Here is a 72,089-nt window from a genome sequence, read left to right as displayed (position 1 = left end):
TTATTCAGAAAATGTACATTTCTAGTTATTATTCTCATACTTCAGATTTTTCTCCTTTGAAACTCCCGGACCAACGGGAACCGGAATGCGTTCACAGGGTGGCTCTGTGGCTTGAGCTAGTGCCCATCTGCCCACCAAATCTCTCCTATTGTTTTTTTTTTTAAACTTGTACTTTTTTTTAACTTCTTTAAAACTATATAAAGGAGAGCGGTGAAGAACACAATTTAATATACATTTACAAAAAATGTGTTGAACAATAATACAGTACAACTAATTTGTAACAACTTGGACGTAGGTGCGATTTCGGTATTATGTTTTTGACGCAGTCAATGTTGAAAACCAAGCTCACACAAATAAGTTGAGGAGAGTGGAAGCAGAGATTTAATGACAGTGTCAGACAAATGCAGATATTCAGTCTTCACATTCATCCAAAACGAAGGCAGAGAGAAAGAGCTATAAAGATGTCTCAATCTGGTGTTGTTCTTTAACTCATCTAACTGCTCCTCCATGTCAATCGTTAGATCTTTTCTGGGAAACTAAAGGGGTCTCTGATCCAGACAAACTGAAATCCTCACTGAAATAACAGACGAATTGTTGTTTTAGTCCATTAATATGCTGAGCAACTACATCAATTAAAGTGGAGATATTTATACCGTCTCTTGCACACAGTCGTCGAATTTGAGAAACATGTCAATACTTTTATTCATCAACCAATCAGGCAAAAGATCCAATTTGCCTACGAAGGCACTACATTTTTCTGAAAGAAGTAAAATGTTTTCATTTCTTCGTTGCATCGATCTGTTCAATGAATTCAATCTTTCGAAAAAGATCTACCCGGTATTCCAACAACGCCAACCACAGATAATCGTCCAAGTAAGGAAGTTTGTCTGATTCAGCCTGAGAGACATCCATGTGCTTACACAAGCTCACAGAGAGGGATGGAAACTCTGTTGTCATGGTGGATTAAGTTCCCAAAATGGCCCGATAAAAGCATAACAATAACACCACTTGATTAGATTCCCATTAGCATCATCATAACGGATGTATTTTAGAAGCATGCAGTCACGACACACACACACACACACACACACACAAAAAAGACTAAGTCAAGATTCAAGAGCCCAACTAAGGATAACAATGATAACCATAACGGGACTTTTTCACCAAATAAATATTCTGTTAATTAAAGTGAATTAACTAAATGTTGTTTACAGGTTATGATGGAGCTGTTTTTGTCTGGGGATGATCACAAACTCAAGTCATTGTTCACTTTTTAATGACTTTAATTTGTAATTTTATTATTTGTCTTTCTCAGAGACAAGCTCTCAAACAGTGACCATTGCTGTGATAGCTTCATTACTTCTTCTACTTACTGTTGCTGTTCTTTGTGTGATTAATATCAAAAGATCAGGTGAGTATGCTGATTTCAAGAGGCCATCGGAATACAGTTTCTGAGATTTTAATAATCTGAAAAAAGCTAATTCTTCTGCTCCTGCTTGTGACTGGTCTTCAGTCTCTCTCCTTAAAGGTAAAGTTCACCCAAAAATGAAAATTCTGTCATGAATTACTCACTCTCCAGTGGTTACAAATTTGTTTAAATGTCTTTGTTTGGTTGAACACAGAGAAAGATATTTGACAGAACGCTTGTAATCAAACAGTTCTTGGACCCCATTGACTACTATAGTAGGAATAATGACAATGGAAGTCAAAAGTGTCTGAGAACTGTTTGCTGTCCTAAATCTTCAAAATATCATTTATTTTGTTTTAACGGAACAAAACAACATTTTTTCTTACTATGGTAGTCAATATGGTCCAAGAACTGTTTGGTTATAATCATTCTTCCGTTCTTCATCAAAACAAAGAAATGTATTCAGATTAAGAACAAGTTGAATGTGAGTAAATGATGACAGAATTTTCATTTTTGGGTGAAATATCCCTTCAGAGACTGTTTATCTCTAATATCAGCAGTTCTACAGCTGTGAATGACCAAAGTCCATTTATGAAGTTATGATGCTTTGTGATAAAAATGATAACCAGACTAAATTTACACATGAGATCAGTGGATCTTCATCATTAGTTACTCACTATGTTCAGAGTGAGTACACAACAGTTGTTTTCTTTGCTATAACAATTGTGTTTCATAAATCAACAATAACAGAAAGTAAAGTTAAGGGTGATGAGCCGAGTAAAAGCAAACACTCATCACTATAATGATGAATACATGCAATAAATTCACATTGAGCTGATATATCACTCACACTGTCACAGTATAAGAATGGTGTGACATCACGTGTCGACTGACTGGCCATGTGTACTATATATGCCTTAAAAACATTATGTGTCCCGCTGAACTATTTAATGATTAAAATGCAATGAGACGTGTTTATTTTTCAGATCAAAGATTGTCTGGAGAGCCTGTGGTGAGTATAGTAACAGGCTGATATGTGAGATATCACCATTGAGACTGGCGTCTTATTCATGTTGGATAAAAATAATCTGATACATTGTGATGTTGTACATTTCCTTTCCTTTAGGTCGCATCTAAGAATGACAATAATGGAACATATGACACCATCAACATCGTTTCTTCTACTCCTATCACAAATGTTAGTAAACAGTTTCCTTCATCTGCAATAAACTCACAAAGATTCATGAGATTTGTGAATATTTACAGTCACTGTGTTAATTGTTCTTTGGTTTATATCGGCATTATTTTAATTTGTTTTATACGATCTTAACAGTCCTCTAAACATGACTTTAAAATCAATCTTTGAGAATTTTGTTCTCTGGAGTAATAAAACACAGTGATTTCAAACTTCACAACTACATCTGTTAACTCTCACTATAGTCTGTCTAACAAACAGCGAGTGGAGAGTTTTTCAGTCCTTTATATCTGTGTTGATGTTTAGGAGCAGAAAGATGATGTGGTTTATTCTGAGGTGACCGTTGTCAGTAAAAAACAACTGAAGAACAACATTGTGAGTAGAAACTACAAACATTTACATCCGCCCTCCATTCTAAACTCTCAAACTACATACATGATTTAATGCGCTGCAATATCTTCATATACAGTCTCATAAATATGTATTTGTATAATCTTGCTTTAATAAATCTATGTATTTAAACATGTGTGATGGTTTCTGTAATGTTCATTCAGGTTCAGTCTGCTGGTGATGTGACTTATGCCGTCATCAGAGGAGGAAAAACTGAACCTGAAGACGCTTGAAGAGATGTTTAATCCTCCCTGAACAAAACCACTCGCAAATAAAACACAAACACACATAATTATACAAAACTTAAATTTCCTTTGACAAACAAACTCAAGTGCAGATTTGATTTATTTGATGTATTTTTGGTTGGCTTTGGAATGTTTGTTTGTTGTCTGTTTGTTTATTATTTGATGTTATTGTCCACATGTTATTGAATCCTAACATGTCTGATGAATTTTCATAGGTCTTATTAATACTGTACGTGATCAAATTGGTGTAGTGTCATGGAAACAGATTTCTTAGTTTGACTTTTTATCTTAAATGAAGAACCCCATAAGAAATGTTAAGACATTATAATGTATTTATGTATGGGCCTAACATTTTAGACCTCTGTCCCAGCAGAACTTCATCCTCTGCTGCAAATGAATTATCATACATTGTGTAGTGTACTGTAAAGCATAACACAATTACTTTCCAAAGTATGACCAATGTAGTAGTTTCCATTAATATGACTACACCAGCAACTGTTGCTAATAAAGCTGATACAAGGCAAAGTCAGTTGAAAAAATAAAAAGTATATTATTTAAGGAACATACAGAGAAGGAACAAAATAAAGGTTTAATACTGCCTTCAAAATGACCAATGTGATCAAATACAAACAGACACATTAAAATAACAGACAAACATCTCAACACATCTACAGTTAATGTAACAAAGATAGACATAATGAGTATATATTTTAAATATTATAGTATAAAAATTGTCCATATATTTAAAATATTTATATATTTAATTAAATAATTAATTTAAAGACTTTATAGTAAACAAATAACCTAAATAATTTAACTATATGATTAAAATGTTTAATTTAAAGTCACAATTATAGTGAGCAATGTTTCCTTTAGTTGAGTATTGCCAATGTCATTAATTCAATAAATGTTTACGCCAATATTAACATTGAGAGGAAAACATTTTAACCACTAGATGGTGACAGCATCTTATTTTACACCTCAATAAAACGATTGTTCATTAACAACAAATGATCAGAGAAAGAATACAAATGATTTCAAAAGCTTTAGTTCACAGGTCTATGAAAATTGACTCAACAGAATGAAATCATGGCACTAAAATAAAAAAAATCAAGCAGAATAAATGAAACTATAATACACACCTCAGTAAATGTTCATTATAAGATTTCTAAAAGAAAGTCAAAGTTTTAATTAATTATTAAACCAGTTTATGATTCATTCATGTAGCAGTAGATGCTGAATTCACACTTCACACTTCACAACCCACAACAGCACATAATCACAACATCATCATTTAACTGTTATATAACTGTTATTTTTCCAGATTTCAGAATAAAAGTTTAAAGTATCAGTGAAATTTACAGTATGAATTATAAGTCATGATTTCTCGCAGATCACAGATGTGCTACGTGAAGTTAAATATTCAAAATGAAACTTCAGTTCTTTTCTTCACAATCAAGTTTTGGTGTGAAAACATTTTCATCAGGCTGCAGTTTCCATGTCACTGTTGTGATCTTCTCTATCCCATGATCCTTCAGTTTCAGCTTTATCTGAACAACACAAACCTGTATTACTGAATACTGATGATGTTGAGTTATTATATGAACATGAGTCAGAACCAGAGGATGAATTCACTATTAAAATGTATTTACTGTCCTCCAGACAGTGGCGTAGACAGGGGAGGGGCCATGGGGGCACTGGCCCCTCCTGAAAACTGATTGGCCCCCCAGTGTGCCCCCACCCTTCTACTTGTCTGTCACTCAAAAATTCAAATCAAATCTTTCAGCTTGTAGTAGAATAATTTATGATTCCGCGTCGCGATGCTTCTCAACGAGGACCAAGAATAGCAAACTGTTTTCCAACGGAAAAAAAACACACGGTAAGTTGATCTATTTTATACAGCTTATTTTCTTTCGATTAGCGAGTTGTTGCAGTGCTAGAGTTTGGTAACGTTACCGTCTTTCAGTGTTAGGACAGACCAGGCTCGATGTATTCTCTGAGAGTATTGTGTATAATTCTGATCATATTCTGTGTACTATGGGGCTTTTTATTTACCCCGATTATAAAGAAGTATTCATAGGAATGTTTGTAACAAAGACGTGTTAGTAGATCAGAAATCACATTAACTTAGAGATGAGTATTGGAACGATAAGATTGTTTGAATGATATAATCAATACATTTATGCATGATTCTTGATTTTATGAACTATTTTAATCATTTTCAGTAATACAAAATCCAGGGATGGTGTGAAGGCCAGACCCAAATAAATTATAGCACAGCTCATTTTTGAAAAGCCAGATGGCACAACTTATTTTTAAAAAATTAAGTCAAGGTTGAGATTCCACTATTAGACATGAAACCTTGTTGCCTAAAGATAATGGTGGCAGACAAGGACAGTTAGGATGATAAAAAATAAGAGATAACGGGTAATTACCTGATTGGTTCACCTTTGAAAAGTTTCACTATAAGTAGAGGCTGGAAAACACCAAGTTTTGAGATGTTTTGGGGACTCTCACTTTGTTTGACTTGTACAAATAAAGTTGAAACTTTGACACCTGGACCTTCCTTGTCTGAGCAATTTTTTGAGCTTGAAGATCAACATTTTCCACAACAAGAGCAGACCAACATAATGCTAATAATTACATCTAACGTTACTATGCTCCTGAGGCTGAATGTAACAGGGTTTTCCTGCGTTATGATTTTTTTCCCAGCCGATAAGCAAGTGATATTGCAAGCGAGGTGCCGAAACAAATCGTATGATGTTTATCTAGGCTAACGCTCAACACTTTAAAAGCTAACGTTACGTTAACTTTCAGAGGTGGAGGTCTTGAGTTACGTTACTACACTCTAAATAAAGAAAATTAAGTTACATGACATTGACTTCGAGTCTTGAGAACGAATATTCTAAAGTCTCGAACCGCATGCCTTGATAATGACTTGTTTTTTGGGGGTTTAAACATTTTACCTGTTTTTAGTTTATAATTTTCCAGCTGGGCTGGTTGTGATAAAAGGTAAAGTTTTTGTCATCCGCCAATAAAACCATAGCATTTAAACAAATAGTAATTTCCTCCTTTTTACCTCTGTTATCTCAGGCAGTGTAACAGGACGTAAAGGCAGGGAGATATTCAGTATTTTTCTGCAAAGAAAAAGCCATGCCAGCCAGTGAGGGAGAGTCCGCGTGATGGTTTAACGTTACACACAGTGAGTTCAGAGCCTGCCTGCTCAACAGGAGACCTCTTGGTTCAGGAAGATTTGAGCATAAATCAGAACAGCCCTGTACACCCAGGTTAGTAGACAAGCTAGAAAGTGGACAGTGACTAGTGATGGGTCGTTCGTGAACGATTCGAACGAATCTTAAATGTGACTCGGGAAGAACGGGTCGTCTTGGAAAGTGATTCGTTCAGTCGCGCATGCGCATTGCGCAACACGCTCCGACGTTTAACAAATGCAATCAGAGCCGGAAAGAGAATTGATTTGTTCACCTCCCGAGTCTTCGGGTTCGAGTCGTTCGGTCTTTTGTAATGTGACGTGACAGCTTTGGACAGAGAAATTAGCTAATTTACAACCTTCCTAACAAACGGGTGAATAGCCTAGTCCTAGTGTTTGTCTATTGATAGAAAGGACAGTGAAATGACAAATTAATCAAGATAAGAGGTGAGGTGAGCTACTCATAGACTAAATACCCATGTATACAAGTAATTCATCTTTTCTGTTTATTGTAGCATTATAGTTTTGTATTTGTTGTTATGTGATATTAAATAACGTTTGAATAAGTAGTAGATTTGTTAAGAAAAGTGACATGTAACATTTTAATTATACTTTGCTTAAATGAACGAAAGGAACGATATGACTCGAAAAAAGATTCGTTCCTCTTGATGAACGAGACTCAAAGGTCCGAGTCAATAAAATGATCCGAACTTCCCATCACTAACAGTGACATGACTTTGGTAGGCTGTATTCAGGGCTACGCATTTATTTATATAACAGAAGTCCCTATATTGATATATTGGTACTTTAGTATATTGGTAATTTCAGTATCATACAGAAAAAAATGCACTCCTGATTGTTATTGTATGAATGCATACAGTTATGTAGTTAAAATCCTTGTATTTTACTAATATGCCTTTGTGTTATAGCTGTCTCTAGGGATGAAACAGATGAGAGTGAAAGTGATGTGAAAGAGATGGATACTTGTCACCCACCTTCAGAAGTGTAATCTGAGCTTCCACTTACTTCTGATACTGCTCTTACTGGACCTGATGGTATGTCTTTTTTATTTTACATGTAAAATAGCCAATACATAATTGCATTAAGGAACTGTTGCTAACTGTGTGTCTCATGTGCCTTTGAAACAGAAAGTTTGGGGGTAGAATTGTTGCATATTACCAAATAAATAGATTAAGATTCAAAAACAAATGTAAAGAGATTCACAAAAGTATATCAAATTCACAAATAAATAGATTAAGATCCACAAATAAATGTAAAGAGTTTCCCAAAAAAATATAAACTCACAAATAAATAAAATGAGATTTGCAAATAACATTTTTTTTTACAAATGTTTTATTATTTTACAAACACAACTCTGCCTGGCATTTATTTGTGAATTGCTTTCTGTGCATTTGTAAATCGCTTAATCTATTTATTTGTGAATTTGATATACTTTTGTGAATCTCTTTACATTTGTTTGTGAATCTTAATTTATTTATTTGGTAATATGCAACAATTTTACCCCCATAGAAAGTGCCTCTGATAATTGATTCCCATTTCCTAATGCTTCTTCCCAGACATTGGATTATTTTATTTATTACAGTTTTTCTTTCACTTTTGTAAAGTGATAAGTTAATATAAATTGTATTTTATTGTTTTGATTTAGAGCAGTGAATAACTGCTATCAAAAGATAATAGGGTATCACTGTTTATTGCTGATTTTAAAGCTTACTGAACTTGAAATGATTTGGATATCTACAGTTCTACATAAATACACAACATAAGAATGGCCCCTCTATATTAATTGTGGCCCCTCATGTGCCCCCCAGTTGAAAAAATCCTAGAATCGCCCCTGGCTCAAGAATGACCCATGTCACAGGGTTTTCATAATTATGTTTCCCCATGTGGTCTGTGATTAAGTGTAAACCGTTCTTCATTCATTCAACATCCAAGGATTTTTTCTGATGATATTATCAGTGGACATATTGATATAATCTGTGACAGAGTTAGTGTGTTCATTAATGTCTGTGTCTGCTGCATCATGGGTAATCTGTGGATCTGTGGTTTTGAAGAAGTGTGGAGATGACCTCACTCATGTTCTGCATTTGTTTGCATGCAGACAGAAGAAGAATGGAGAAGTGATCATCTCTGCTTGGTTGAATGAAGTTGGAGAAAACCTTTTTCAAGTTAACCCTGTTAAAGTCTCTGACAACAAAAGTCATAACTGATCCCTGTGTCCAATTATTTTAAGACAACAGAAGTATTTTACAAATATTACTAAAGTACAGAATTGTAGGCCGTTATTGTGTCATGACTCAGTCGATGAGAAAAGAGGAAATGAGAAACACAGGAAGAGTTACAAATGTTCTCATGAAGAACTATAAGTAGATGATGAGAAGAGACTCAGTAAGAGAAACACAACATGACTGAGAAGAGTGATATATGTCTGCTGGGACTGATCCTTCTCTCTTCACTATTCACAGGTAAACTATACAACACATTTATTTCATCAGATTTCATTTCATTACTCTCACTGACATTCTGACAAACATGTTCAGTTTCATCTCATGTCACATATATCATAGAGTTCATGTGTCTTATTCTCACATTCAAAAGTCTGATGTCAAGAGCGATGATAGAGGAACTAGATCACATGATTTACTGTCAAATCTTCTGATTTATATGATGTAAAAATAATCAAAATCTATCTGTCATTAAAGCAATAAGCCACAAGAAGCAGTGGGTTACAGTGTATTTTATAACAGCTAAGGGCGTTGTGGCACGACACAAAGTTGAGTAAAATACACTGTAAGCCACTGCTTCACGGGGTTCTTCCATATGCTTAGCAAGGATTCATAAAATAAAGTAAATAAAATGATATAAAGGTTATGTTGTGCAGTCAGCTGTTATAAATTGAGGTATTTTATAACGGCTTAGATCTCCGCTCAGCCAATCAGAATCAAGGACCAGAACTGACTGTTTTATAATAAGAGATAAATATTAAACTGTTTGAATATATTGTGATGTATTAATATGAATGATGTCATCTGCTGTTTCAGGTGTGAGTGAAGCAGAAGTGACTCATGTGTTCATCAGTTCTGGTGAAAGTGTGTCTCTGTCCTGTAATGATGCTCTTCATCAATGCTCCTCAACTACATGGATCTACAGTAATTATACAAGATCATCTGAAGTAGAAGTGTTTACTGGAGGAATAAATAAGAATAACACAGAGAGATCTGAGAGACTGAGTCTGACATCTGACTGCTCTCTCAACATCTATAAAACAACACAACATGATGGTGGAGTTTACACATGCAGACAATATGTGAATGGACATCATCATGAACCTGATTCACGTGTTAATCTACATGTTCTTCATGGTCAGTGTTTCTCTTCATTTATATGAACACATGTTTAACTTCAGATCACAGTTCTCTTTATCTCTTGTGTTTTCACTGAAACTCATGAGTACTGAGAGTGTGTTGTGTGATTTGTGTTTCAGTGTCTTCATCATCATCATCACAGACTGAGATAAGAGCAAACACATCTCTCACTTTCTCCTGTCAGCTGTTTACATATGACTGTGATTATGAGTTCAGTTATTATGGATACCAGCTGTTGTGGATGAATCAGACTGATGTTGATCTACAGACAGACTCCAGATATCAGATTAGATCAGATAAACTCTGTCTCATCTCTCTGACTACAACACTCGTGAATGAAGACGACAACACAGAGTTGAGATGTGTGCTCAAACACAAGAATGACATCAAGACCTCAGTCACATATACTGTCAGATTTACAGGTAAGACATCACTCTGACAGGAGTGTCCTGAACTCAAAGTGACTTCAGTCATTAAACTCTGTACTGATGATGAAGAAATGACATAAACATGAAATATGATTGTGATGTTCTACAGTATGATGTCTCTGAACATTCATCATCTTCTACAGATTCAAACAAGATTCTAGTGACCACCACAAACCCTGAGAGATTCTCAACTCTTAAAACACCAGAAACTACACAACAACAAGGTACATTATCGGCGTTTGTGTGTGTGTGTGTGTGTGTGTTTTGTGTGTGTGTGTGCACATTATGACTCATCTAAACTAAACTATGTTTTTTACAGCATCAACTACAACATCAATAATAATAAGAGGTATGAAGTGTTGATTGTGATCCATGTGTCCTGTTACATAAGTACATGAGTGAAACTCTCACTGAACTCATCTTGTGTTTGTTTCTCATGTGTTTGAGAGTTTGATGGATTTAATGGTGTTCTTGTGTCTTCTAGTGATTCTAGTGATTGTTGAGGTGTCAGTGTTTGCTGCTCCTACTGTCATTCTTCTTCAGATCATCTGTGCAGGAAGAGCGCGTGAGTTTTCATCATCATCATCATTCACAGTCACCTGAAACAATCCAGAAAACAAACAGCAGAACTTCATCACTTTTATTGACTTTTATCTTCTCAGAAAACAGAAGAAGGACTCAGAACACTCATCCAGAAGACACAGTGATGTCAGCAGTTTTGGAATAAAATCTCAAGGGCACCTCAGTCGTAAGCCACCGGCCCTAAGAATTGAACCTGCAACCTTCTGGTCAGAAGTTCGACTCTCTAACCATTAAACCACGACTGTCTGTAATATCTTCTTTTCTATATTAATGTGATAGTTCATCCACAGATGAAACATCTTTCATCATTTACTCACCTTCAGTAACCTGTATTTTTTCCTTTGTACACAAAAGAAGATATTTTGAAGAATGTGGGGAAGTAAACAGTTCTGGGTCACCATTGACTATAGTAATCTTTTGTTTGGTTACACACATTCTTCAAAATTCTGTCTTTGTGTTCAGCAGAACAAAGTATTTTACACAGATTTGAAACATCTTGAGGGCGAGTAAATGATGACAGAATGTTCATTTTTTTCGTGAACTATTACTTTAAATATGTCAACAGAGTCTGACGGTTTGTGTAACTGCATGTGTGTTATTGCATTTGTGTAGCGTAGTTAAATTGTGTGTTGATTTATATCTGTTAATTCTGGCTTAAACATGTTTTGATTTTGCATAATAGCTGAATAAAATGTCTGATAATGATCTCTGTCACAGACTCAGATGCTCTGTTAGCCACGCCCCCAGCACCAGACCTCACCGCACACTTCAACATACTATTATGACACACAAACTGTTCCTCATTCACTCATTGTCAGGACTCAATAGCTGTGTCCCAATTCATAGTAAACAGTGCACAGTAAACACGGCTCTGTAAACTCTTTTGGGGGATTTATTAACTTTGTGGGGACTTCCAGAAAGCCTAAAAACTTATATTAAAGACAAATAATGTGGAAAGAATATTTAACACAGAAGATAAATAAATACACAAATACTTTAAGAGAACAGATGTATATAAACAACAGAATTACACTTTACTGCAGCGGCTTTTGTCAATGTTGTGTTTCCAAAGTACATCTCAACGCACGCTTCATTGATTTAACCTCGAGTAGATGCAGACACATGTTGAATGAGCACCTTACAGCAATAACAACAGCTTTAAACAACGCTTCAAGTGCAGAAATACATAAGAAACTTCATTTACACGCAGCTCATCGGAAGAGAAAAAGTCAGAGACTCAGAAGTGTCTGTCTGCTCCCGCTCAGTGTTTGAGCTGCCCATCAGATCCACCAATGATAAATAAACAACAATAATACATACAACTATTTATAATTGCACATAGGATGAGATGTATACAATATTTATAAATCATGGAGGCATATTAAACATCTGAAATTGTATTGTAGTTTTGCATTTTCTGTTGTTTCACATCACGTATCACTAGTTGTATGAGAACCACAGTTTGAGGAGACGTGTGAAACCTTGAAGCAAATAAAACTGTAATCTACAGTGATCAGACACACACAGACATCAAGAATATGTGTCTGAATCTCAACAGTGGTGAAAATCAACAGACTAATTCAGATTAACAGATCAACTACAACACAGGCTGGTATTCATGGATGAGTTTTCTACCATGATGTTACCCAGCATGCATTGCATTATGAAGTTTTCTTTTGTTGATTGTCACCATTGTTGAGATTCATACACTGATTCTACATGTCTGTGTGATTATAAACAGTGGTTTGAGATGCTGTACAAATAAAGTAAATGCAGGACCAGAATTGCTGATATTGATATCAATACTTTTAGAAGAATTCACTTGAATTTACATTTACTTTACTTTCCATTTACTTTCCGTAGATGTTAAAACACGGGACATAATTTAAACCAAATAAATATATTTATTTATTCATTTATTCTTGTAATAGAATTTGCAATCATGAACTTTGCACCAAATTATTACTGGAAAATAGTAACAATAACAGATTAACAGAACAGAAAACCGACATTTCATAATGGGCAATTGTTGGTCTGATGAATGTTTGGAGACTTATCATTTTGACTGAGGTCAGTCAGAGTTTCATAACTATACACAGTCTGGCTGTATGTGTTTATTAGTCTTTGAGCACTGACTGTGTACTTCTGACTGTGTACATCAGGGGTCTTCAACTTCTTTTCTTTGAGGACCAGATTCCAAAAGAATAAATAGGATGCGGGCCAGTTCCCATATCATAATTTCTTTTATTTTGTATTTCTGTTATTTATTGCATTTGTTCCTTTTATACTGTTTTTGTTGCTTTTACTTACAGATCATATATTAAAGTATGCACACAAATATTGCATCCAGTATATAACTATTCATGATATTTAATCAAAGAGATAGTGTCTTTATAATTGTATTTTATATTGACTAATACACTGAATGAAATTGCTGTTTATTTACTCACCCCAGTCCCCCGATACTTCCAAGATATGTGTGGTATTGTTTTTCTCTAGAAGATATTTATGAAGATATTGAATTAATGAAAGTTAATGAAAGTAAAAAATGCTCATAAATTCAGCAGAAAAGTTATCTCCGCCCCTTGATGTTAAACTGGCGTCTAATAAAACGAATCAATCGATCTGTGCAAGAAACTTTAACACTATTATCAAATCCTCAGGTGAATGACAATCACATTCATGTGCCCCACACATTTATAAGTGCAGATCTTTTGAAGTGTAAGTTCTGGAGGAAGATGAACATCTGTTTTCATTAACAAAGCTTTTTAAATCATACATAATGAATGCAGTAATAACAACAACATTGTTTTTTCCTTATCTGAGACAACAGTTCACGTGGTGTAGTTCTCTTCCTGCAGTTAATTTTCAAAGTTTCTTCGATCAAATCGCTTTATAAGATGGAAATCGAGCCACCGAAATTACTTTCGTATTGATTATAGCAGTGTTTTGGATTTAAAGTCGTGGCGTCTCAGGACGTGCATTTCTGAAAGCACAACATTCTTAAAGTCTATGCAGTTATTAGAAATGTTAAGGTGGGTTTGGTAAAGATGATTGGCGGGCCTGTTGACCAGCCCTGGTGTACGGTACGAGAAGGAAGCATCTTTTCCTTGATCAGTTATTCTTTTATTAACTTCACTCAATAGAGAAACTCTTTAACAAAATAAAGGAACAAAATAAAGGTTTAATACTGCCTTCAAAATGACCAATGTGATCAAATACAGACAGACAGGTTAAAATAACAGATAAACATCTCAACAAATCTACAGTTTATGTAACAAATATAGCCATAATGAATTTATGCTATAAATATTATAGTATAAAAATAGTGCATATATTTATAATATTTATGTATTTAATTAAATAATTAATTCATAGCGTTTATAGTTTTATAAACATATAACCTATAAATAATTTAATTTGATGATTTTTATCCCACACTTTATACATTGAAGCAGATTTAAGTCTTCTGTGAAGAAAACTCAGATTTATAAAGTTCTTTTACAGTCAAAAACTTTAAGCTTGTCGGCCGTTTCCATGGTGACTGGTGAGATCTGTGATCCATTGACAGTGTCTTCATGTTGTTTCTGTGAGCGTGTTAACTCTGAGTATCTTTAGGGAGATTAAACAAACTCTTCTCAGGTGTTTTTAACAGACAGACCCCGAGTAAACAAGTTTGGGTTTATCAACCAAGAGTTCAGAGTTTAGCTGACGGTAAGTTAACCTGCTTTCTGGAATACACACCAGCACTGGGAATCATAGATCCACAAATTATTCAACAAAATCACATTTTCTTGTTTAAAAGTGTGAAAAACAATTCAATTGATTTTTTCTCATGTTTCATGTCATTCTACATATGTAAACCGGAGCAGACAGTTTGTGTCTATTACTGATGTTTGGATGTCTTGTCTTGATGCTCAGAGTCACTGCAGACAAGTTTGTGTCTATTACTGATGTTTGGATGTCTTGTCTTGATGCTCAGAGTCACTGCAGACACTACACAGATCTGACCACCGTTCACACTCAAGCTGAGAATGACCTGCTGCTGACCATGATGTGAGGATTTTCAAGAGCATGGATTGGTCTTTTCAGAGACTGATGGAAGTGTTCAGATGGAACAAACGTCTGCATGTCCTCCATTAACTGTCTGTCTAGTATACGTGACATAACTGGTCAGAAGCGAGCGTGTGGTGCTGTAGGTCCTGATGCTCTGATAGATGATCAACATGCTCAACAGCCCTTCATTCATCTGCAAACAGAGTGAGTGAAATCTATAAATCTCAAATGATCGTGATATTGCGCACAGCTGAACAGTTTCAGATCTCCTCCTTTCAATAATGTGTAATTTATGTTATTGATATATGAGATAGCACCTGTCAACTTCCAAATCCTTTACGAGTGGCAAGAATGACGTATACTTCCAAAAACCAGCAGCACTTTGACAAGCAAAAGTGTGTTCGTCTGCTCAGACCCTGACGTGACGCCTGTAGCACTTTTACACATCAGAGACCGTTATTATAAATATAAATGTTGACGTGTATTTTTGCGTACACACATTTTATAAATAAGGCCACTGGTGATATAAATCTGACACCATAAGTGAGCACCTTGAAGTTAAAAAGTCTTCAAATTGATGTTGAACAAAACTTATTTACAAATAGTTTTACTTTTTCATTTTAAGATTTTTTGGCAATCCATGAGCCTCAATGTATATTTGATAAAATCACTTTGAAATTACATCATTCATTTTGAGTGTGTTGTGTTAATAATGTGAAAATACTGTGTGATACTAGAGCGTGAGTTTAATGTTGATGTCCAAAAGTGTTCTTATCCCAAATACTATTGCAAGTATTGAAAGAGAAATGACTTGATCACAGAAAAAGACTCAAGATCCCAACTCAAGCAAACACTGATCACAATTATTTTATTAAATATCAAAAATGTCATTAACATTGACAGAACAACTTTTAACATTAATTCAATGTTTTTTTCTGCTCTCTGGGTAACCTTTAATTTTTAGATCTAGCTTTATACACCGTATTGTCTTCAGCGGATACATTCTGTGTTACTGTTTTAATAGTCAAAAGGACATCAGTGTGTTGAGGTCAAGTAGACGTCAAATGTTTGACATCAGTCTGATATACAGTCAAGGTGCCGCTGGGAAGCATTAACTGTATAAAATCCAACATAGTAATCATTTATTTATTTATTTACTATTAAAGAGTAAATATGCCTCATATGCCTCAAATATGCCCCACAGGCTTGTGTTGTTCAGATAAAGCTGAAACTGAAGGATCATGGGATAGAGAAGATCACAACAGTGACATGGAGACTGCAGCCTGATGAAAATGTTTTCACACCAAAACTTGATTGTGAAGAAAAGAACTGAAGTTTCATTTTGAATATTTAACTTCACGTAGCACATCGGTGATCTGGGATAAATCGTGACTTATAATTCATACTGTAAATTTCACTGATACTTTAAACTTTTATTCTAAAATCTGGGAAATTAACAGTTATATAACAGTTAAATGATGATGTTGTGATTATGTGCTGTTGTGGGTTGTGAAGTGTGAATTCAGCATCTACTGCTACATGAATGAATCATAAACTGTGTTAATAATTAATTAAAACTTTAACTTTCTTTTAGAAATCTTATAATGAACATTTACTGATGTGTGTATTATAGTTTTATTTATTCTGCTTGATTTTTATTTTATTTTAGTGACATGATTTCATTCTGTTGAGTCAATTTTCATAGACCTGTGAACTAAAGCTTTTGAAATCATTTGTATTCTTTCTCTGATCATTTGTTGTTAATGAACAATCGTTTTATTGATGTGTAAAATAAGATGCTGTCGCCATCTAGTGATTAAAATGTTTTCCTCTCAATGTTAATATTGGCGTAAACATTTATTGAATTAATGACATTGGCAATACTCAACTAAAGGAAACATTGCTCACTATAATTGTGACTTTAAATTAAACTTTTTAATCATATAGTTAAATTATTTAGGTTATTTGTTTACTATAAAGCCTTTAAATTAATTATTTAATTAAATATATAAATATTTTAAATATATGGACAATTTTTATACTTTAATATTTCAAATATACACTTATTATGTCTATCTTTGTTACATTAACTGTAGATGTGTTGAGATGTTTGTCTGTTATTTTAACGTGTCTGTCTGTATTTGATCACATTGGTCATTTTTAAGGCAGTATTAAACCTCTTTTTTGTTCCTTCTCTGTATGTTCCTTAAATAATATACTTTTTATTTTTTAAACTGATTTTGCCTTGTATCAGCTTTATTAGCAACAGTTGCTGGTGTAGTCATATTAATGGAAACTACTACATTGGTCATACTTTGGAAAGAAATTGTGTTATGCTTTACAGTACACTACACAATGTATGATAATTCATTTGCAGCAGAGGATGAAGTTCTGCTGGGACAGAGGTCTAAAATGTTAGGCCCATACATAAATACATTATAATGTCTTAACATTTCTTATGGGGTTCTTCATTTAAGATAAAAAGTCAAACTAAGAAATCTGTTTCCATGACACTACACCAATTTGATCACGTACACTGTTAACAATACATATGAAAATTCATCAGGCGTGTTAGGATTCATTAACATGTGGACAATGACATCAAATAATAAACAAACAGACAACAAACAAACATTCCAAAGCCAACCAAAAATACATCAAATAAATCAAATCTGCACTTGAGTTTGTTTGTCAAAGGAAATTTAAGTTTTGTTTAATTATGTGTGTTTGTGTTTTATTTGCGAGTGGTTTTGTTCAGGGAGGATTAAACATCTCTTCAAGCGTCTTCAGGTTCAGTTTTTCCTCCTCTGATGACGGCATAAGTCACATCACCAGCAGACTGAACCTGAATGAACATTACAGAAACCATCACACATGTTTAAACACACAGATTTATTAAAGCAAGATTATACAAATACATATTTATGAGACTGTATATCATGAAGATATTGCAGCGCATTAAATCATGTATGTAGTTTGAGAGTTTAGAATGGAGGGCGGATGTAAATGTTTGTAGTTTCTACTCACAATGTTGTTCTTCAGTTGTTTTTTACTGACAACGGTCACCTCAGAATAAACCACATCATCTTTCTGCTCCTAAACATCAACACAGATATAAAGGCTGAAAAACTCTCCACTCACTGTTTGTTAGACAGACTATAGTGAGAGTTAACAGATGTAGTTGTGAAGTTTGAAATCACTGTGTTTTATTACTCCAGAGAACAAAGTCTTCAAAGATTGATTTTAAAGTCATGTTTAGAGGACTGTTAAGATCGTATAAACAAATTAAAATGATGTTGATATAAACCAAAGAACAATTAACACAGTGACTGTAAATATTCACAAATCTCATGAATCTTTGAGTTTATTGCAGATGAAGGAAACTGTTTACTAACATGTGTGATAGGAGTAGAAGGAACGATGTTGATGGTGTCATATGTTCCATTATTGTCATTCTTAGATGCGACCTAAAGGAAAGGAAATGTACAACATCACAATGTATCAGATTATTTTTATCCAACATGACTTATGATGATATCTCACAGATCAAGCCGTTACTTTACTCACCACAGAGGCTCCAGACAATCTCCGATCTAAAAAAAATAAACATTTCTCGTTGCATTTTAATCATTAAATAGGTCAGCAAAACAGAATGTTTTTCAGGCATACATGGCCAGTCAGTCAACACAGTTAACAGGTGAGGTAACGCGATGATCATAGTGATGTCACACCATTCTCATACTGTGACATGCTGCAATGCATTATGGGTAACATCATAGTTCAAAACTCATTCATGACTCCCAGCATACATTGCAGCATGAGGGTCTCAGTTTATTCTTACCATTGTTGAGGTTCATACACTGAGTCTTGATGTGTATGGGTCTTAATTATCACTTGTTGTGATGTTCATGTTTATATTATTATGCAAGACTCCTTTGCCATTACTCAATATAACAAATGTGACCCTGGATCACAAAACCAGTCTTAAGTAGCCTGGTAACTTTTTTAGTAAAAGCCAAAAATATATTGTATGGGTGAAAATGATCAATTTCTCTTTTATGCCGAAAATCATTAGGATATTAAGTTAAGATCGTATTCCATGAAGATATTTTGTAAATTTCCTACCCTAAATACTTAAAAACGTTACTTGTGTGAGTGGATGGCCTGCTACAGCACCCCTGATGGACAACTTTAAAGGCTTTTTTCTCAATGTTTAGATTTTTTAGCAGCCTCAGATTCCAGAGTTATAAACGTCTGTTTTTCCGCCACATATTTTCCTATCCTTAAAAACACATACATCAAAAGAAACCTTATTTATCCAGCTTTCAGATGATGTAAAAATGTCAATTTCGAAAAATTGACCCATAGGACTGGTTTTGTTGTCCAGGGTCACAAATGTGCTCTTTACAATAAACTACGGAGATGTAGAAGGGACGTGCACACACAATATTTTTGTGTACTCATGAGTTACTTTGAATGTGCCTGTTATGCATAAAAAGTCCTTTAGATGGCACCAGATTAAATGAAATGTAGATACTGTGCAAGAGTTGGGAGGGGATATTTGATATTTGAATTATAACACGCATAATTCTATTAATATATGTATTAATGCATGAAGACAGTATGTTTTAAAAGGTAAATTCTTTAATACTATTACTGCATAGGCTATAATGTATGGGAATATTCCAGGACTTAATAGGACTGTGGTCTCGCTGAGACTAAAATAGCTGCCCGGAGGCGTTAGAAACATGGCCACCAAGCACCAATACTTCCCTAAATGGACTTTGGTCATTCACAGCTGTAGAGCTGCTGAGATTAGAGATAAACAGCATCTGATTTAAAGGTATACTTCAGCCAAAAATGAAAATTATGTCATCATTTACTTGAAAGAATGATTATAACCAAACAGTAATTGGACCCTATTGACTACTATAGTGTGAAAAAAAGACTTTATATTTTAAACAAAAGAGAAGATATTTTGAAAATGTAGGATAGCAAACAGTTCTGGGGCACTTTTGACTTCCTACGATGTTTTTTTGTGATTTTTTTTAACAACAAGAGAGTGAGTAATTCATGACAGAGTTTTCATTTTTAGGTGAACTTTCCCTCTAGGGAGAGCTTAAACCAGTAACAAACAGGAGCAGAAGATTTTTTTTCTGATTATTAAAATGTCATAAACTGTATTTCGATGGCCTCTTGAAATTAGCATATTCTAAATAACCTTAAATTTGTGCTGTAAATGGGATTTATAACTCACCTTTTCTTTTCCTATAAATCACACAAAGAACAGCAACAGTAAGTAGAAGAAGTAATGAAACGATCACACCAATAGTCACTGTATGAGAGCTGGTCACTGAGAAGGACAAATCAGAAAATGACAAATGCACATCACTAAAAGTGAACAATGACTTGAGTTTGTGATCAGCCCCTGAAAAAAAAACAGCTCAGTCATAACCTGTAAACAAAATGTTGTTAGTTAACTTTAATTAAAAGAATATTGATTTGGTGAAAAGTCTCCATTATACTGATCAGTGTTTTCTTTAGTTGGGCTCTTGACTCTTGGCTTACTATTTTGTGTGTGTGTTTATAAAGTACATTTGTTATGATGATGCTAATGAGAATCTAATCAAATGGTGTAGATTGTTATGCCTACACAAAACAGTAGGTGAGAAATACCCGGGTGAGGGACAATTACTCGTGAGATTAAGACGTGTTGTGCTAACGTTGCGTCCGAACAGCTCTCCTGTTTCTGTCAAGTGGTTGATATCCTTAGGACAACATTTAAATCAACCAATCAGATTTCAGAAATTTTACAGTTTATTTTAAGATATATCTTCCAATCAGGATGAGACCATGGTTTTTCACGTATCATTTCCCTCTGATTTTAGGGGTAAATTATGGTTAGGGTTTGGTGTGGGTCTAGGTTGTCCTTAGGTCAACAAAATATGTTGCCCTGAGGACATCATCCACTTGGCAAAATCAGGTCGAGAGGGTCAAAATACGCCTGCTTACCTACTGTGTAGCAGGAGAAATCAGTACTTGAACAGATTACACTATAAACAAATTGTTGACTCAACTAATCATTCTTTACTTACTAATTCCACAGAAATGTTATGCTGACTCAATTGCTTTCCATCAAAGAGTTACTTGAATTGATATTTTCTAGTTGACCCAAACTTGTGTAGTCCCTTGGACCAGTCAGACATGCAATAACTTGTTAAATTTCTTAAATATAACAACAACACCCCTCACCCAACCAGCAAACTAGTCACCAGGGTGTCTACCCCCAATCCTAGGTAGGACCAGATCTCTGGTGACCATAGCAACCCACACAAAATCATCAACATAATGTATTATATATATATAACAGTATTTTACGAGCGAATGGAATGTAGGGAGCAGAACTCGCTTTACTCACTTTGGGGAGAGACATACAATCCTAAACAAATCTCTATAGAAATGTTCATATATTCATTGATAAAATTTCCATTTATTTGTTAGTTCTTGTTGTTATGTCTGTTTTAAACATAAATCCAAAGTATCCATGAATGTGTGTATTACAACTAGAATTATTAGATTTGTAGTAACTCATTTAACCAAGATGATATTTAGATCATGTTTGGTGTATCTGAGCTACATTTGTTATTTCCTGATGTTTGTTGTGTTTTGGTAACTCTTTTCATATTAGTTTTATAAAACTCTTCGAAGTTTGTGCCAGGCTGCGGCCTTGTCTTTCCAGATACAGATGCTCTGCATAAAAATGGTTCTCACTCCCAACCAATATCGATTGGAGCCTTAACAAACTCCATCAGGACACTTTCTTTCTTTTGATGGGCAATACATGCAAGTATCATACTTAGTCTTATTAATTAATCCTTTTAACAAAAGTGCTTTACAAGAAGAAACTGATGTTTTGTTCAAGCTATTGATCTTCTGAATATCATATACTGCCATAAATCCATGCTCTGTTCATCTCTCTGCTTCAACTTTACCTTCGTCCAATGCTAAACTGTATGTGTGTGTACGTTAGATTAATATGTGTCTAGTCTAGGTAATAAAGCCCTGTTTTATTTCACATGTAACGTTGTTTGTAGTTCATACTCATAATCCAGAGTCCCTAAACATGCCGATTCTTGCTACCTGCTCATAATGCTAATTGATTTCCCCATATCATGAATTTTGATCCAGATAAGTATAATTGATCATAATCAAGTGATTTCACCCCTATAATACATAAAACACCGAGAAAGATATATGTAAGAATGTTAGCAATTTTCAATTCTGTGACATCACTGACTGCCATAGTAGGAAAAATGTAATGGTTGTAAAATGAGCCCCAGAACTGTTTGTGTTCCTAAATTCGTCAAACGATCTCTTTCGGTGTTCAACAGAACATTTTTCCTACTATGGTAGTGGATGATGTCACAGAACTGAAAAGTGATTACATTCTTACAAATATCTTGCTCTGCGTTTAACAGAACAAATACATTTATAGAGCTTTGAAACAACCTGATGGTGAGTAGATGATGAAAGAATTTTGTTTGGGGGGTGAACCTTTTAATGCATGTTAAGTGTTAAAATACTTAGTAGTATTTTGTAGTTCAAATACATATTTTAAATACATTAATTTTAAATACTACTCATCCCTGTCAATAACTGTGAAATTACAGCACAGTAATGCTTTTGATTTTACTGTGAAAATCCTGCAAGTAGTAGCCAATACTATCCTGTAGTATCAATGTGTCATATTTTACATTATGTGGAGATGTTATTTGGTGGACCTTCACAGAACATTCAGGACGTTCTCTGACCACAGGCAGCAGGCTAACAGGTACAAACAATAGAATCAATGTTAAAAATAGATTCTTTTTTTTAATTATAGTTAATAATATTAATGTTAAATTTCAACAAACCACAATGACTGTGTTTACTTCAGTTGTACTCTTGACTCTGGACTTTCATTGTGTCAATTCAATTTCCTCGTTCAAAACATGTGATGTGTTTCTATAAGAATACGTGTGTGTTTTTAAAGGATAAAATAAAAAAAGATTACGTTGACAAAATTGGCTTTTTATGATATGATATGTGCAACAGTAAAGTGAAGATTCTTTAAGTAATACTGAGATTCATGCGGTCATGCATTATGAAAATGTCCTTTTATAAAAAGTGGAAAACACTGTTACAAAATAATTACTGTCACACTTAGACATCAACAGTCATCACACAAAACTCAACAATGGTGACGATCAATAAAAGAAAGCTTTAAATTAGTTTGACGTTGGTCACCATTGTTGATGTTTGTATGATGAGTTTCTAAATCTGTCTAATGTCTAAATGTGTCTGTAAAAATTGTTTGTTTATTGTATCATTCTTTTTTAAAGGTAATTGTCATTATTTATAAAATCATAAACTTCAAGATTAGCTAAAGAAGTCTCTTAATACAGACCATGATAAAGCAAACAGATCTTTCTCTGCCAAAAGGAAAAGTAAATAACATAACTAGTTGTCATTTTGGGAGGAAACATTTTGGTTTGGTCCTCTGAAGGTCCTGCAAATGTTATGAAAATGTCATTTAGTAAACGTCGCCTATACGTTCTGTGAAGGTCCACAAATAAGGTCCCCAGAACCTTTAAACAACTCCACATCGTGACCATATCAGATTGTTCTGGGAATGTATTCAGCACCAGCAGGGACAAAGCATTTCTAGTGGGAATATACCTTGTTGTTGTGTAGTTTCTGGTGTTTTAAGAGTTGAGAATCTCTCAGGGTTTGTGGTGGTCACTAGAATCTTGTTTGAATCTGTAGAAGATGATGAATGTTCAGAGACATCATACTGTAGAACATCACAATCATATTTCATGTTTATGTCATTTCTTCATCATCAGTACAGAGTTTAATGACTGAAGTCACTTTGAGTTCAGGACACTCCTGTCAGAGTGATGTCTTACCTGTAAATCTGACAGTATATGTGACTGAGGTCTTGATGTCATTCTTGTGTTTGAGCACACATCTCAACTCTGTGTTGTCGTCTTCATTCACGAGTGTTGTAGTCAGAGAGATGAGACAGAGTTTATCTGATCTAATCTGATATCTGGAGTCTGTCTGTAGATCAACATCAGTCTGATTCATCCACACCAGCTGAAATCCATCATCACTGAACACATGATCACAGTCAAATGAAAACAGCTGACAGGAGAAAGTGACAGATGTGTTTGCTCTTATCTCAGTCTGTGATGATGATGATGATGAAGACACTGAAACACAAATCACACAACACACTCTCAGTACTCATGAGTTTCAGTGAAAACACAAGAGATAAAGAGAACTGTGATCTGAAGTTAAACATGTGTTCATATAAATGAAGAGAAACACTGACCATGAAGAACATGTAGATTAACACATGAATCAGGTCCATGATGATGTCCATTCACATATTGTCTGCATGTGTAAACTCCACCATCATGTTGTGTTGTTTTATAGATGTTGAGAGAGCAGTCAGATGTCAGACTCAGTCTCTCAGATCTCTCTGTGTTATTCTTATTTATTCCTCCAGCAAACACTTCTACTGTAGATGATGTTGTATAATTACTGTAGTTCCATGTAGTTGAGGAGCATTGATGAAGAGCATCATTACAGGACAGAGACACACTTTCACCAGAACTGATGAACACATCAGTCACTTCTGCTTCACTCACACCTGAAACAGCAGATGACATCATTCATATTAATACATCACAATGCACAGGACGGACATTAGTGGGGCGCTGAAGAAAGCAAAAGATGGGGTTAGGGGTGTTTCTGTTTCGGTGATTTGAACCCTTTAATGACAGATAGTGTTCTGGCATCGCCAGTCTTAGATTTTAGTTGTGTAGCCGGAGACTTTTATTTTGAAACCATTTGATACGGAGCGGACATTCAGGAAGTAGATACGCTAGATGAAGCAGCACGGAAATTCTGGTGTCGGTTTCTCCTTATTAGCCCTTTGAAAGCATTCCTTGTAAGTAAGAAGTAAAATATATGAATGTGGTGTTATTTAGTGTAAAGTGTGATATGGATAATGTTAATTGACAGCTAAGTTGTTATTGATTTCCTATGCAACTGTTACCTTGAAGTTCATACTTATACTTATAATACTTACCTTGTATGCTAACTCCTCTACATACATAATTAATGACTCTATAGTCTAGTTACGTGTTGAATTGGGTTTGTAATGCATTTGTGGTACTCAAGTACTTTGCACATACTGGTGTTTATGTATTTCAGTTTCACACCAAAGCATGATAAAGTTCTCAATTGCAAACTTGGTGTACGAGACTCTTTGTGTGGAGGTGTTTAACTCGCTGGATAGCAGGTTAAGGCATTCTGTGAGGCCAGTACAGATAGACTTTTATTATTTTTACATCACATAAATCAGAAGATTTGACAGAACAGAAGGTGATCTAGTTCTTCTCTTATTGGGTGCATTTATATTTGGCATTAACATGTGATCTCTGTGATCAGAACCAGCAGATCGGATCTTCAGACAATCAGGACACATGTCAACATCAAGTGTTCTACATCTGGATATCTGAATGGATCTCTATAGTTTCCAGCCCATTATTTTAATAAGTCTGCAATAGAGCAGCACGATTAATCGTTAAAAGATCTCGATTCGAACAGACGATCTCATTAATGAAAGTCAACGATTCTCGTGTGTCTATAAATTTACACTTCGGACTAAAATCATAACGCTTCAATATTTGTTGTTGCTGCCGCAGGAGTTAAAATTATTATTATAAGGTAACGACGTCACAAACAGTCTTTTTAAAACACACACAAACATTATTTCTGTGTCAAATCATCACACTAGTGACGTCACTGCGATTAAAGCAGAGAGTCTCCAACTCACACGCATAAAACGCGTTTACAAACTCCTAATCTCTAATCTCACACCAAATAACAGACCAACATATAAAGTTAATACAGTGACAACAAAACTGTTCTTATGAGTGTCTGTCAGGATTGTGATACATTGTTCTGATTATGCTTCACATCTTAACTGGACATGTTTGAAACGAAACTAACGATTGTAGTTTGTAGCGCGGACAAATCCGAGTGAGCGTTTATATCCGTCATTATGGTAAAACATGTCATCAGAGAGTGTGCCGCTTATCACTGTATTTATGCTAATAGAGGAGCTGCGCTATCAGAGCTTTCGTCAAGTTGCCCATCATTTCATGTTTTCAGGTTATTTTAAACAGTTTACAGGTGAGAATAATGCGTTGTCATGTTTATCAGTAGTGTCTTTCTGTAAAGACACTACTATCAGGCAAGATATCAGGCAAATGTATAAAATAAAAAAAAGTGTCACCTTATGAGTTTGTTTTACTGAGAAATATTTCATATACAAGTTACTTCAATGCATTTATACGTTTTAGAAAGTTAAACTTTGCATTTAAATAAAAAAAATGAAAAAACACTTGAGTTTACTTACTTACTTTAATATTGATGCACCTAAATAAACATTTTTTTTTGTCAGAACCTCTTTTTGTAAATGATGTTTTACTTTTAGTCATCATTCAGAATCGTAAAAGAATCGCAATCTCTATTTGAAACAAAAGAATCGGGATCCTCAATTTATCCAGAATCGTCCAGCTCTAGTCTGCAATTTAAAAAGAGCCCCGGTGAGGTGATATTTCACACAACACGTATAACAGGAAGCATGTTATAGATTTGATACACTGGAAAGTATCCGCCGCAGTCATGTTGAAATCAAGGCAGTGGTGGGAAGTAAACCACCATTAAGACGATTAATGATCTTATATGTGAAAGTATAAGTAGAGAAAGTTTTTGTTCTTGAGCTGTGGTGGGTTTCAATCACACACACATGGACACACACACACGCACACACAGAGCGACTAACAGTGATTTAAACTCATAATTTGTTTATTCATGTCACAAAGACATAAAATAAACACATAAGTAGGCCGCAGTTACTATGATCATGCACTTTCTGGTGTGAAATGTTTATTTATTCATGCAGTTAATGAATCAATTGAGTTGACTTTCCAAGTGGTGATTGATCATGAACAGCAGCTGTCATCACTAAAGATCAGAGTCCACTGAAGAAATGAACAAGAACAGGAAATAAAGACTGTAGCCACACAGATTCATGTCATATAAATACAGAATCACATATGCTACTATAATACATATTTACATGTAACTAAATGAAACTTTTGACTTCTTTAAGTATCATTAGTAGAGCTTAAGTTGTATTTAGTGTTTCTGATGTTCTTTTATTGAACAAGTCATTTAAATTCTCCATTATGGTGATCAGTGTTTTATTTGGTTGGGTACTTGTACTAAAGTCCAACTTAACAGTTTTCCCTACTTGTGAAAAGAACTGTTCTAAACTTACATCATGTTAAAGCAAGCAGGTGCACAGTCTTGTCTTTCTATTGAGTAGAAGCATTGGTCTCAACTAAGGTTTAGTGTAAGAGTCAAATGAAAAAAAAAAAAGTTATTTGTTATAATGAAATGCAGCTAGAGTGATAAAATGCAACTTTAAAGATTTGTTCAGAGGATCCTAAAACATTTCTCACAAATGCTAAGACTTCAACAGTCATCCTACAAAACTCAACAGTGGTGGTGAAAATAATCAAATGCACATTGATCCTTTTCTATTACCCAGCATGCACTGCAGCATTAACATTTTATTGATTGTAACCGTTATTGATATTTGTATGCCGAGTTTTGATGTCAGTGTGGAACATTTTTAAACATCTTATTTATAATTGTTGACAAAGGCAGTATCTGTTTATCTTACACACCACTGTTGACAAACATCAGCATCTCTAGCTTTACTAAAACATTTCATTACACTTTTATCATTTTCTGATGACATCAAGTAAAATCTTCAAGCAACAAATAATTTAAACCACATGTAGTGTATCTGTTTAACTCATTATCAACAGCAAAAGAAACAGGTACCTCAAGTACCCCACTAAAGAGAATCCTCATCACACTAATGATGACGTCACAACTAAAACATTTCAAACTGCAGCTAAACCTCTAACTCTACATGAACATCTTTTACACTCAAACTTCTTTTAATAAGTGATTATAGAAACACTGTTTAAAGTTGTTTAAAGCATCTTGATATTTTGTGATATTAAGAGACCACATTAGTTGCACACATAGATCTGTTGTGTTTGCTTTACATCAGCTGTGTATCTAAACACTTCATGAACAGCAGGTGTCATCACTAAAGATCAATCATCACTGTAAAGTCAACTCAATTGATTCATTAACCTCATGAATAAATTAACATTTCACACCAGAAAGACTATGTTTCAGTGTAAATTTGTACACCCGTAGGTAAAGACTCATATTTACACCAGCGGGTGTACGTTTGACACCACGACTTTCCTGTGTTACTTGTGTTGGTTCGGCTGAAAGTGATAACGCATCGTTTCTTTGGTCTGCACCCTAATGAGTGTTTACTGACATCAGCTATAAAGAACACTATACAATCTTGTTTCTGTATGTAAATGATATATACGGTGTATTCAGAGCTCCGTTTCAAGCTGCGCGGCTGTCGCTTCTGTCTTGTGGGGACGGTACGAGACACAACAACAGCCCTCAGGACAGCAGGAAAATAAAGAGTATTTACACCGTAGACTTTACAGTTAATACACACACACAAGTAGACTATGTTGGAAACACGCTGGTATAGTGTTGCTAATCGTGTCTGTGAAATAAAAATAAACAATTGACACGTTTAAAAACAACACTGGCCTGTGCGTGCAAGTAAAACCCATACATGGCAGTCAAAAATAGCCTCTGTGAAGTATAAAGCTGAAGTGGTCAAGTAAAAGATCTCGTGTGATTTGACATCAGACTTTTAAATGTGAGAATAACCCTTACGGAAAGAAAATATAGTTCCTAATATATGAATGTAAAATATATAATAATGGTATATTTGAAAATATAGATAATAATAAATTGTGTAAATATATTAAGATATATTAAATAATACATAAGGAATTGCCACTTTTCATATATTGAAAAATATATTGACCATAATATATTTAGTTATATGTTCCAATATATGTAATTTTATAACCAGTAAAATACTTTATAATATAATGATGTACACGTGATAAGATATGGGACTGAATGTGTATTATAAAATGCCATAAAATGTATTATGTTAAGAATTACAACATACATGTTTCATATTTTAAACCATAGCCACTTCACAATAGCCTAAGCACTCCTGTTCAAACTGAAGCACTTATTGAAAAGACAATTGCTTTACTGAATAGTGCACAATAAAGTAATATTTGATCTTCAAGATATTCGATCAATTGTTGTCCTAACCACAGACTCACAGCCTCTCCCACGGTAACCCCACACAATTACACACTAGAGACCCTTCTACATTTCATAGTAATACAACATTAAACACTATGGCCCGGTTTCACAGTCAAGGCTTAAGGCTAGTCAGACTAAAATGATTTTGTGACCTGTCTTAACTCAATATAATTTGCCCAGAAATATCTTAAAATATATCAGTGACATTGTTTTGTCTCAAGATGCACACCAGTAATGTATTCTACTCAGGCATATCTTAAAAGCGACTTAAATATCTTAATTCAACTAAGGCTTAGTCCTGGCTCAAGCTAAACCATGTCTGTGAAACCCGGCCTATATGTGTATACTAAACAATCACATCTACATGTGAACCTTTTTCAGTTTTATTTTTGTCTTCGTTTCTAAATATATTTTATGTTCAATATATGTCCATATATTGTCAATGCACATATTTCTGTTGTAGAAAAGTTCATTAAAAGGAAGGAAGGAGGCGGGAACCGGAAGACATTTTAAACATTTAATAAAGTAATATAACAGCCGGCGGCCCCTCACGGACGACCGCCGGCGAACAAAATATAAATATAAATAAAAATACTAATACAAACATAACACAAGTCCGGGCCCGGTCCTCTCTCTTCGACGGTCCGGTCGCTCATTCCTTTTATATGCTCCCTTCCCCTACGTGATTCGAGCCCGGTGTGCGCACAGCTGGCACTAATTCACAATTACTCACCGGACTCGAACCACGGTCTCGCCCCGCCTACTCTACTACAGCTGTATATCAAAAAACATTAGCACCAGCTTCCAATATATGGAAATGTATGATGTAAAATAATTGGTTTGAGAGAATATTCATACATTTTTGTTCCATAAGTGAAGACACATGAACTCTATAATAAATGTGACATGAGATGAAACTGAACATGTTTGTCAGAATGTCAGTGAGAGTAATGAAATGAAATCTGATGAAATAAATGTGTTGTATAGTTTACCTGTGAATAGTGAAGAGAGAAGGATCAGTCCCAGCAGACATATATCACTCTTCTCAGTCATGTTGTGTTTCTCTTACTGAGTCTCTTCTCATCATCTACTTATAGTTCTCTGTGAGAAAATTTGATGCTCTTCCTGTGTTTCTCATTTCCTCTTTTCTCATCGACTGAGTCATGACACTATTATAGACTAGAACACATTCTGTAGTTTAATGGTGATATTTGTAAAATACTTCTGTTGTCTTAAAATAATTGGACACAGTGCTCAGTTATGACTTTTGTTATCAGAGACTTTAACAGGACTAACATGATGAAGGTTTTCTACAGATTCATTCAACACAAGACTTTCCTGCCCGAGCAGAGCAGACGCACAGCCTTCATTAAAGCTGATCACACCTCCGTTCTTCTTCTGTCTCCACACACACACACAAAAGCAGAACATGAGCATCTTCACACCTCTTTCAAACCACAGATCTGCAGATTACCCATGATGCAGCAGTCACACACATTAATAAACACACTTATTCTGTCACAAATTATATCAAGATGTCCACTGGTGTAGTCCTACCATAAAAAGTGGTGTACTACGATGTAACTGCCCAAATGATCAAAAGAAGACAGTTTTGTTATTCAGGTAACATGATAATTACAACGGTTAAATATGCAATTTATTCATAATTATGCAAAATTCTTCAATTATGCTTTAATTATGAAGTTATAACACTGGAAAATAATAAGTAGTAGGAATTTTTTAACACGTTCACATACACGAGATTACGTTAAACATGCAGGGCCCGGTTTTTCAAAAGTAATCCACAAGGATTTTGGATAACAGATTGGATCAAATCTTGAAAATGGGTTTTTCAAAAGAAAAAACGGATTACATAATCGGATTAGATCACGAAATCCAATCTTGGTTTTGATCCGGATCAAACCTTTAGTTTGGGTTTTTCAGAACTTTTTTTAAGGATTTGGATCACTTTGATCCAAAAAATCTGGATTAAATTGATCCCATCAGAAGGGTGGATTCAGCGTGGATTTCATGACCAAAATGTAATGAAAACTTAAAAAAATTATCAAATAATACTATATTTGGATCATGCAGTATCTTACAAGTTATCCAATTTATTCATAAGTTTTTAATATCATTTGTTCATCCATCAGGCTACAGTGATTAGGTAGGCTTTAATGTATTCAGCCTTTCAGTATAGGCCTACAGCAAAGTAGAAAGAGTTTGGCCTCATAAAATAATCCTCCAAACAGCTGTCAAAATTGACCAAAAACAATACATTTTATTCTGTCACTATTTGATATATATATATTCATCACAATCGAAAATATTTTTGTTTTTAGAATATGTATTAGTGATGCATGCAATGATTACAGAATAACAAAAAAAAATGCAAAGAATGGCAATCACGGATTTTTGAAGTCCAAAACAAATCCAAATCAGAAATAGTGTCTTACTATTGCGTCACTTGTTGCACGTCCTGTCGCTCGTTCTGGCAGAATGCAGGAGGTTGGTTAGGGTCTCCAAGGGGCTCAGGTGCATCATTGTCAGCACAGAGAGGGACATTGCGCTTAGTAGCGATGTGTGCAGGACAATACAGGCAAGGGTTATGTTGCATGCTTTCTGTGGTTCCGCTCTCAGAACTCCATTTTAACGCTCAATTGCTCAATTGTTTGTGTTGTAGGTCTCAGATGAGCAGACTGCTGGAAGAGGATGGGGTGGGGTTTCTCTTGTTTTTAGTTTTTTTTTAAATGTGTGTGTTTTCATTTCAAATAAAAATAAACTTATATTGACCCCAAACTGGCTATTCTACTTGTTGCTCTTTACATATCTATAGTTCTACGTTGTGATTTCCTATCCTGTTTGAGCACTGGTTATCCAGCACTGGGTATCCAGATTTGGTGATCCTGAAAAGTTCCTATCCGGATCAGATTGATCCAATCCGATGTTGCTTTAAAAAACTGGCTTCAAAAGTAAGCTGGATAACGTGATCATGGATCGCAAAAAAAGGATTACTAAATCCGGATCAATTTTATCCTGATTAAACGTTTTGAAAAACCCTTTGAGTCTTTCTGGTGTGAAATGTTAATTTATTCATGCAGTTAAATAATCAATTGAGTTCACATTACAAGCGATGATTGATCATTAATGATGAACACCTGCTGTTAACAAACACAAAGAAGAAACATCAACAATAAGAAGTCACCCTGATAGTGCAACGCGTATCTATTTTTACGTAAATGTTGTCTTTAGCATACATATGAACGTTACGTTTAAATAGACGCATCTACGTATAATATACACGTATAAAGGCTTCAGCAACGTTAGGATCTTACGTATTTTCACATTAATAACGTATAAATGATTACGCATAAAGAACGCGAAGCGACGTCACGTCCCATTGCATGCTGGGGGAAATCCGCTATCCTGAAAGGTTATTTAGAATGCCAAAGCTGCTAACGTTGGATGGAAAGGCTGCAATTTTAGCCAAAAAGGCTAATGCTACAGGAAAGGAGACCAGCTGTTGTTTTTAAATTGATTTTAATGAAAGAAAAACTTCACTACAGGACTGCCAAAGCCACTAGATGGAAAGTCTGAAACCTTTAGCCAAATATTGCAAATGCTAAAACTGCTGCTTTAGCAATCGCAGGAAAGGAGACCAGCTGTTGTTTTTAAATAGATTTTAATGAAAGAGAAGCTTTACTAGACTGAATAAACTGCTTCTGTGAGGGAAGATATATTCATGTAAGGAATCGAATGTCTGCCCATTGATTTTCAACATGTTTACATATGTTTTAAGTGATCTATGTTATCCATAAGGGTTTCCCCAATTAGACCATCTCTGGGATCGCTGTCTGCAAGTTTTATTAGTCAACTTGTAAATGTTCTTTTGTGTGAACGTTAAAATCTTGAAAAAAAGGAATTATATGCAGTATATGCCAGTTCACAATGTTTTTGGACAAAAGTGCAACATGAGTTGGATTGCTGCAAATCCCTGTAAATTTACGAACAATTTTGCATTTACTGGGTGGAAGATGTTAATTTAAGACACAAGCCAATAAACTGTAAGAGTTGTATTAAGGGGTATTCGGTGTAAAAATAAACTGAATAAACACAAGTGTGTTTCGTAGTTATATATAAAACATAATAATAAAGGTAATACCTGTAATATTAGCCTATATGTACGTTTATTGTTTATTATATCATATTGTTTATATTATTATATGTTGTTAGTCTATTGTACAGAACGGGCATAGGATTTTACGCGAGAATACACATAGGCTTAGGGTGACTTTTTTAGTGTAAATAATTGCTACAAACACTAAAATACTTTTACTTGAATTAAAATAGTGGTTAATTTTAGCTAAGGGTGAATATTGAAACAAAATGTCGAGACTGACCAATTAAGTATTTCAGAGTGCGGGTATAAAATAAAAAACAAAATATGGAAAGAATATTTGAAACAAAGCATGAAACTTAATATATTATATAATATGTTTGGGTTGTATTTTTGAACATGCTGCGTTATCAGGTACAAATAGTTTTTTCGCTTTGCTTGGACCACTTCCGGTGTTTGACGTTTTGCGTAATCTCCCGCGCATTGCGTGCTGAGAAAAGTAGCGGTACAGGTAAGGATCCGTGTTTTTCTTATTTATATTAGTTAAAACTTGATGTTGTCTTCCAAGTAAAGTGTACATTTAGTATTTTTATAATAGTTGATCAGTAATTATTCTCACTTGATATGTCGTTTCTCATTTAACTAAGAAGATCTTTTAAAATCTATAAAGTTTAATTATGTATTAACGTGTTTTGCGGCCAAGATGTGCTAATGTTTTCCAAACATCAATTCCGTAGGCTATAATGATGCAGTATTAAACATTATCTAACCGATCTTTTTTCTTTATTAATAAAATGTTTTAGGAGCTCAGATTAAGTCAGAAAGGATAATTGTATACTAAGTACATGTACTGTTTTATAAAAATGGGTGATATTTAATCAACCTGTACATATTACCCTTAAAAACACACTAACTGCTGAAACAGCTGCAGCTTGGAACATCCCTGCTGAGAAACAAGCATATACTAGTGTGGTATGTTTTGATTGATGCTGGTTTTAGCCGCATGTGCTGGTTTAAGATGATCCTTGGATGGTCACCTGCTGGTCCATAGCGGGTAAGACTGGTCATACAAGCATCAAAACATACCTAACCCAGCATATGCTATTTTTTTTTTCAACAGGGATTATTGACACTGGTTTAAATCGAAGAGTTAATCTTCCATTGGTCTAGGCTCGGGTTAATTTAGATCAACTAATTTCCTTATTTAAGCAGTTTAGATCAGTTTATGACAACTTGAAACTGTTTGGACCAACTTTGACCTGTTTATAACAAATATATGACATGTTCCAAAATGCAACACCACGCCACCACTACAATATAACATTCCATTGAATGACTTTTTACATGTATCTTCATGTGTGTTTTTTGTTTATTCCAGGATGCCTGGGTCAACATTCAAAAAATGTTCTTCTTGCAATGCCATAAAAGTTGCAAAGCAAAAAATAAATGAGCGATGGGTCAAAAATATGAAAGATGCAAATAATTTCTGTAAACTTATAAATTCTGCCAATATTCTGGTAAGTCAGCCTGATCTCACACATAAGACGTACATATTTACACGTAAATTAAGCCTGTCCTATACGTAGGAAAAAATCTTAAAATCAGATGGAGTCTAGGAAGTTCCTCCTGTGTAAGTAAATGTAATGAAATTTGCCTGGTTTAAAAATATAAGCACAAAACATTTTGGGTTAAAAATGTATCTAACGATACATCATGTATCCTTCTTGCGAAGTTTGTTTTTGTCTAATCCTGAATCAATCAAATACACCTAGGGTTTACATTCAGACTATTTTTGACAGTCAACCGCTGTTGAGTAGCCCAGTACCTGAATGACTCGTCATAGACAAAGAGAAGTGTCAGATATCACACTTTTGTTTTAAAAACATTGGTTGTGTGTATCCTTACATGAAAACACCACCGTTTTTACATATGCCATTATGCTCTTTCCTCAACCTAAAAGAGTTGATACATATCTGTCCCGTCTCAGTGGGTGCACTTAATCGCTGCAGGGTGCCACTATGTTAGCGTTTAGCTTAGAATCATTGGTTCCATTCATTCATTAGGATCCAAACAGGGATGATTTAAGAAGCCACCAAACACTTCATAGCGATTAAGTGCACTCACTGAGATGGGACAGATACATATCAACTTGTCTAGCTTGAGGTAAGACATATGTAAAACGGTGGTGTTTTCTTTAAAAAAAAAATGGTAGCTCCTTTGTGATTTCATGAACTGGTCTAATAATAATTCTGCTTGTGTATTACAGGTGCTGTGAGAAAGAACCATGTCTCCCGTGCCGCCACTGATGATGAGACCACAATACATGTGATACGGTGGTTCAACCTAGCAGCAGACAGGGGAGCAGACCCAGTGTCAGGACCCAACAGTTGTGTTTTACTGTTTAACTTTAACTTGTGTGTTCAGTGTTCGTTTACCAGTTAAGATAAAGACAAGTTTACTACTTTAAAAAGTATTTTTTTAAGTTTATATTGATCAATATTTTAAAAACCCAGTTTACACAAAAAAATATTTAATTAAATGATTCTTGAGCTACATTAAAAAAAGTGTTATTTTCCTTAAATAAATAAAAATATTTGTACAATTTATGGTTGCATTTCATTTTCTGTAATACAATTGTATACATAAATACAGTCTGTAATGACCTATTTTTAAAGTTTAATTGTTACTGGCTTAAACGGGTGAGTTTACTATGCGTTTTGAATGATTTCCTCATGTGTTATTAATATTAATAAAGGAAGGCATATTAAAAATGAAAGAGCAATCCATTCTATCCAATGTTGGTCAATAAGATATGAAATATATCTTTAGCTAGTTTTGGCCAGAAAACTTTTAAATGAGGGATCTGAAGGTATCTAGAGAGAATGACTAGATCCGTGGCGGATCAGCTGCTTTATAAACGGGTCCTGAACGGGTCTGCCCCGAATCTGGTCCGGATCCGCCATCCTTATCTGTTCTGGATCCGATGCGCTGTGCAAGTGGACTCCATTCCGGATCCGTTTTCCACATCCGTTCCGGAGCCTGTGGTAGTTCCGGGGCGGATCCGTTCCGGAGTCAATTTGCTATCTGGGAAGGAGCGTAACGTTGAAGGCGGCATTTGAACCTGCATCGAACACGGAGATCCATGTCGGAAGATCGCGGTGATTTCATCGACCAAAATATCAATAATCTGCTGAGATTAAAGAGTTTCTTCAAAGTCATTCACAGTTTTAACATCTATCAGTGATGTTGATGTATACTAACGTTAAACGCCACGGACTTACACCACATGAAGTAAGATGAGCTGTTATAATTATAGCTGTTTGGGCTACCAGACATGCTGGTGTGACTTTTATGTGCAGGTTTTAGCCTATCAATGAGGTAAATCCAGATTATCATTGAGTTGTAGATAAATGTTTACATTTTTTATATATATATTTTTTCATTACAGATGCAGATGCAGGGTAACGTTACCATCCATTATCACACTGCTGTTCAAGATAATATCCCAGGATGTATGTCTCAGAAACAGGTGAAAATTTGAATGGTATCTTACTTGCTTTAATCTAGCAATTTACTGCTTATCTATTAATAAATCTAATTGGCTTGCATAATGGTTTCTTGTCAATTTTGTGGACAACAGCCAGTCCACCTTTGTGACAGGGCTGGGGCTCAAGCATGGTTTCCACAGGTCTGGTGACGGGATTTAGCAATTAACTTTGATTTAGAAAGTTTTAGTGCAACTTAAAATATTTGCAGAGGCAAGAAGATAGTGCATGTTGAGGGTAGTTCATGTACATTTGTTTTGCTGCTAGTCTGTGTGAATTACTAGATTTTTAACCAGTGTATAATTTTTCAGACGCTTTGTGGTTATAAACCCAGAAAAAGGGACAAAGGCTGCTAAGGGGAAAAAAAGAAGAACTGTCAATTCACATGTCACCAGCCTCTTGCGGAAGTAAATGGTCTTTCAGTGGGATTTCATTTGAAAATGGTGAGTAGGATGTATACATTACACATACGTTCAAACAGCAATGACTAAGGGGGCTGGGGAAATTCATTCTCATCTGCCTTTCAAAGTGAGAATGCTGAACTTCTCTTCTGTGCTCTTTTGCCATTCTTTTTTTTGTTCTTTCAATGAATTGTGCTCATCACACTTTCTATTATTTTATGTTATTCTGTCCGTTTTAAGCTCTGTTTCTAAAATTAGCTTTTGTTAGGTCAAGCCATGTGATATAATTTTGAAATTATGGAAATCATATCTCTCCCTCTCTCTCTCTCTCTCTCTCTCTTTCTCTGTCATATACAGACCCAAGACTTTGCAAAGGATCCTCATTGTGTGCTTTGAGTAAATGGTTTGTGGTCTAAGCAGTGACAGTGTTTTTATTGTTTATTGCTCTTTATTGATGAAGAGTTCCATTAAGTGTTAACTATTGGTTTGAATGTATTCATACATGTTGAATTTTAGTGGTTTAGGTAACACTGCATATGAAGTTCAGTATTTTGTTATAATGAAAAATGTATTTGGGTTTAAAAATGTATTTGTTACTTTTTAAACCATGAACATGAGAAAACGAAATTTGTTTGTGATTAATCTGAGCCTATGTGTAACATTTTTATGTGACCAGGAGTCACAGTGTATATCCTTTGAGTCTTTTTAAATGAATTTTAGCAGTTCAAGGAACATTAAATGTTGAGGTTTTGGGCCCTATCTTGCACCAACGCAGCGCAAAGCCAAACGCAAGTGTCTTTGCTAGTTTAAGACAGACGCAGTTGTTATTTTCCGTCCAGTGACCACAGATGTCGGCAATGAACATGATATACAGTATATGTTTGTGATTGGTCTGATCCATGTGTGCCTACATTTGTAAGTATTTATCTTTCAGTGTTTGTATTACAATAAAAAAAAGTTAATTTCAACACGGAACTATTAGTTTTCTTTCACTTAAGTGTTACCTGAAGGATTATGCCTTTTGTATTAACTCTAGCTAGAATATGTCTATAACAATCAGTACACGTTACTATGCTAACCCTAATTAACAATATTTATTGGAAACAAAATAAATGGTGATTTAACAGGAAAATAATGGTAACACTGCTGCCAGTTGTTTCCTGTTTTTTCTGTGATTCACAGTAAATTCCTGTAGAAAAACATTACGGGGAGTGCACTGTAAAAAAACATTAACAGGAATTAACTGTTCAAATAGCAGGAAAATAATGGTAACCCTGCTGCCAGTAATTTCCTGTTATTTAACAGGGAAATAATTAACAGTGCTGATATATCAGCTCAATGTAAATTTATTGTATGTTATTTGTGGCGAGGTGGGCGTGGTTCAGCACGGTCTGTGAAGAGGGGGAGTGTCGGGAGAAAGACGGTGAGTAGGCAGATCAACGTTTTAGTGAAAACACCTGCTTCTCATTCTAGTAATTGGCGAGGAGACGCTTTAAAAGCGAAAGGCAGATCTGGAGGTAGAGAGAGAGACCGGCTGGGAAAACGAGTGCCAGAGCTACAGAGACGCTGTATCCAGAGGAAACAGAGAGACGAGAGATTCTTAGATCCGGAAGGATCGAGCGGGACTTTTATTTTGAACACCGGATGTGTGAAACCCGGAACTATTATTTGAATAAAATACTTATCGTTTTCCCAGCCACGCCGACCCTGACTCCTTTCTTCCCTACACTTATCGAACGTATTACATTATTATATATACATAATCTCCAGCATCAAATTCAATACCTACATACTCAATAGGGGCACTCAAAATTAACCAAACCCTTTTTCTTAGATAAGTGAAGATTATACAATGGTGGTAAAGTTCAAATTTTGTAATATTTTGGAATCCCCCATTTACATTCTGTGAGGTTCATATTTGGTGACATATAAAATTAAAATATGGCTAATGCTAGGGTCAAGCTATTCAAAAATGTTTTTGAATAAGTAGAATAAAACAGGAGAATTATCACTACTGTGGCATAGACTTGCCGTTCTCCTTGGCTCATGTTGACAAACATTAGGGGCATTTCATGACGACAGGAGGCTCCAAACACTCCTGTAACATCAAGTTTCTTAGCTTGTTGCGGTGACCTCAGCACGTTGCCAGCCTTGAAGTTACTGCAGTCCTAAAGATTAAAGGAAAACCGAGATTTATTGGAGGAATAATGGTCTTTTTTAAATCTAATATTTCACGGCGTATTCTACAACTATGTCTTACCTCGTGAGGCTTTGAGCTGTCAAGATGTGAAAGCAGGTATTCCTCTACATCCTTTTCACTAACAAACATGCGGGTTCCATGTAATGGCTCAACCGCACTTGTCCCTGAGCTTTGCTTTCTCACAAGGCCAAAGTTGGCATCCAATGTCACTATCACATCTCCATCCGCCTGGAAGACAAACACTTACAGTAATCCTGGTTTTGTATATGCAACAGGTTGATACACTTATACTATTACTATTCTATTATAATTCTTTATACAAAAAATTAAGAAATTTTTCAATTTTTATCAATTCAATGCCATAAGGTAATGGAGAATGCATTTATGGTTAATCAAACAAGTACCACGCTGGAACTAGAACCAACCTTTGGACATGCTGGACATGTGGTCCCATCACCTAATTGTGGGCAAACATCTACCAAACTTATTTTTCGGAAGTGGTGATGCCTAAAATGAGATATGGATTCTCCCACCAGGGCTCTGTAGATTGCGTTAACCTACGGTATAAGCAGGAGTCAGTGAAAACATTACTGTATCCCACACTCACATCTGTAGACTGTGGTTCACTGAGAAGTTGTTATTTTATAGCAAAATAGCAAGAATATGTTTGCAAGCAACTGTAAATCCAAGATGGTTTGTCTATATGGACTCATCAATATTCTATGAAAGTAACAGAAATGTTCACATTATAGACAGGACTTCAAACTGACCTCTACAAACTGGCTTACCCCTGCAAGTGTAAGGTTATTTTTCCAGCGCAGGGTGTTGCAAAAACCATCAACAGAAACCTGACACTCCAGTGACAGACAAACAAAAAGCTCTAGCAGAGGGATGGAGAAGGCTGTCTGATGCTTGTCGGCTGTTGCTAGCCAGAGCCCATACCTTAGCAGAGTGCACGTTTCTGTTTCACACGTACACATATTGACTGTGACGGTGCAGAGCCGTCCTGCAAAATAAAAAAGTAAAAAAAAAACATAACCAAGTACTACTATAGAGACCTTATCAGTATAGACTAAGTGCTTTGAGCGGCTGGTCCTGTCACACCTAAAAGACTCTCTACCATCCACACTGGACCCATACCAATTTGCCTACCGTAGCAATAGGAGCACAGATGATGCAGTGTCCATGGCGCTGCACTCCGTGCTCACACACCTGGACAATAAGGACACTTATGCACGCATGCTGTTTGTAGACTTCAGCTCTGCATTCAATACCGTCATCCCTTCCAAGCTAATCATCAAACTTGGAAACCTAGGCATTAACAATTCAACCTGCAACTGGATTATGGATTTCCTGACGAACAGGCCTCAGCTTGTTAGGTTAGGCAACATCTGCTCCACCACAACCACCCTCAACACTGGTGTACCACAGGGCTGCGTACTGAGCCCCTTTCTCTACTCCCTTTTCACACTCGACTGCAGGCCTGTGAATGGAACTAACTCCTTAATCAAGTTTGCAGACGATACAACAGTGATTGGTCTCATCAGCAACAACGATGAGACTGCTTACAGGGAGGAGGTACTGCACCTGGCCACATGGTGCTCAAACAACAACCTGCTCCTTAACACCTCCAAGACAAAGGAGATCATCGTGGACTTCAGGAAGGCGAAAGGAGGCACAAACGACCCCATCCACTTTAACGGGACAGCTGTTGAACGTGTTTCCAGTTTTAAGTTCCTGGGGACCCACAATTCGGAGGACCTGTCCTGGACCACCAACACCTCATGCCTGGTCAAGAAGGCTCACCAGCGTCTCTTCTTTCTGAGGACACTGAAGAAGAACCAACTGTCTTCAACTATCCTGGTGAACTTCTATCGCTGCACGATAGAGAGCATCCTGACCAACTGCGTCACAGTCTGGTACGGGAACTGTTCTGTTGCTGAGCGCAAGGCACTGCAGCGGGTGGTGAAAACAGCCCAGCGCATCACAGGGACTACACTCTCTTCCATTGAGGACATCCAGAAGAAACGCTGTCTGCGTCGAGCTCGCAGCATTCTCAAGGACTCCTCTCATCCCGCTCATAGACTGTTTACTCTCCTGCCTTCCGGTAGGCGCTTCAGGTGCCTCCGGGCAAGAACCAGCAGACTAGGAAAAAGCTTTTTTCCCAGAGCTGTTTCATTACTGAACTCTGCTCCCCACTGATTTCACTACCTCTCATAACTTTAACTTAATGCTGCTATTACAATGTTTACATTGCACTATAGGGCTGCCATGCATGACTGAACTGTACACACCAGTACTTCATGTATCTGCTCTACCGGACTGTTTACACACACTCAGCATCATTTGCACTCTATTCTGCTCACTTGCACACCAGGAATATTACACTGAATGCTCATTTGCACTAATGGACTACTCTCATAACTGCATTAACTCATCTACTGCACTGTAACTTTCATAACTGCATTAACTCATCTACTTCACTGTAACCTTAATAACTGCATTAACTCACCTACTGCACTGTAACTTCAATAACTGCACTAACTCACCTACTGCACTCTAACTCATCTATTGCATTGCATCTATCGCATAACTAACTGCATCTACTCATCTATTGCACTATAGCTTCAATATCTGCACTAACTCATCTACTGCACTGTAACTGTATATCTGCATCTACTCATGTACTGCACCGTACCTTTAATAACCGCATCAACTCATCTACTGCACTGTAACTTTAATAGCTAATGTCTGTAACTAATGCACACTCAAGTCACTTGCACTATTGTATAGTCTATATTGTTATCTGTTCATAACCTCCTGTACATTAATGTTCACAGTATATAGCCTTCTGTATATATTGTTCATAGAACATACCGATTGTCATATTTTTATAGTACATGCCCATCGTAAATTATTTTCCTAATATCGTATTCTGTATTTATTCACACTGTATATCTGCACTTGCTAATTGCACTTCTGGTCAGACCTAAACTACATTTCGTTACACTGTACTTGTATATGTGTAATGACAATAAAGTTGAATCTAATCTAATCTAATCTAAATCCCTTGAGTGTGTCACTAATAACTTAATAACGCAATAAGCCTGTGAAGCAGTGCATTAAAGTGAGTTTTATAACAGCTAAGGGCGTTGTGGCACGATGCTAAACACAGTCATTAAAACCCCCTTTGCTGTTATAAAACACACTGTTACCCCCTGCTTTTAATAAAATAAAGTAAACAAAGTGTTATTAAGGCTATGTAATTCAGTCAGCTTGTATAAATCGGGGTACTTTATAACGTTTTAGAATTTGGCTCAGCCAATCAGAATCAAGGACCAGAACTGACCATTTTATAAATATTGTTACTATAATTATTAGATATTTTGACAAATTTTGATGAAATCCTTACTTCACATTTAAACGGATTTGATTCCTTTACCTTTTAAGAAAATTAAATGAATTTGTAAAATGACAAACCTGTGCTGACAATGACCTTCATGCCCTTTTTGTAGAATGCATGGGTGCCATGGCCTTCAGGTAAATATAGGAATAACCTCAGGGTGGATGGCTCATAGTAAGCATTCTGTAAGAAAGAATTATAGCTCTAACAAAGTTTTTAAAACAATAAACTTGAGACACGAACAGCTACATAGTTCAAAAACAATTTGAAGAAATTAATGAATAACTGTGAGTTTATTGTCTGTGTGTATGACTGCATGCTATTATTCTTACGTTCCACTTATCAGGAAGGTGCAGTGAATTCAGACAAGCCTCACAAAACACTGCAGTGGTGCTGCACTCAACACACCTATAATCTCCATGTTCTTGGCAGACAACACACTGGGTAGTGATTGGTGCTGAACCTTCAAATGACACCTTAAGCATGTCATCCTTAACTGCATCCCAGGCATGAAGCTCTCTCTTCTTTGCCTTACTGTACGCAGTCTCAGAACATGAGCTGCAGCTCGGTACCACATCATCAGGTTCAGCCTGTTGAGGTGTAATAGACTTGTGAGGGTCTGAAGGGGGGGTCAGTTTGCAGTTGGGCTCGGGGAGACCTTGATATAGGTAAGAAACCTTTGCAGGGCCAGTGATAGACCTCCTCAGCACCTTAATCTTAACGCTCCTGAAGCGTACGCCCTGAACTGCTTTTCCCATATCTAAAATCAGAATTTTTGGCAATTATTAGTTAAGGCAAGAAGCAACCCATACTTCTTATCACAGCCTAAAAGACATAAACACCTCATTGAACATGGGATGCAGATGAGGTATATGTATTTGGTGACACTATTAGATAGACAGACAGATATACACATTTAAACACATATAACTTTATTTGCTATAAAAGTACGTCTTGGGTTTGAATACTTCACGCAATACGAGTATAATATAACGTTAGCTTCAGTGAAGCGTTAACGAGTAGATAACTTAACGTTATAAAATGCAATAAACTGTCTTACAGCATAGAACAGTTACAGAGTAATTTTGCGTTAAACTAAACTTCAGACAGCAAACGTTAATGCTAACATAAAGCATGTAACTATAACGCAGGCTACTATGAAATCTAAATCGTTATGTCAACACTCATGTCACGCCAATTAAAAGACATTTTCTGCATTTATTTACTTATTGGCAAATAAGTTACAGTTTAAATCCCCAGTTTATCATTTAAATGGTCTTACCTGAAAGTAAGTGAAATAGGATGCGGGAGTGAAAATATCAAGCGGGAAAAAGCGTAACGTCACCACGTTATCTTGTAGACGTTCGATCACCGATGAGCTGGATTCCTCTGGGACTGGATCTGGAGTCTTCTCTTGTATTTGAAATGGTGGTTAACCATTAGGATGGATGATAACAGCCTTCTGAGTCTACCAGTAGCCCCATCTGGCCCATATGAATCAGCTGATAACCACTGACAACGCCCATTCAATCCACTGATAACTTTCGAAGCGGGTGATTTTCCCCTGTACGAGCATTTTGGCGCGCGCGCTCATTTAGCAGCCGCTTCTAGAGCGCAGTTTAATTGAACACTGCGCGTGCCCGCTGTTGATAACTGAGGTAAAATAAAAAAGATTAAAAAACATTTTTAATTGATCTTTAGATACAGTGCAAATTAATTATATTCATTACCAATGTTGGGTATGTTTCCTCAAAATGTAATAATTACTATTTACATCGGGCTACATAAAGTACACTCTGCTTTATACAAAAAAATCATTAACCTACTCCACAATGACAATATAAATCTTTTTTTAATAAATTAAACATTACATGTAACAAACTGTGACCATTAGTAACCCTTATTTATTTCAGTAAAATAACCGAATAAAAGGAAATATTGAATAAAAATATTAAGTCAATTTAACAAATGCAAGTACATTACAAATGACTAATAAATGAAGAGTAATCCCCTCTGTTACATTTTATTACAGTAATTAGACTCTGTAATCATAGACACCAAACACTAATGTTAACACACTTCAATAAAACTTTATTTTTTTATTTAGTTGTGCTTGATGTGCATCTTAAACATTGACGTCATCAAGATCGCTTTTAATTGATGCGCTTGATCGGTTTCCATAGTAACAAGCAAAGTTTTGTTTAGTGTTGCTATTTGATCGCTGTTCACGAGAGCACCTTTCTACATCCTCGTTGTCGTCTGATTTTAACTTCTTATATTCATATTTGTGTTATTAATATCTATTATTGTTGTGATTAATTACTTGCTGACCATTATCTGTTCATTTCTATTGCATTTCTGCCAATTTATTACATTCATTGCATCTGTTTGTGTGCAGGGGCATCAGAACGCAACATGCCGTGTGTTCATTATAAGTTTGTCAGTAAACTTACACACGACACTGTGATCTTTGAGGGCCTTCACATCACTCTCGGAGATTTGAAACGACAAATCATGAGACGAGAGAAACTGAAGCGATGTGACCTGCGCATCTCCAACGAGCAAACTGATGAAGGTAAGTTCAGCTATTTTACATGTAAACTTTGACTTATTTACTCTCTTTAACGGGTATAAAGTATTAAATGTGATTATGGAAAAATAGTCACGGAGGGTAGATGTCACAGGCTTTATCCTTTTATCACTATTTTAACATATGATTAAATGAACATTAAGAAAAACGCTGCAGGTCACCTCCGTTTGGTACACTCACTAGTATGTATTGTATTGTATTATATTGTATGTTTATTATAAACTAAGGTTGTAAATAGTATAAATATATTATATATTGATATGTACTGTGGTCGGTATACAGTATCCTGGTATTATTTTAGTTGGTGTGGACAGACTGTAAATAAGTGTGTGTTTCCCACAGAATACACTGATGATGCAGACATCATCCCCAGTAACACTATGGTGACCGTCAGAAGAATCCCTGGCACTGGGGTGAAATCCACATATAACAGACCTGCAAAGTAAGTCACTTGATGATGTTATGAATATGAATCTTTTAATGAATATCAATCAGTCATTAAGTCTTAGTTGTTTTGATTTGCAGTAACTGGTCTAAACCATCAAGTGGATCTTCAAAAGCAGTATGTAAACAAAAGTGTTGACTTGATTTGTTTATATTGTGCTGTAGGATCTCTTTAAGCTGGTCAGAGTTGACCATGAAGAAGCCTTGAACAATAGGCCTGAGTTTATTTTTACTGTAAAATTCAATAAGTTAAAATTCATTGTTTAAGTAATTCATGTCATCTTATAAGTTTTATATTTTCTGTCATTAACTTATTTCAATATAAATATGTTTGTGGTTTAGCTAATATACGTGCGTTTAAAACTCTCTACTAAAGTATTGCTGTAAAATGTCATTTGGTGGGTTTCTGTTTACATTGTGTTAAGTGTCTTTAGTTTGTCTCTCTGGGTGTGATGGGGTTCTGAATGGTAATAAATCTCTTTGGTCTTCTTTCAACAGCAAGTGAATGGTTCTTTAATGTCACTTGAGCAGCTTTTCAAGGTACTGAAATCCACTAAACAATATGAAAACTATGTAAACTGTATGTTTGTGTAGAAAAAGGCGTATAAAGCATTTATTTGTAAATGAACAGACGGAGAATCTGGCTGAGGCAAAGGCATCAGAGGAGGACAAAATTAAAGCTGTCATGTTCCAGTCCAGCCGCTGTTACTATTCTACCAAGTGAGTATAATAAAGTTTACATTGTGACCTGAATTTTCAAGTGCTCTCCATCATGACTCTCATCACTTACCAGTGAAGCACTCAAGCTGGTTGGAGGCCTTCAACCAAACTATGTGTGCTATAAATGTGGCATACCTGGGCATCACATCAGAAACTGCCCAAAGACACGGGTAACACATAACTAACTGTGGACAGGATTTGTGTGCACGTTTTGCAGTGAATGTAAATGCAACCTTGCTTGTGCCGTCACAGGATCCAGCATTTATTGGGAGCAAGCGCATAAGGAGAAGCGCAGGAATTCCTGTCAGCTTCTTAATGGAGGTGGATGACCACAACATGAAGGGAGTGATGCTGAGCAGCAGTGGAAAGCATGTCATTCCCATTATCAACGCGTAAGTTTACAACTGTAGAGACCTCACCACTGACACACATTTGCATTCGGTTGATAATTGTGCGCTTGTTCTGTTTAGTGAGGCTTATGCAACTCAAAAGAAAGAAGATCCGCCCTTCTTAACCAGGAGTGAGTCGTCCACATCCACCCCAGATGAAGATCCGGTGCCCGATGCTCTGCTGTGTCAGATCTGCAAAGATCTCATGACTGACGCTGTGATGACGCCCTGTTGCAGCAACAGCTTCTGCGATGAGTGTGAGTCTCTACACAAGCAAATATAACTCAGTTTTGTTTGACCTTTGAGAACATATGTGATTGTTTGGTCGCAGGTATTCGAACGTGTCTGCTGGATTCAGATGAACATGTTTGTCCCAGCTGCACAAAGTGTCATGTGTCTCCTGATGATTTGAATGTAAACATGTTCTTACGGCAGGTAAGATTGTGAAACTGTACATCAGGCTTTTGTCAAGCATCAAGCTCTGTCTTCTTTTCAAACCGGTTTTCTGGTTCTTGCTCACACAGGAAGTGAACTGTTTTAAGAACAGAGCCGAGGGGTCTGGTTTCTCACACTCCCGAAAACCCCTGAACTCTTATACGGCGTGTTCCTCCACAAGCCAAAGTCTCAGCCATCGGTCCAGCTCAGTCGTTTCTGAACCCCACGATTCCCGCACCAACTCATCCTCCGGTAAGAGGCGACGGGGGTTGCGTGATGATGGCAGTGAAGTCAATGACTCCGGACCTCTGCTCAAGAAATCCAAGAATGCTTTCTGATGAAGAACATCCAGGGAGATTCATCATTATGTATATATTATGTATATAGTTACAGTAGATATCATAGACATATAGAATTAATAAATATTTTTAATTTTACATTTTATTCAGGTTTGAAAAGTGTTTTTGAAGCCGCACACGCACACACACACACACACACACACACACACACACAAAATACTAAAACAAAAACATTCATTATTATTTCTTACCTTTAACTATAATTTAAAGACATCTAAATCATTATCACTTTGAACAGACAATAAGAAAAATAACTTAAAATACAGAAAAGTACCCAAGTCCTGCATAATTTTTTTAATTATTATAAATTATTTTTGGTCCCTATACTGAAGTTTTACCTTATATATATTTTTTTAAATATATTTTATTAGCAGCTGAACATATAAAGTGTGACTTTATAAAGAATTTGCTCACTGGGCCACATGCAGAAATTAATTTTTATGGTGTGCAAAACACTTCTTTATTAAGATTTATGTCTTTTTTAAGCAGGATTAAAAGTAGTGTCTTGTTCTTATTGGACCAGGTGAGTCTTTGATTTAAGACAACTAATAGCTGTCTCGCTGCCATAATTTGACCAAACTCCCCATAACATTCATACTTTATATAGATTACGCCTTTCCTGTCAGATGCTTTTCCAGCTGATGTGCTTTGGAATAATAGGCTGTTTAAAAAGAGCTCACAACTAAAGTTAAATTAATTATTAAAGTTAAAATGTAAATGTAATACTAAATATAATTTTATATTAAATTATTATATTAAAACTCAAAAAATGGCACTATGGTTGAAAATGATTTAATCATGTTCAGTGGTTCCACATGTTAGAGTCATGTTTTCTTAACATTAAATTAACATGTAGCAAGAAAATAATTTAATCAAGTAACCTCAACATGAAATTAATATGTAGAAGATCAAACCATCATTATTGTGATCAGTGTTTGCTTTCGCTTTGGATGAAAGCGTCTGCTAAATGACTAATGTAAATGTAAATGAAACCGTCTGTAACAGAAACATTTCAAAAGATAGTCAACAAAAAATAATCATAATAAAGGTAATCATAATAAATAATTATATCCAGAATAAATTCCAACTTTGAATTACATTCTGCTACTATCAAAACCTTTTTGAACATCTTGTTGCAATGTGGATATTACTCAACACCTAAATATAACTTGTCACAAGAGTTAATGTTTGGTCTTGTTTTGTTTTCGTAGTAAATACACATGATATCTACGTTTTTAAACTACTTTAAGAAATCAGACCTTTGATGTTTATTTGACATTTTAAAAACGTTTTATTTGGGTTGCATGTTTTTAAATATAGGCTGTATTTTTTTAAACGTTTTAAAACGTTATACTGCAACATTATCTAATTTCAGTTCGTAACTAAAATCCAACGTTGTTAAATGTTGTAAAATGTTTTGTGTTTGTTGGGTTGTAAACACCATTTAAATAATTGATCTTCCAAACGAATTATCAGGCTTAATGTTTGCAGAAAAAAACAATATTTTATCCCTGTTGTGTCATTATTTACAAACGAATACACAACATTCACAGCCTTTCTGAGCAATAGTGACAACAGTCTCTTCACGCCCCCTGGTGGTAAAATCGCGAGTTCTCGTGTGACGGTCTTTAGTTACAAATCTTTGATTAAATGAAGATGTCACAACATGAGAGAATGTAGCAGCTGTAATGTTTGATTGATTAAGTTCTTCAGATAAATGTTCTAATAAAATAAGTCCAATGATGTTCAATCTTAACATGTTTAAATTGTCTGAACCGCAGCATGGAAACATTAAATTGATGTATGGCACCTTAGCATAAAGGGAAAAGTTTTTTTTATTTAACATTAAATGATTTTTCTGCTATTTACAGTCAGTGTGATGGCCAAAAAGCGCTCACTCTAAGCGAATTATGAGACAAATTTAACCGATAGTATTTTATTGTTTTATAAGGGAGCCTAAACCACGCCCCCTGTTGACATATGACGCATCTGAGGCGTGAGCACGTGTGTAGCAGTTAAACTAAGGAAGTTTACTGCTGGACTGTTTATGTGGATTCTGTGTTTTTTCTGTGTTCACGTGTGAGTTTATTCATCTGTTGTTTATGTTCACGTGTGAGTTTTTATTCATCTGTTGTTTATGTTCACGTGTGAGTTTTTATTCATCTGTTGTTTATGTTCACGTGTGAGTTTTTATTCATCTGTTGTTTATGTTTACGTGTGAGTTTTTATTCATCTGTTGTTTATGTTCACGTGTGAGTTTATTCATCTGTTGTTTATGTTCACGTTTGAGTTTTTATTCATCTGTTGTTTATGTTCACGTGTGAGTTTATTCATCTGTTGTTTATGTTCACGTTTGAGTTTATTCATCTGTTGTTTATGTTCACGTTTGAGTTTATTCATCTGTTGTTTATGTTCACGTTTGAGTTTATTCATCTGTTGTTTATGTTAACGTGTGAGTTTATTCATCTGTTGTTTATGTTCACGTTTGAGTTTATTCATCTGTTGTTTATGTTCACGTTTGAGTTTTTATTCATCTGTTGTTTATGTTAACGTGTGAGTTTATTCATCTGTTGTTTATGTTCACGTGTGAGTTTATTCATCTGTTGTTTATGTTCACGTTTGAGTTTTTATTCATCTGTTGTTTATGTTAACGTGTGAGTTTTTATTCATCTGTTGTTTATGTTCACGTGTGAGTTTTTATTCATCTGTTGTTTATGTTAACGTGTGAGTTTTTATTCATCTGTTGTTTATGTTCACGTGTGAGTTTTTGTTCATCTGTTGTTTATGTTCACGTGTGAGTTTTTATTCATCTGTTGTTTATGTTCACGTGTGAGTTTTTATTCATCTGTTGTTTATGTTCACGTTTGAGTTTTTATTCATCTGTTGTTTATGTTAACGTTTGAGTTTTTATTCATCTGTTGTTTATGTTCACGTGTGAGTTTTTATTCATCTGTTGTTTATGTTCACGTGTGAGTTTTTATTCATCTGTTGTTTATGTTAACGTTTGAGTTTTTATTCATCTGTTGTTTATGTTCACGTGTGAGTTTTTGTTCATCTGTTGTTTATGTTCACGTGTGAGTTTTTATTCATCTGTTGTTTATGTTCACGTGTGAGTTTTTATTCATCTGTTGTTTATGTTCACGTTTGAGTTTTTATTCATCTGTTGTTTATGTTCACGTTTGAGTTTTTATTCATCTGTTGTTTATGTTCACGTTTGAGTTTTTATTCATCTGTTGTTTATGTTCACGTTTGAGTTTTTATTCATCTGTTGTTTATGTTAACGTGTGAGTTTTTATTCATCTGTTGTTTATGTTCACGTTTGAGTTTTTATTCATCTGTTGTTTATGTTCACGTTTGAGTTTTTATTCATCTGTTGTTTATGTTCACGTTTGAGTTTTTATTCATCTGTTGTTTATGTTAACGTGTGAGTTTATTCATCTGTTGTTTATGTTCACGTGTGAGTTTATTCATCTGTTGTTTATGTTCACGTTTGAGTTTTTATTCATCTGTTGTTTATGTTAACGTGTGAGTTTTTATTCATCTGTTGTTTATGTTCACGTGTGAGTTTTTGTTCATCTGTTGTTTATGTTCACGTGTGAGTTTTTATTCATCTGTTGTTTATGTTCACGTGTGAGTTTATTCATCTGTTGTTTATGTTCACGTTTGAGTTTTTATTCATCTGTTGTTTATGTTAACGTGTGAGTTTTTATTCATCTGTTGTTTATGTTCACGTGTGAGTTTTTGTTCATCTGTTGTTTATGTTAACGTGTGAGTTTTTATTCATCTGTTGTTTATGTTCACGTGTGAGTTTTTATTCATCTGTTGTTTATGTTCACGTGTGAGTTTATTCATCTGTTGTTTATGTTCACGTGTGAGTTTTTATTCATCTGTTGTTTATGTTCACGTGTGAGTTTTTATTCATCTGTTGTTTATGTTCACGTGTGAGTTTTTGTTCATCTGTTGTTTATGTTAACGTGTGAGTTTTTATTCATCTGTTGTTTATGTTCACGTGTGAGTTTTTATTCATCTGTTGTTTATGTTCACGTGTGAGTTTATTCATCTGTTGTTTATGTTCACGTGTGAGTTTTTATTCATCTGTTGTTTATGTTCACGTGTGAGTTTTTATTCATCTGTTGTTTATGTTCACGTGTGAGTTTTTATTCATCTGTTGTTTATGTTCACGTGTGAGTTTTTATTCATCTGTTGTTTATGTTCACGTGTGAGTTTATTCATCTGTTGTTTATGTTCACGTTTGAGTTTTTATTCATCTGTTGTTTATGTTCACGTGTGAGTTTATTCATCTGTTGTTTATGTTCACGTGTGAGTTTTTATTCATCTGTTGTTTATGTTCACGTGTGAGTTTTTATTCATCTGTTGTTTATGTTCACGTGTGAGTTTATTCATCTGTTGTTTATGTTCACGTTTGAGTTTATTCATCTGTTGTTTATGTTCACGTTTGAGTTTTTATTCATCTGTTGTTTATGTTAACGTGTGAGTTTTTATTCATCTGTTGTTTATGTTCACGTGTGAGTTTTTATTCATCTGTTGTTTATGTTCACGTGTGAGTTTTTATTCATCTGTTGTTTATGTTCACGTGTGAGTTTTATTCATCTGTTGTTTATGTTCACGTGTGAGTTTTATTCATCTGTTGTTTATGTTCACGTGTGAGTTTTTATTCATCTGTTGTTTATGTTCACGTGTGAGTTTATTCATCTGTTGTTTATGTTCACGTTTGAGTTTTATTCATCTGTTGTTTATGTTCACGTGTGAGTTTATTCATCTGTTGTTTATGTTCACGTGTGAGTTTTATTCATCTGTTGTTTATGTTCACGTGTGAGTTTTATTCATCTGTTGTTTATGTTCACGTGTGAGTTTATTCATCTGTTGTTTATGTTCACGTGTGAGTTTATTCATCTGTTGTTTATGTTCACGTGTGAGTTTTTATTCATCTGTTGTTTATGTTCACGTGTGAGTTTTTATTCATCTGTTGTTTATGTTCACGTGTGAGTTTTTATTCATCTGTTGTTTATGTTCACGTGTGAGTTTTTATTCATCTGTTGTTTATGTTCACGTGTGAGTTTTTATTCATCTGTTGTTTATGTTCACGTGTGAGTTTTTATTCATCTGTTGTTTATGTTCACGTGTGAGTTTTTATTCATCTGTTGTTTATGTTCACGTGTGAGTTTTTATTCATCTGTTGTTTATGTTCACGTGTGAGTTTTTATTCATCTGTTGTTTATGTTCACGTGTGAGTTTTTATTCATCTGTTGTTTATGTTCACGTGTGAGTTTTTATTCATCTGTTGTTTATGTTCACGTGTGAGTTTTTATTCATCTGTTGTTTATGTTCACGTGTGAGTTTTTATTCATCTGTTGTTTATGTTCACGTGTGAGTTTTTATTCATCTGTTGTTTATGTTCACGTGTGAGTTTTTATTCATCTGTTGTTTATGTTCACGTGTGAGTTTTTATTCATCTGTTGTTTATGTTCACGTGTGAGTTTTTATTCATCTGTTGTTTATGTTCACGTGTGAGTTTTTATTCATCTGTTGTTTATGTTCACGTGTGAGTTTTTATTCATCTGTTGTTTATGTTCACGTGTGAGTTTTTATTCATCTGTTGTTTATGTTCACGTGTGAGTTTTTATTCATCTGTTGTTTATGTTCACGTGTGAGTTTTTATTCATCTGTTGTTTATGTTCACGTGTGAGTTTTTATTCATCTGTTGTTTATGTTCACGTGTGAGTTTTTATTCATCTGTTGTTTATGTTCACGTGTGAGTTTTTATTCATCTGTTGTTTATGTTCACGTGTGAGTTTTTATTCATCTGTTGTTTATGTTCACGTGTGAGTTTTTATTCATCTGTTGTTTATGTTCACGTGTGAGTTTTTATTCATCTGTTGTTTATGTTCACGTTTGAGTTTTTATTCATCTGTTGTTTATGTTCACGTTTGAGTTTTTATTCATCTGTTGTTTATGTTCACGTGTGAGTTTTTATTCATCTGTTGTTTATGTTCACGTTTGAGTTTTTATTCATCTGTTGTTTATGTTCACGTTTGAGTTTTTATTCATCTGTTGTTTATGTTCACGTGTGAGTTTTTATTCATCTGTTGTTTATGTTCACGTGTGAGTTTTTATTCATCTGTTGTTTATGTTCACGTGTGAGTTTTTATTCATCTGTTGTTTATGTTCACGTTTGAGTTTTTATTCATCTGTTGTTTATGTTCACGTTTGAGTTTTTATTCATCTGTTGTTTATGTTCACGTGTGAGTTTTTATTCATCTGTTGTTTATGTTCACGTGTGAGTTTTTATTCATCTGTTGTTTATGTTCACGTGTGAGTTTTTATTCATCTGTTGTTTATGTTCACGTGTGAGTTTTTATTCATCTGTTGTTTATGTTCACGTGTGAGTTTTTATTCATCTGTTGTTTATGTTCACGTGTGAGTTTTTATTCATCTGTTGTTTATGTTCACGTGTGAGTTTTTATTCATCTGTTGTTTATGTTCACGTTTGAGTTTTTATTCATCTGTTGTTTATGTTCACGTGTGAGTTTTTATTCATCTGTTGTTTATGTTCACGTGTGAGTTTTTATTCATCTGTTGTTTATGTTCACGTGTGAGTTTTTATTCATCTGTTGTTTATGTTCACGTGTGAGTTTTTATTCATCTGTTGTTTATGTTCACGTGTGAGTTTTTATTCATCTGTTGTTTATGTTCACGTGTGAGTTTTTATTCATCTGTTGTTTATGTTCACGTGTGAGTTTTATTCATCTGTTGTTTATGTTCACGTGTGAGTTTATTCATCTGTTGTTTATGTTCACGTTTGAGTTTTTATTCATCTGTTGTTTATGTTCACGTGTGAGTTTATTCATCTGTTGTTTATGTTCACGTGTGAGTTTTTATTCATCTGTTGTTTATGTTCACGTGTGAGTTTTTATTCATCTGTTGTTTATGTTCACGTGTGAGTTTATTCATCTGTTGTTTATGTTCACGTTTGAGTTTATTCATCTGTTGTTTATGTTCACGTTTGAGTTTTTATTCATCTGTTGTTTATGTTAACGTGTGAGTTTTTATTCATCTGTTGTTTATGTTCACGTGTGAGTTTTTATTCATCTGTTGTTTATGTTCACGTGTGAGTTTTTATTCATCTGTTGTTTATGTTCACGTGTGAGTTTTTATTCATCTGTTGTTTATGTTCACGTGTGAGTTTATTCATCTGTTGTTTATGTTCACGTTTGAGTTTTATTCATCTGTTGTTTATGTTAACGTGTGAGTTTATTCATCTGTTGTTTATGTTCACGTTTGAGTTTATTCATCTGTTGTTTATGTTCACGTTTGAGTTTTTATTCATCTGTTGTTTATGTTAACGTGTGAGTTTATTCATCTGTTGTTTATGTTCACGTTTGAGTTTTTATTCATCTGTTGTTTATGTTAACGTGTGAGTTTATTCATCTGTTGTTTATGTTCACGTGTGAGTTTATTCATCTGTTGTTTATGTTCACGTTTGAGTTTTTATTCATCTGTTGTTTATGTTAACGTGTGAGTTTTTATTCATCTGTTGTTTATGTTCACGTGTGAGTTTTTGTTCATCTGTTGTTTATGTTCACGTGTGAGTTTTTATTCATCTGTTGTTTATGTTCACGTGTGAGTTTTTATTCATCTGTTGTTTATGTTCACGTGTGAGTTTTTATTCATCTGTTGTTTATGTTCACGTGTGAGTTTTTATTCATCTGTTGTTTATGTTCACGTGTGAGTTTTTATTCATCTGTTGTTTATCTTCACGTGTGAGTTTTTATTCATCTGTTGTTTATGTTCACGTGTGAGTTTTTATTCATCTGTTGTTTATGTTCACGTGTGAGTTTTTATTCATCTGTTGTTTATGTTCACGTGTGAGTTTTTATTCATCTGTTGTTTATGTTCACGTGTGAGTTTTTATTCATCTGTTGTTTATGTTCACGTGTGAGTTTTTATTCATCTGTTGTTTATGTTCACGTGTGAGTTTTTATTCATCTGTTGTTTATGTTCACGTGTGAGTTTTTATTCATCTGTTGTTTATGTTCACGTGTGAGTTTTTATTCATCTGTTGTTTATGTTCACGTGTGAGTTTTTATTCATCTGTTGTTTATGTTCACGTGTGAGTTTATTCATCTGTTGTTTATGTTCACGTGTGAGTTTTTATTCATCTGTTGTTTTTGTTCACGTGTGAGTTTTTATTCATCTGTTGTTTATGTTCACGTGTGAGTTTTTATTCATCTGTTGTTTATGTTCACGTGTGAGTTTTTATTCATCTGTTGTTTATGTTCACGTGTGAGTTTTTATTCATCTGTTGTTTATGTTCACGTGTGAGTTTTTATTCATCTGTTGTTTATGTTCACGTGTGAGTTTTTATTCATCTGTTGTTTATGTTCACGTTTGAGTTTTTATTCATCTGTTGTTTATGTTCACGTTTGAGTTTTTATTCATCTGTTGTTTATGTTCACGTGTGAGTTTTTATTCATCTGTTGTTTATGTTCACGTGTGAGTTTTTATTCATCTGTTGTTTATGTTCACTTTATGTTCACGTGTGAGTTTTTATTCATCTGTTGTTTATGTTCACGTTTGAGTTTTTATTCATCTGTTGTTTATGTTCACGTTTGAGTTTTTATTCATCTGTTGTTTATGTTCACGTGTGAGTTTTTATTCATCTGTTGTTTATGTTCACTTGTGAGTTTTTATTCATCTGTTGTTTATGTTCACGTGTGAGTTTTTATTCATCTGTTGTTTATGTTCACGTTTGAGTTTTTATTCATCTGTTGTTTATGTTCACGTTTGAGTTTTTATTCATCTGTTGTTTATGTTCACTTGTGAGTTTTTATTCATCTGTTGTTTATGTTCACGTGTGAGTTTTTATTCATCTGTTGTTTATGTTCACGTGTGAGTTTTTGTTCATCTGTTGTTTATGTTCACGTGTGAGTTTTTATTCATCTGTTGTTTATGTTCACGTGTGAGTTTTTATTCATCTGTTGTTTATGTTCACGTGTGAGTTTTTATTCATCTGTTGTTTATGTTCACGTGTGAGTTTTTATTCATCTGTTGTTTATGTTCACGTTTGAGTTTTTATTCATCTGTTGTTTATGTTCACGTTTGAGTTTTTATTCATCTGTTGTTTATGTTCACGTGTGAGTTTTTATTCATCTGTTGTTTATGTTCACGTGTGAGTTTTTATTCATCTGTTGTTTATGTTCACGTGTGAGTTTTTATTCATCTGTTGTTTATGTTCACGTGTGAGTTTTTATTCATCTGTTGTTTATGTTCACGTGTGAGTTTTTATTCATCTGTTGTTTATGTTCACGTTTGAGTTTTTATTCATCTGTTGTTTATGTTCACGTGTGAGTTTATTCATCTGTTGTTTATGTTCACGTGTGAGTTTTTATTCATCTGTTGTTTATGTTCACGTTTGAGTTTTTATTCATCTGTTGTTTATCTTCACGTGTGAGTTTTTATTCATCTGTTGTTTATGTTCACGTTTGAGTTTTTATTCATCTGTTGTTTATGTTCACGTGTGAGTTTTTATTCATCTGTTGTTTATGTTCACGTGTGAGTTTATTCATCTGTTGTTTATGTTCACGTGTGAGTTTTTATTCATCTGTTGTTTATGTTCACGTGTGAGTTTTTATTCATCTGTTGTTTATGTTCACGTGTGAGTTTTTATTCATCTGTTGTTTATGTTCACGTGTGAGTTTTTATTCATCTGTTGTTTATGTTCACGTGTGAGTTTTTATTCATCTGTTGTTTATGTTCACGTGTGAGTTTTTATTCATCTGTTGTTTATGTTGTTGTTCCAGATTTGATCATTAATTCGCCAAACAATCGAATCACAAACTACGTCGTAGAAGTGAAACGAAAGTCCGTGTGACCGTAAGCTTGAATCTTAGTGTATTTCTGTTGAAATATGATTTATTTTTAATTATTTGAATTGTCATTTTCACATTATTCAGTCATTATTGTTTATTAAGTAATCGAGTTTCTGACGTTGCGTGTCGTTTTGTTATATTCGGGGACACACAACATCAGTGCAGTCCTGTCATGGTTTACTATTAGTTAATGTGAACACCGCACATACACGACATTTATGTGTGTCCATACATTATATAATGATGTGTCGCTTATATATTTAAAACAGTTTTATTTGTTTCTTTTCTAGAGAGATTTCGTGTTAGTTTTACTGTAAAATAAATAATGTAACATATAGACTGCTTCGCAAGATGTAAACACTGGTCCAAGGCACTTCCCGTTTCATTTTTTAAAGTTTTTAATTAGACATGTACAATTAATCTTAGTGTTATGGTTAAATCCATATCATATTCAACATGATGTTGAATTACATATTTATTATATATACAATGTAGTGTAGGTTTTACTTTTGGGGATTCCTGTACTATAAATTCATCATTTTATTTAGTCTAAACATCAAAAATAATTGGTGTTGGGAAACAGTTACCCTGTAAAAAAAATGTGGATAGTACTAAAGATCATGTGCTCAACTCATTGTTGATTCAGTGTTATTCAGGTAACATATATATCTTTATATGTATGCAGGGCCACTAAACAACTTTTTACAAACTAAACAAAATATATCAAAGGCCTTATAAGTTACAAAGTGCAACATTGATGTTCATTTTGTGTTCACTTTAGAGATAATCTGCTACCACAACTTTTGTACAATTGACCTATTGGTAAGTCTTGCCCCCCTTAGATACTGTTGCTAACTCGGACCGGAGTTCCTAATGTCTTTCAATGGCAGTTTTATAAAGATACCTCTTCCACCTGCCATTCGTAAATTCTTTCGTGTATGAGATCATAAAATCCACACTAGGACTGCTAGCACAAGCTGGTCATTAAATAAATGGGTGTACCCCCCTTCGTCGAGTTTAACTATATTAATAAATATTGACACCTGCTGCACCATCTAAAGCAGTGGTTCTCAACCTTTTTTGAATACTCTGAGATAGCACACATACATCTGGCTTATGTCTGTTTGATGTTAGCACTTACATCTGCAAGACATCTCCAATACATAGTTTGCTCATCTGCAATACGTCTCAAAGATGTCTGCTGTCAGACGTCATATGGACATCTAGAAGAAGCTTTAAAAAGCTTTACTGGTGTGCATTTTGAGACTAAACAAGGGCACGTATATAATTAAAAAAAATTCACTACAAGCCATTTTCAGTTTTGACAACTCTAACATTTACTTCAATCGTAAACCCTGTCTGAGAGTAGAGGTCAACCTATAGTGGATTTTGCTGATAATGATAACTAATGTGGTCAGTACCCACCTATACCGATTAATTACCGACAGATTTTTAATGGTTTATTTAAACAAAAAATACACAAGGTAAATTAGCAATGAAGTGTATCACATCAAAGAACACGTTGCTTGAACCACTAAACTATATTTTTGATTTATTTGAACTGTATGATTTAAACAAAACTTTAAGTAGGTAATTTCTAAAATGTTAATAATTTAAAACATTCTTGGCACCAGACTAGCAGAATGACGGATCCATTGTAATAGTTTACAATATATACTGTTCTGTTCACATGCGCGCACACACACACACAATACAGACAAATGCCTATCCATACTTACAATAATACCATTTAAACATTTCTGCGTGTATTTTTGTCACCATGTTATAACTTTTTAAGCTAACGTTAAAAGGCTGCTAATGTTAGCGCGCTCTCAGCCCTGTCTGCAAAAATACTGCTTTTCCCCATTGAATGCAGCATACATAGTCAATAACTTCTTAACATCATGTTTACTGCAACTGGCTCTATTGTCATTGTGAAACTTTTATACCCCTATCTGATGTACTCCGCTCCCCCAAACCAAACAGGCTGTCTGTTTAATTTCCACCTCTAGAGGTCGCTGTTTTACACTTTACTTGGAACTCTCCACCTTCATATCACAGTAGAGCTTTCCCTACTGCGTCTGGATCAAGCTCAACCGGGAGAAACTATCGGTGGGGATTATTGCCGATAGCTCAAATTATCGCTATCGGTTCCGATTAATCGGCAAAAACGATGAATCGGTTGACCTTTAGAGTTTTTGGCTTCATTCAACTTAAGGATATCACCCAGCACCCGATATAATACACAAATACTTCAAAACACCTTCCATTATTAGCAAACGGTGGATAAATCCTTGAAAATGTTCATATGAGCCCATCAAATCACAGAGATGGCGATTCGCAGGCTTAAGATCACAGACAACCTCTGCAATTAATACAAATGACTAGAGGTCCCCAGGTAATACTAATCATGTGTGAATTGTGCTCAGGGCACATCAAGAGTTCTGTAACAAAGCAATAGTGACGCATAGTACAAATATGTTTTACTCACATAAGATTGCTGCGCCAATCCTATTGGATCCAATACTGAAGGCACAGCGATGCTTTTTAATTTAGTCTCTCCACAAATTCAGTGTTGTTCACGAAGGAATCCTCGGTGAAACGAAATTAACAAATGCTTCATATTTTCCTCGCGTGAGCTGGAACGTCTTTCTGTTCCTGAAAATCATAGCACCTCAGCCATAACTTTTGTTACATACACAAGATATGAGCAAAATAAATACTGATTTGGAAAGGGCTTGAACATGGTATCAAAAACTGTTATCTGTGAACATAAACATTAAAAGATATATAAAAAAAACTATGGCTTAATTGGGCATTTGGTTGTATTAAAATACAAGTTCCGCCTGATGATGTCACGAACATACTCATTACCACCTAATGCCACCTTGCACCGTAGTGAGAGCCTGTCATTCAAAATGATGGACAATTAAAAATTATAGCGCAACCTGTGGTGTGTACGTTTGAAGATGCGTGTGCTGCAAGTGAGCAGCCTAATGCTGTCAGTTAAACAGAGTGGATGTAGCCGTGGATGATGAAAAGAACGATTGACAACTTTTTCGTGAATAATGTTAAGTTAAGGCCTGATCCGTCCGAAATTCATAAGCAATGCTCTGACACGAAGCCATCAACCTCCCAGGTTATGTCAAGCCCTGGTCCATTTATCTGGAGATCTTTTAAGTTAGGGTTAGGGTTATTAGTTAAATGCGATGCAGTCGAAAATTTGGGTGCACCTACGTTTTGTAAGAAAAGAAGTTAGGCTCACCAGTCTAACCAGCGTAAAAAGTCAGTCTAGAGCCCTGGAAGCGAGTCTATTCTTTCCAACTAGGATGACAAAATACTTAGATATCTTTAACGGTATGTTTGTTCATTGCTTGGTCGCTCTATCTGATGGGCTGGGCTAGATAAGTATTCGTTGATATTTTTCTATAGAGGTGGTGATCAACCAATCAAAGATAAATGCATTCCAGAACCTGCCGTTCGCTGGGCCTGGTGTCAATAACAGATGTAATCTCAGTAACAAGGGCGTTGTCAGTTCTAACACTTATATGATGTTCGTGTGAATACGATTCCCTCTTATATAACAAGAACTTGGGTTAAAATTGTGATTTTTATTCATGCCTCCTTTTAAACCGTTCTTCCAAATATGGTGGTGAGCTCATTTTGGTGAGTGGTCAAATGTCTCTCTGCATCATCTCAGTGAGCGGCAGAAGTAGCACATTCATGACCAAACCGCAGCCAACATAAACGATTGTTTGTTTCCTTTACTATAAAACACATCCAGCTTTTCATCTGAAAAATCACGGACAACAAAACAAGATAGTGGCCTTTAGGAAGGGAACGGGATGTTTTACAGAGTGTCTCTGTTAAGTGTTTGTGTTGTTTGTCTTTGTCTGTATAGTGTTTGCCCAACATCACTGTCATTTCTCTCCGCTCTTCTGATGATGTGCTCAAATCTGAGAGACAGACTGGAGCATTTCTAAATACAAGAGATGGAAAATACCCCTGATAGACGTGAAGTTTTTATTCATCATCTCTTTTCAGTGTGTTGAATTGTAGAAATACAAATGGTTTCAATGTACATTATTCTGACTAACATGTTTGTTTCTCAAATTAAATGCACAGAGATTATTTCCAGTCCTGAACCCAAGACCAGAGATCAGTTCCTTCAGTGTAAGTTACTATAACTGCATGAATACATCCATTAAATCTCTTATAGATCATAAAACAGACTAAATTCTACTGACTTTATGGACAAATGCTCGTTGTTGACTCTTTACACTAAATGTTAAATGCTCCATCATTTGTAAATTTCTTTGGATAGAAGCATCTGCTAAAAGAATAAATGTCTCTTAGCTTTCCTGTAGCCCAGTGGTTAGAGCATGGTGCTGCCAAGGTCGTGGGTTATATCCCAGGGATTGCACATACTTCAAAACAATTGTTTAGTATAATGCAATGTAAGTCACTTTGGATAAAAGTGTTGGCCAAATCCATTAATGTAAATGAATCCTGAAACTTCTAAACGGTCAATAGCAGCCTTTGTAAGAATCAATTCTAAACTAAATTTGATAAATTTTTTCAACAAAATACAACAAATATTTGTAGACTTTTCTAGTGAACCTCCTGGACATAAACATGTTTGGTGTAAGCCCACGGTTGGACTACATTGAACTTCATCCTGACCTGTGATAAAATGTACACCTCATGCACAATCTAAAACTACGACAGGGCACAGCTACGTTCTGCTTAGACGACACACGATTCTACCCCATTAAGAGTGATTTTCTTACTGCATCCAATGCTTTAAAATTTTTAAGGTAAATAATATAAGAGTAGAAAATTTGAATTTCATGAATCAGTAATGTGTTCCCTGTGTGTTTTATGTTCCACAGACTCTCTTCAGCTGACACTGGATCCAAACACACTGTATAAACACCTCCATCTGTCTGAGAGGAACCGAGTGATCCAATTCTCTCGCACAGACCAGCGGTACCCTGATCATCCAGACAGATTCGACTGTTGTCAGGTGTTGTGTAAGGAAAGTGTGTCTCAACGCTCTTACTGGGAGATCAAGTGGACTGGTGGTGTAGATATATCAGTGGCATATAAGAGCATCGGGAGGAAAGAATTGGGCCATGTGTGTCATTTTGGACGTAATGATAAATCCTGGAGATTGTACTGCTCTGAATCCAGATTCTCTTTCAGTCATAATGACAAATGGATTAATCTCCCTGTAGTGTCCAGCTCTGATAGAATCGGAGTGTATGTGGATGAGAGAGCAGGAACTTTGTCCTTCTACAGCGTCTCGGACACAAATATGACCCTCATCCTCAGCATCAACACCATATTCACTCAACCACTCTATCCTGGATTTGCAATCGTTTCAATTCATTCCAAAGTGACACTCTGTGATCTAAGAATGTAGATGATTCAGAAATTAAACAAATTATATAATTATCTTAAAGTGCTTGAAAAAACATAACAACTAAAGTGACCATTATGTTCTATTTTAAATGCAGGTTTAAATGCATCCACGGTCAAATAACGCTAGAATTTTATCCACACTTTTCTCAAAGATCTCTAAACAGTTCCCTTCAAGCAGTTCATGATTCAGTTTCTCTAAACCCCACCGTTCCACAAGTCCACTGTGCTCTGATTGGTCAGCCACCCCAGTCTGTTACACTTTGTCTTTCCGCATAGACGCACAACTACATTTCTGCTCTTGGAGGCTTATAGTTACCTACACAGAGATTATTAGTACACGGAGATACTACACTAACTATTTGTGTTATAAAAATAATGACACTTCTGTATGCGAAATAACCCACAGCTAACACAGTATAAAGCCACGTTAATGCATTAGCCGCAATTCTAACATGACTGACAACCAAATCTATCCATATCCTTTCTCATAAATCAAGAATAATATAAACAACAGACACTCTACATTAAACGACACATTTTTTTTAGACAGTATTGGGCTCAAACCTGATTATCAGAACTATTTCAGAAGAACAATAATAGCTGCTGTAAGTGTGCATAAAAAAACACATCGTCTCCGCTACAGGATGTAAACACAGATCAGAGTGTATGTGTTTCGCTGGCATTATGCAGATGTGTTTATTTTTTGAGTGTAAAGATTACACTCCAAAGACCAGAAAGCGACTTGTTCAGGGTCTTCTCCTTATTTTGGGAGACAATATCTTTATTTATCATGGACTGTTTTGATGAACAACTTTGCAGATCTTTAACATTGAAGGAGTCACACAGTGAAATACAGTGTTGAATACTAGTTGTTACTTGTATCCGTAGTTCTGAATATGTAGGACTCGGTGGGGTGTTCCATCAAAAACACTGGAAAACCAATTCCTTTCTCTTCTTTATCAAATAGCCATCAATTTGATATGCAAGATCAAGTGAATAGCAGGTGCACAAATAATCCTCAAACAGGTAGGCACGACAATTGAGGAGATCAGCAGGTACTAAAATACATGGACATAGGTTGGACAGGATGGTTTGATGTCACTACAAATCAATACAATACTATCAGAAACATACTCAACCAAACAAATCATATGGAAAATACACAAACAGTTCAAAGACAAGCATAAACATTGTTAACATAGTAATATACACCAATAAGGATAATAATCTAAACATACATTACACATCCTTCTAGGAGGATTTGAGGACGAGTAGCTTCAGCTGTGTAGCACAGAACAATGGCAGGAAGTGAGACCGATTTATAGCCATGGCGCAAAGCATTATGGGTAATGTAGACTGCAGAGTATCTAATAGGAAGCTGAATGAATTAAATGTAGAAGTGTAGGTGGAATAATGTTGACAAAAATAAAGAAGGAGGTTCAATTCACAACAACAGTCAATTTTTATCTGTAAAACTGTAAATGTACACTAAAAAAATTGTATCTGTAAAATAACAGTAAATTACGGATAGTACAGACACCAATTATCTACTATAACACTCCGATCACATAGTGCCACGAACACAAACAAGTTTGTGTCAGGCGCTGCTCACCTCAGTCACTGGTACAGATTAAAGGAGGCATGAATTAAAAAATCACAATTTTAACTCAAGCTTTTGTTATGTAAGAGGGAATCGTATTCACCGAACATCATGTCAGTGTTAGAACTGACAACGCCCTTGTTACTGAGATTCATTGGTGGAGCACCACCTCCATAGAAAAATATCAACGACTATTGCGGGATCCCGTTTCGTCGAGTGTAGATTCGTTGTTCTCTCGCGGAAGTTATTTGCGTTTCTTTTTGGCATTGTAATGCCGTCATACGACTACTTCTCTAGCCCCGCCCACTGGTTCGCGCATTACAGAACTGAAATGCCACAAGTAGCCCGGTTCCAGATACGAGCGAGGGCAATAAACAAACATGCCCTTAAAGATATCTAAATATTGAGACATCCCTGGTTGTGGAAGAATACAGACGCTGCATAACCTTCCTTTGGATTCCGATATTAGGAATGCGTGGTAAAAGTTTAATTTTAAAGACGTTCCAGCTAAAGTGGGTAAAACATGGAACATGGTGATCTTTTGTCCGGTTCGGGATCACGGGTCTCAAATGTTGACAGGTACAGTCATATATCATTAAACACCACACAACTATAGGCTAGACAAACTGTAAGCAAAGCCTTGCCATCACATCTAGGAAATTAGTCAATACATTTGAGTAAAATCATCCTGTGCAAATGCTTCACATGAAATACTGGTGTGGGGAGGTCATTTATAAATCACAGGAGGTATTCAGATAATACTCTGAATGGTGCTAATGTGTAACACAACATTATGTCTCAAACCAAATTCACCGAAGGCTCCAACTACGCAAAATGTTATCCAATCAAAGCAGTGGGCGTTTACTTCAAAGTGCCTTCAATGCCGCACACCCATAAAACCGAGCGTTTGTAGAGCGGGTCTCAAAACCTGGGTAGAAAATAGCCTATTACTTATTGATTTGGATGTTTTTGGATGTAAAACCACACAAACTCCATATGTAGACCTCATATAACAGTATAAACGATAAACAAGCACAGTTCATGAGACCTTTAAAACAACACACTCATTACTGCAGTCAGATTCAAATATCTAATCTCCTCTAAAATTTTTTTTTTGGAGTGCCATTTTGTTTCTTCAAAAACAAAGCCCACAATGCATTGCTTAAATCTGTGGCACATGATTAAGACGATGACATGTGACAATGTTAAATGTTTATATTCTGTCTGTTTTATCTTGTGTGTTTGTGTTTGGTGAGGCTGAACCAGCTGGACATGTAATGAGCAGCTGAATATGTAATGCTTTTAGATAAAACGTTATAATCTGTTTCAATACAAACACTAGTAACCGTGTCTGAAGGGCAAATTCAACATTTTAAAAACAGTTTTGAATAATTTGGTTATTTGAGAACATGAATATAAATTAAAGCTTCTTTATAAACACGGAACAGAAAAATAATCTCTGAAAATATTTGTATTGAAGTGAACTGTTCATATAAATTATAAAACAGAAAACCACAATTCAAAAACTTGTTTAATATGTGTCTCCGCAATCGCTTCTGTCTCTTAACAACACAATAAGATATTTTTATATTTTGTGTAGCCCAGGGGCGGAGCCAGCCGATTTTGCCGGGGCTTCAGCCCCGGATGTTTTGAGTGTAGCCCCGATTCCCGAACGAGAAAAAAAAAAAATCCCTTTTTTTTTTTTTTTTGAGCCTATGTAAACCCGCGAAATCATAAGTTGTCCTATTTGCGCTTTGGCTTTGCACGTACTGCATAGTGCATACAGCCTGTAAAAATAGACCTTAAAAATAATCTAGCCTAGAGTATAGGCTACATTTCTTTGCTGTCGTTTCTTCCTGTTGAATATGCAGCAGGTAGGGGAGGAGCTAGCAGCAAAGTCAAGTGTCTGAGAGAGTGTTGTTAATAACGACAGACAGCAGGCAGGAAAAATGAAGCAAACGAGACTGGGGATTTTTTGGAAAGAAGTCAGTGGGTAAGAATTCATTTTTTTTAATCCTTTAAATCTAAAGATCATCATCTGGATGTCTTCTTTCACTGTATGTCTATTTGTTTAACTAGCTATTAGGGTACTAGCATCACTTGTATGTTACTAGCATCTGATAGAAGTTAGTAGGGGTGTGTGCCAAAAAATCGATTCACAGAAGAATCTAGATTCTCATTTGCAACGATTCAGAATCGATCTGAAATGTCCAATAATCGATTTAATAAATTAATTAGGGCTGGGCAAATTAACGCGTTAACGCGGGCGATTCATTTTTTCAGCTTAACGCATTAAAAATATTTAACGCAAATAACGCAGCGTCCGTTTTTATATCCATTTTGCTTAGCGTTACATGATCATCACGCTTATTCATGTAAATACTTCCAAGCGTGACAAGACACAAGAGAACGCGCTGTATGCCAATGTCCTGTGTGTGTGTCCTTCAATGCTGGAAACACCCCTGGACTCTGTGCTGGTTTGTTTTGGCCGCCTCCAGTTTCTTTTATTTATGATGTGACGTAATTGTGATGTTGTCTTAATAAATAGAAGCAAACTTAGTAACTAAATATTTGAATTGGAGAAAAAGATAATATTTGTACCACAATTATACTGATCATATGAAATGACAAACATATCCCAAATAAACACTTAAAACTCGAAAATAGTTTGTTGTCCGCACGATTGTAGTGGTTTGATTGTTATTCTACTCATTAAATGTGTTATTAAATCAACAACATTTTCCTTAACCATTCATTTAAACAATTCAATGTTAGGTTTTTCTTATAATTTTGACGTCAACAAAATAGCTTTTACATTAGATACAGTTCATAAAAAGTGAGAATTAGATAAAGAAAAATATGTACAATCAAATTGTTTTGTTGAAAAGAAAATTGTATATTCATCGTTTTCAAACAGCCTTTGAATGAAAAATGTTAGAACAAAACATGCCAAAGTTTGGCTCCTAGAACTTTCAGTTTTAAGTTGTACAAGAGAATTGAAACGAAATTACAAACTGGGCCTTTATGTTGAGATTAAAGACAACGAGATTAGTTGCCACTTATTGACCCCCTACACAGACACATGAACATTCAATTGTTCTGCATCTATATTGTCAAGGCACGTGACGATCTATAGTCTGGATTTAAACAAACTGGTGTTCCTCATTTGAGATACAACACGAGACGGAATATTAACTTATTCGTATAATAAAATAATATAAATGTTTATCAACGAGACGTGCAAAGATTCAACACGACTCCTATAAACCCAATATTAGAAGCTCTTTAGTGACGTCATGGGTGGCTCTTAAAAGAGCCTTTGTGTGCGGCGGATGAAAGCGGCGCTTTACTTGGAGCTGGTGTACTTGGTGACGGCTTTGGTGCCCTCGGACACGGCGTGTTTGGCGAGTTCACCGGGCAGCAGCAGACGCACGGCGGTCTGGATCTCTCTCGACGTGATGGTGGAGCGCTTGTTGTAGTGCGCGAGACGAGACGACTCACCGGCGATGCGCTCGAAGATGTCGTTGACGAAAGAGTTCATGATGCCCATCGCCTTGGAAGAGATGCCGGTGTCGGGGTGGACCTGCTTGAGCACTTTGTACACGTAGATGGCGTAACTCTCCTTCCTGGACTTTCTGCGCTTCTTTCCTCCCTTAACGGCGGTCTTGGTGACGGCCTTTTTAGAGCCCTTCTTGGGCGCGGGTTTGGCTGGTTCAGGCATGATGCTTCTTCACAGATGAGTAAATGCTGAATGTTGAAGAGTCCCTTCGCTGTGGTATTTATTCACTCTCACATGCAAATGTTTAGCGTCACGGAGCCTGTTGTCTGATTGCGTGTCTTCGTCGGCCGAACCCATAAAATGTGTTTATTGGTCAGCTCATAGTTTGACGGGTCGGATAGAGAGCCAATGAAAGTGTTTCCCGCCCACAGTCTCGTGTTTGAAGGTGACCCTCCCACAAGCGATTCAGTTTCCTTTGTTTGCACTTCCCGCTCTTTATCGAATTTGAATTAAAATAAAACTTTTATTTCTGTATTAACTCTACACTAGAAAAGAATTACGTCATCGTGTCATCAAAGTCAATTAAAGATTTCGAGCAGAAAATCATTTCACCCTTTTATGCTTTATTCACCAGCTTTGGGCGTGTTTACGTTTATATAGTTGATATGATGGAGTTTCTTCTTCGAGCGAGAGAAGCGTTTAACACAACAGATTAATCTCATCAGTTAATAAAGAACGAGATCTCAGAAACAAAACCGGGATAATAAAACGTGACTTTCACAGCATTTCGTTTGATGATAGAACTTCTGAAATTAAACTCCTCGAGTGAGACAGTGTGTGGCTCTTAAAAGAGCCGTTGTGTTCAATGTTTTACTTCAGAATAAACGCGTTTAACCTCCGAAGCCGTACAGAGTGCGTCCCTGTCGCTTCAACGCGTACACGACGTCCATGGCGGTGACGGTCTTTCTCTTGGCGTGCTCGGTGTAGGTGACGGCGTCACGGATAACATTCTCCAGAAACACCTTCAACACACCGCGAGTCTCCTCGTAGATGAGACCGGAGATACGTTTCACTCCGCCGCGACGAGCAAGCCGACGGATGGCAGGCTTGGTGATGCCCTGGATGTTATCACGCAGAACTTTACGATGACGCTTCGCGCCTCCTTTTCCGAGTCCCTTTCCGCCTTTGCCTCTTCCAGACATGATGTTCGAGAGCACAGATACAAACGTTATGCTTTAACAAAGGACAGCGGATAAAATGTGTATGTACCTACAGGACCTATTTGAAACACACGCGTGCGAGGGCGGTGCTAGTGGCACGTCACTTTTTTATTTTTCTCACCGCTCCTTCAGTAAATCATTAAATATACATTTATGTATTTAGCAGATGATTTTATCCACAGTGACGTACATCACATTATTTTATACATTTGTTTCTGAGTGTTTAATCCCCTGAGATCGAACCCATGACCTCGGCGTTGTTCTATTCTAGACGAGTACAACATAATCTAATGTACAAAGAAGCGTGACTTTTAAGATTTTATGAGAAACAGAATAAAATTGAACTATAAATATTTCTCCTGACTTTATTTTATACTGCTGTCATTTTATCTGAACAGAAATTTGCAACTTTTGCAGATCAACAAACGTGACGTCACGATAAAAAGATTATCGCCTAAGATTTAAAATAACATTTCTTCACATCGCATCATAAGTGCAACATGAACACATTTACTGACACAAGCGCTCAACTTCTATATATGAGAGCCGGTTATACATGACTCGGGAGACTACAAATATTCTTCAGCGGTTTGACTGACTCGATTAGTCGTCTCAGGCCAGTAATAATCCAATACAGGTTTATGAATTGAAAGCAGTATGTATAGTTTTAGTCTGTAATTAACCTCCAGGGAGACACAGGAATCGCATCGCTCTCTTATAGGTGAAGTGGGTGGCTCTTAAAAGAGCCTTTGGTTTGAAACGAACTGTCGCCCGTTTACTTGGTCTTGGCGGGCTTATCGGTCTTCTTTGGCAACAGCACGGCCTGGATGTTGGGCAGAACGCCGCCCTGAGCGATGGTCACTCTGCCCAGAAGTTTGTTCAGCTCCTCGTCGTTGCGCACCGCCAGCTGCAGGTGACGGGGGATGATGCGAGTCTTCTTATTGTCACGAGCGGCGTTTCCGGCCAACTCGAGGATCTCAGCGGTCAGATACTCGAGCACGGCGGCCAGATACACTGGGGCGCCAGCACCCACACGGTGCGCATAGTTGCCTTTACGGAGGAGCCTGTGGACGCGACCCACGGGGAACTGAAGTCCCGCTCTAGAGGAGCGAGTCTTGGCCTTAGCTCTCGCTTTTCCGCCGGTTTTGCCTCTGCCGCTCATTTCCTTCAGCTGTGGAATTTTACTTAGTAGGTGGGAAGGAAAGACGAAGCTTCTGCTCTGCAGTTCTCAATATTTCAAACCCTCTGCCTGTTGACTATTGGTTGGAGTCAGTAATACTTTTAAACCAATCAGCCAACTTCCCTCCAAACTCCCAACAGCCCAACCCCCTCTTTCTCCTCACAGATGCTGTGTGACGCACAACAGTTTTGATATAATGAGAAAACTTTAAGTGATAGTTCATCCAAAAATAAAAAACTGTCTTCATTTACTTACCATCAGATTGTTCCAAAACTAACACTAGGCTAAACACAAAGGATGCTTTTTGGAAGAATTTCAGTATCCAAACAGATCTCATCCCCCATTTGCAAATTTAAACTGGAGGAACAACCTGTGGTTGAGTAAATGATAACAGACTACTAAATTTGGGGTGAATTATCATTTAAAGTCACATCTCTCTTTCTCATTAAGTCAATTATTTCCTGATTATCATTTAAAGTTGAATCAACTCTGTCACATGTTTACACTTCTGCAGTCTCAAGGCAGCTAAAGAGATGAAGGAGGTGAAGTTTATTGAATAGGCTTATATTATTTGTGTTCTTTAAAGATTATAATATAAAATATTTGTCCTGCAATAAAGAAATGCCACCACATTCTTTTCTTATCAACACACACTAAAGGGGAAATTCAATCAATGTCACACATCACTCCTCTCTTCATTCAGTTACATCGACTCCTGTAGTCTCTCTCATCAAACTCAAAGCTCTGCTCTCGGCCTACAAGACCACCACTGGTTCTGCAGCTCCATATCTTCACTCGCTCATACAGACTTATGTACCCACAAGATCCCTGTTCTCTGCTCATGAACCACGTCTTGTGCTGTGATCACAAAAAGGTCAAAAATCTCTCTCACTCATCTTCTGTGGATCTGTTCCACATGTGTGTTATGATCTGACCGCTGCTATAAGATCATCAGATCCTGTGTCTGTCTTTAAGAATCATCTGAAAACACATCTCATCTGTCAACACCTGATCCATCAGTTCTGACTTCTGTCTCTTTTCTATCAACAAAACATCTTATCTTTGTATACTGAGTTAAACTATGAGACCAGTTTTACTGCACTTAAGCTTTTTGTTGTCCTCTTGTTCTTTCAATTGCTTCTATTGTTTACCTCATAAAAAAGTGTCTGCTAAATGAATAAATGTAAATGTAAGCACATATTTATAAAATGTAATGTACACTACTGGTCAAACGTTTTCAAACACTTAATTCATCATTTATTTGTATTTTTTCCACATTTAGAAAAAGGCCACTGTGGACTGAAGATGTTGTGACTGAAAAAATCTAAACAATCAAATAAAAAATGTTATATATCTGCTACAAACCTGTTATATACATCTTCAATGTAGTCATTATTTGCATGAAATTTGCAGAAATTTA

The 72,089-nt window shown here is 35.6% G+C and overlaps 7 protein-coding genes and 1 long non-coding RNA gene across 11 annotated transcripts in view; 3 read left to right on the top strand and 5 right to left on the bottom strand.

Moving 5' to 3' along the window:
* Nucleotides 1–2,545, top strand: part of LOC130420471 (uncharacterized) — a 7,071-nt gene extending 4,526 nt beyond the window's left edge. Inside the window, exon 5 of the mRNA XM_056747756.1 lies at nt 2,535–2,545. Within this exon, the coding sequence (XP_056603734.1) occupies nt 2,535–2,545 (11 nt within the window). The remainder of the gene's footprint in view (nt 1–2,534) is intronic.
* A 14,826-nt stretch (nt 2,546–17,371) lies between these two features.
* Nucleotides 17,372–18,363, bottom strand: LOC130420836 (uncharacterized). Its single transcript, XR_008906709.1, has 3 exons — nt 18,291–18,363; nt 17,923–17,991; nt 17,372–17,740 (listed from the first exon to the last, which is right to left on the bottom strand). It is a non-coding gene; the product is annotated as an uncharacterized LOC130420836 (long non-coding RNA).
* Nucleotides 18,364–37,701: 19,338 nt separating this feature from the next.
* Nucleotides 37,702–44,426, bottom strand: LOC130420673 (uncharacterized). Of its 2 annotated transcripts, none has more exons than XM_056748156.1 (7): nt 44,202–44,426; nt 43,252–43,679; nt 42,997–43,102; nt 40,287–40,522; nt 39,942–40,073; nt 39,577–39,744; nt 37,702–39,484 (listed from the first exon to the last, which is right to left on the bottom strand). In XM_056748156.1, exons 2-7 carry the CDS (start codon nt 43,675–43,677, stop codon nt 39,251–39,253), a joined length of 1,302 nt encoding a protein of 433 aa, XP_056604134.1. In that variant the 5' UTR covers nt 43,678–43,679; nt 44,202–44,426; the 3' UTR covers nt 37,702–39,250. The 2 variants fall into 2 exon arrangements, with proteins under 2 accessions (XP_056604134.1, XP_056604135.1); XM_056748157.1 differs by having other exon boundaries at nt 40,305–40,522.
* Nucleotides 44,427–45,080: 654 nt separating this feature from the next.
* LOC130420682 (E3 ubiquitin-protein ligase RBBP6-like) lies at nt 45,081–47,889 on the top strand. The gene is made up of 10 exons (XM_056748171.1): nt 45,081–45,494; nt 45,852–45,951; nt 46,035–46,071; nt 46,452–46,493; nt 46,585–46,673; nt 46,747–46,843; nt 46,926–47,065; nt 47,144–47,319; nt 47,394–47,497; nt 47,587–47,889. The coding sequence occupies exons 1-10, from the start codon at nt 45,335–45,337 to the stop codon at nt 47,833–47,835; spliced, it is 1,194 nt and encodes a 397-aa protein (XP_056604149.1). The 5' UTR covers nt 45,081–45,334; the 3' UTR covers nt 47,836–47,889.
* A 9,653-nt stretch (nt 47,890–57,542) lies between these two features.
* On the top strand, nt 57,543–63,203 carry LOC130420718 (stonustoxin subunit beta-like). Of its 3 annotated transcripts, XM_056748221.1 has the most exons (4): nt 57,543–57,750; nt 61,648–61,760; nt 61,872–61,919; nt 62,639–63,203. In XM_056748221.1, the coding sequence occupies exons 2-4, from the start codon at nt 61,739–61,741 to the stop codon at nt 63,169–63,171; spliced, it is 603 nt and encodes a 200-aa protein (XP_056604199.1). In that variant the 5' UTR covers nt 57,543–57,750; nt 61,648–61,738; the 3' UTR covers nt 63,172–63,203. The 3 variants fall into 3 exon arrangements, with proteins under 3 accessions (XP_056604199.1, XP_056604198.1, XP_056604200.1); XM_056748220.1 differs by having other exon boundaries at nt 61,648–61,919; XM_056748222.1 differs by lacking the exon at nt 57,543–57,750 and having other exon boundaries at nt 57,757–61,760.
* Nucleotides 63,204–67,586: 4,383 nt separating this feature from the next.
* LOC130420782 (histone H2B-like) lies at nt 67,587–69,087 on the bottom strand. Its single transcript, XM_056748296.1, has one exon. The coding sequence runs from the start codon at nt 68,489–68,491 to the stop codon at nt 68,117–68,119; it is 375 nt and encodes a 124-aa protein (XP_056604274.1). The 5' UTR covers nt 68,492–69,087; the 3' UTR covers nt 67,587–68,116.
* A 67-nt stretch (nt 69,088–69,154) lies between these two features.
* Nucleotides 69,155–69,593, bottom strand: LOC130420804 (histone H4). The gene has a single exon (XM_056748317.1). It carries the CDS (start codon nt 69,469–69,471, stop codon nt 69,160–69,162), a length of 312 nt encoding a protein of 103 aa, XP_056604295.1. The 5' UTR covers nt 69,472–69,593; the 3' UTR covers nt 69,155–69,159.
* A 671-nt stretch (nt 69,594–70,264) lies between these two features.
* On the bottom strand, nt 70,265–70,779 carry LOC130420762 (histone H2A-like). Its single transcript, XM_056748276.1, has one exon. The coding sequence runs from the start codon at nt 70,649–70,651 to the stop codon at nt 70,265–70,267; it is 387 nt and encodes a 128-aa protein (XP_056604254.1). The 5' UTR covers nt 70,652–70,779.
* Nucleotides 70,780–72,089: the final 1,310 nt, after the last annotated feature.

Source organism: Triplophysa dalaica, chromosome 5 (genome assembly GCF_015846415.1).
Source record: "Triplophysa dalaica isolate WHDGS20190420 chromosome 5, ASM1584641v1, whole genome shotgun sequence".
In the NCBI taxonomy this organism is placed as follows: Eukaryota; Metazoa; Chordata; class Actinopteri; order Cypriniformes; family Nemacheilidae; genus Triplophysa; species Triplophysa dalaica.
This window is presented reverse-complemented; position numbering and strand designations above follow the sequence as displayed.

Coding starts and splice junctions, on each gene's coding strand:
- LOC130420673 (XM_056748156.1), bottom strand. CDS start 43,677: ATGGGAAAAGCAGTTCAGGGCGTACGCTTCAGGAGCGTTAAGATTAAG. Junction 43,103..43,251: donor ACCTTCCTGATAAGTGGAAC/GTAAGAATAATA, acceptor TCTTTCTTACAG/AATGCTTACTATGAGCCATC. Junction 40,074..40,286: donor GGGTAAGCCAGTTTGTAGAG/GTCAGTTTGAAG, acceptor CTTATACCGTAG/GTTAACGCAATCTACAGAGC.
- LOC130420682 (XM_056748171.1), top strand. CDS start 45,335: ATGCCGTGTGTTCATTATAAGTTTGTCAGTAAACTTACACACGACACT. Junction 45,952..46,034: donor ACATATAACAGACCTGCAAA/GTAAGTCACTTG, acceptor TTTGATTTGCAG/TAACTGGTCTAAACCATCAA. Junction 47,066..47,143: donor GTCATTCCCATTATCAACGC/GTAAGTTTACAA, acceptor TGTTCTGTTTAG/TGAGGCTTATGCAACTCAAA.
- LOC130420718 (XM_056748220.1), top strand. CDS start 61,814: ATGGTTTCAATGTACATTATTCTGACTAACATGTTTGTTTCTCAAATT. Junction 61,920..62,638: donor CAGAGATCAGTTCCTTCAGT/GTAAGTTACTAT, acceptor TATGTTCCACAG/ACTCTCTTCAGCTGACACTG.
- LOC130420782 (XM_056748296.1), bottom strand. CDS start 68,491: ATGCCTGAACCAGCCAAACCCGCGCCCAAGAAGGGCTCTAAAAAGGCC.
- LOC130420804 (XM_056748317.1), bottom strand. CDS start 69,471: ATGTCTGGAAGAGGCAAAGGCGGAAAGGGACTCGGAAAAGGAGGCGCG.
- LOC130420762 (XM_056748276.1), bottom strand. CDS start 70,651: ATGAGCGGCAGAGGCAAAACCGGCGGAAAAGCGAGAGCTAAGGCCAAG.